At 46.7% G+C, this 72089-nt stretch overlaps 1 protein-coding gene and 2 pseudogenes across 1 annotated transcript; all 3 read left to right on the top strand.

Moving 5' to 3' along the window:
- The first annotated feature begins 10796 nt into the window (after positions 1–10796).
- Positions 10797–18901, top strand: LOC123114491 (putative disease resistance protein RGA3; annotated as a pseudogene).
- Positions 18902–43109: 24208 nt separating this feature from the next.
- LOC123114489 (disease resistance protein RGA2-like) lies at positions 43110–51477 on the top strand (annotated as a pseudogene).
- Positions 51478–60519: 9042 nt separating this feature from the next.
- On the top strand, positions 60520–67123 carry LOC123117898 (disease resistance protein RGA2-like). The gene is made up of 5 exons (XM_044538564.1): positions 60520–60877; position 60996; positions 61444–62613; positions 64500–66518; positions 66714–67123. The coding sequence occupies exons 1-5, from the start codon at positions 60558–60560 to the stop codon at positions 66951–66953; spliced, it is 3750 nt and encodes a 1249-aa protein (XP_044394499.1). The 5' UTR covers positions 60520–60557; the 3' UTR covers positions 66954–67123.
- The last annotated feature ends 4966 nt before the right edge of the window (positions 67124–72089 follow it).

The raw sequence follows: 72089 nt of genomic DNA, 5'->3' as shown, positions 1-72089 counted from the left end.
AAGAAGCAAAGCCCACGACGGCAAGGCCATCACCCTCTCAGAGTGGTTGTGCACGGTGCACCTCAGCGGGATACATCTGCAAGTAAATGACACATCATGCAAATTTACTTGCGCTTAATGAAGGATTGGGGCATAAGAATACCTACATGAGTCCATATTTAACTCGGTAACAAGACCAACACTTCAATTCAAAGTAAGAGATGTCCATTGCTGAACACTTCCTACACCAAACAAACATGCATATGAATATTGTCCCTCACTAACCGGTAAACTTGCACACACACCCTGCCACCACTATTTCAACCTAACAATACCACTATATTAACAACATGCCAAATAATCAAGCGACATTCCAAATTTTCGTATGGAGGGGATTCTGGAAAGAGGGAGATATATAAATATACCAATTTACATGGAACATCCGCGTGCTAAGAATCTATCTTCCTCCTACTTCTTTGCCCTCCCTTTCTCCCTGCCTCCTCCTACTCCTCCTGCTAGCAAGACAACAAATCAAAGCATCAAAGCTAGCAAATAAAAAAGAATACAACGGGGAAAATACCACCATGAAAACCAAGTCAAACCACTATAAATTTTTTAGCAAGCAACATACACTCAAGAACCACATCCACATGGCTGCAGCAGGCGCATGCTATCATTGTGCAGATCGACCTGATATTTTTCAGGCTAGGGAACACCACGTGCACCACCAAATCATAGTTGGTCGCATGCCTTGTGAATCTTACGTGTGCAAGTCTCATGCTTGAATCCTTGGTGGGAGAGATCGGAGGAGGAGCAGGGAGGAAGAGAAGAAAGTTGGGGGAGGAGAAAAGGAGAGGAGAAGAGCTCACCTTTTCAAAGCTGCAAACTGCGATGACAATGCTCGAAGATGAGCAGGCGGGGATGCGAGGGGTGCACAAGGTCCTTCAATCCTCTCCACCTTCCCCTGCCGCTGCAAGGATGGTGGAAGGTGAGCGGGCGAGCTCCCAGGAACATACAGGAGGAGAGTGGGGATTTTTTTACTGTGTACGTGTGGAGGCTAGGGTTTTTTACTCATCCATATAATCCAATGGCACCCAAACAGTGTAAAAGAACAGCAGCCCCCTCCCTCGCGTCGCCCCTGCCTAGGGCGACTTGGGGGCTCCTCCCCCTAGCAGCGCCGCCACCCCCTCGTCCTCCCTCCCCTCCTCGCGCCGCCGCCAAAGGACGCCGCTAGGCAAGGCCGGCGGCAGACGGCGGCGGCGGGAGGTCTTCTCGCGGCTCCCCTGCTTCTGCGGGCAGCGGATCTGGGTGGTGGCCGAAGGTGTCCCAGAGTGTGTGCGGTCGGGCCGTGGCTACGGGCCTCGGCGAGTGGTGGCGCAGCTGGCCTTTGGCGTGCGGCGGCGGAGCGCGCGGCGCGTTCCGGCAAGCGCACGGCGTCAGGCCTCGGCTGGCGGTGGCGAGCGGTGGGTCCCTCCTCCTCCCGTCGTCTCTAACTCCTCCCCCTCGGCTTCTGCCCTGATCTGGCTGGTTGGGCGCTGGATCCGCCCTCTAGCTGGATCGAGGGAGGCCGGGGGTCTCCAGCTCAAGATGGTGCCTTTGCGTCCCATCGACGTTGGGGTTGATGTTTGAGGGTTGGTGCTTGGTGGCGGCTGGAGGCGTGGGTGCGTGGCCGGCGGCTTCGATGCTTGGAGCTCGCCGGGCGACGCGGGTTGGGCAATGGCCCGGGGCGGCTGCTGCTCTGGTCATGGATGGCTCCATGGCGGCTTGGCAAGTCGGCTGCAGCGACGGTTGGCATGTACCAGCGTCGGCTCGTCGGTGGCTTGTGTTGGACCTTGATCTATCTTCTCGTCGTCCGGGTGCTATTTCCGTTGAAGGGATGACCCTCTCCCTAGGGCCGCCCATCGCTAGTCTCGCACTTAGGCTGCAAGACGGAGCTCGTCTCGCGCCCGGCAGCAGGACCGAGCTCGTCTCGCGCCCAACAACAGGACCATGCTCGTCTCGCGCCCGGTGCTACAGGACGAATCAATGGTGGCTTGCACTAGTAGAAAAACTACTTTACGTGAGATACATTAATTAATCCTGGTTTGTAAATTGATCGGCACTAATGGTATTAGTCCCGGTTCGTGTTGAATCTCTAGTACCGGTTTGTGCCACGAACCGGGACTAAAGAGGTGGTGGCAGGCTGGTTCAGGCTGGGGCCCCACCAGGCCCTTTAGTCCCGGTTCGTGGCATGAACCGGTACTAGAAGCTCACATTTAGTCCCGGTTTGTGTCATGAACTGGGACTAAGGTCTTCCTATATAAACCCTTCGCCCAGCCCGCGACCGAACTCTCTGTTCTTCCCTTTTCCATCTCCTCTTTGTTCTTCCCCAAAGCTCGAGCTCATCCTTCATTTTGCTCAAAATTTGTAAAGATTTGAAGGCCCCCCCATCCATCCAAGTGATCACAAAGGTTAGCAACTTTGTTCTTTTATCTCTTATAATTAGTTCTTGCAATGCTCTATAAGTATAGTGATTTGTGGGTTTTAGTTTGGGAGTAATTATATGTGGTAGTTTATTTGATTTATATGCAATTTGAGCTCAAATTAACTCTTAGTTTGCATATGTAGGTGTGGTTTACTTAGTGCCTTCCCGTCCCCGTCCTAACCACCGTCGATCACCCGCACCGTCCCATTGCCGGCACCACCTTGATGAGCCTCTTGTTCTTATCCTTTTTATAAAAATATTATGTTTGTGTGATTTAGATATATAGTTACTTGTATAATTTTCTTACATGTACGTTGTTTGTTGTACATAGGGGCATGGTTTTGATATCCGTCCCCGTCGGGCCTCGTCCGGCTTGTTGCATTTCGTGAGGGGATGGTCGACAGGTAATTTCAATCATTATCGAACTATATATCGTCCTCTTTAGTTCATTTCCTGATATCAACTAATTAATAATTCTTTTATTCATTTTCTTTGCCGACGAGCAGGGCATGGGAAAAGTTCATCAACCGGGTTCAAGGTCTATGGAAACAAAAGCTGAAATGGGTGCGACCCAAGATAATTAATTAAGTAGTACTAGCTAGTTACCATCTTTTTAATTATAGTTTCAATACCATTATCATGCTTCATTAATTATTATCTCATTGAATTCTATTCCTGTAAAGGTCCTGAAGCAGTTGCCGGGGAATAATTTATGTGCATACTATGTTTGCGAGAATATTCACATGATGACGTCTCAATGAAGCAGAAATGGTAGAAACCAATGGGTATGTTTGCCAGAACACTATTCACAATTTTAACATCATTATCTAATATGTATACACACAACTAATGCATGCATATTGATCTCCTTTTTAAAAGTTGAAGGAGATGCGGGATAAGCTCCTACCATCGCGTACGAGCAATTCAAGAGGAAATAGCGGGATTTTTGCTCGACCAGGTCATAGATCCCAAAGGAGAATACTATTACAAGCTGTAATGCCTCCATTTAATGATGTGCAAATTGTAGGAGAAATTATATGGAAAACACAAAACTAAAAGAAAAAATAAATCATAAACACATAAATCCCTAAACCTTTTAGTCTCGGTTGGTTACACCAACCGACACTAAAGGCCCCTAGCCCCCTGGCACGGGCTCGTGCCACGTGGTACCTTTTGGCCCCAGTTTGTGTCACGAACCGGGACTAAAGGACCCCCAGCCCCCGGCGCGGGCTCGTGCCACGTGGTGGGCCTTTGGTCCCGGTTCGTGCTGAACCGACACTAAAGGGGGGGGGGCTTTAGTCCCCACCCTTTAGTGTCGGTTGTAGAACCGGTACTAAATGTCCTTATGAACCAGGACCATAGCCCGATTCTGCACTAGTGTTGTTTGCCCCAGGATGCGATCGTCTCTTTGGTGGGGGTAGAAGCAGGTGTTGGGTCAGGTGGTATCTACGTCTTGGATGCCAGGGCGGCGACCTTGGTGGTGGTTGCGCGGTGCTCATGGGCAGAGCCCATCGCTTGGTGCTGCCCGGTGGCCATGGTCGTGTGGGCTACGTGGTAGTTAGGGTGCGGCGTTCGATGGCGGTGAGTGTTGACCGGGGTGAAAACCTGCTCTATCTTCGGACGGACCGGCGACGGCGTAGTGCTACCTCTTGAGCTAGCGTTGGTTTTTCCTTGAAAAGGAAAGGGTGATGCAGCAAAGTAGAGTAAGTATTTCCCTTGGTTTGAGAACCAAGGTATCAATCCAGTATGAGACAATGCACACGTCATCGAATACCTGCACAAACAATCAAACAAACTTGCACCCAACGCGATAAAGGGGTTGTCAATCCCTTCACTGTTACTAGCAAAAGTGAGATCTGATGGAGATAGATAAACGGTAAAGAAAATATTTTTGGTATTTTTGGTCTATAGATTGGAACGTAAAAGATTGCAAAATAGTAGATCGGAAACTAATATGATGGAAAAAAGAACTTATATGATGGAAAAGAGACCCGGGGTCCATATGTTTCACTAGTGGCTTCTCTCAAGATAGCAAATAATACGGTGGGTGAACAAATTACTGCTGAGCAATTAATAGAAGAGCGCATAATTATGACGATATCTAAGGCAATGATCATGAACATAGGCATCACGTCCGTGTCAAGTAGACTGACTCCTGCCTACATCTACTACTATTACTCCACACATCGATGATGTCTACTACACAACCTTCTTCTTGTAGATGTTGTTGGGCTTCCAAGTGCAGAGGTTTGTAGGACAGTAGCAAATTTCCCTCAAGTGGATGACCAAAGGTTATCAATCCGTGGGAGGCGTAGGATGAAGATGGTCTCTCTCAAACAACCATGCAACCAAATAACAAAGAGTCTCTTGTGTCTCCAACACACCCAATACAATGGTAGATTGTATAGGTGCACTAGTTCGGCGAAGAGATGGTGATACAAGTGCAATATGGATGGTAGATATAGGTATTTGTAATCTGAAATTATAAAAACAGCAAGGTAGCAAGTAACGAAAGTGAGCGAAAACGGTACTGGAATGCTTCGAAACAAGGCCTAGGGTTCATACTTTCACTAGTGCAAGTTCTCTCAACAATAATAACATAATTGGATCATATAAATATCCCTCAACATGCAACAAAGAGTCACTCCAAAGTCACTAATAGCGAAGAACAAATGAAGAGATTATTTTAGGGTATGAAACCACCTCAAACTTATTCTTTCCGATCAATCCATTGGGCTATTCCTATAAGTGTCACAAACAGCCCTAGAGTTCATAGTAAAATAACACCTTAAGACACAAATCAACCAAAACCCTAATGTCACCTAGATACTCCAATGTCATCTCAAGTATCCGCGGGTATGATTATACGATATGCATCACACAATCTTAGATTCATCTATTCAACCAACACAAAGAACTTCAAAGAGTGCCCCAAAGTTTCTACCGAAGATACCAGACGAAAACGTGTGCCAACCCCTATGCATAAGTTTACAAGGTCACTAAACCCGTAAGTTGATCACCAAAACATACATCAAGTGGATCACATGAATATCCCATTGTCACCACAGATAAGCACATGCAAGACATACATCAAGTGTTCTCAAATCCTTAAAGACTCAATCCGATAAGATAATTACAAAGGGAAAACTCAATCCATTACAAGAGGGTAGAGGGGGAGAAACATCATACGATCCAACTATAATAGCAAAGCTCACGATACATCAAGATCGTGCCAAATCAAGAACACGAGAGAGAGAGAGAGAGAGAGAGAGAGAGAGAGAGAGAGATCAAACACATAGCTACCGTTACATACCCTCAGCCCCGAGGGTGAACTACTCCCTCCTCGTCATGGAGAGCAACGGGATGATGAAGAAGGCCACCGGTGATGGATTCCCCCTCCGGCAGGGTGCTGGAACGGGCTCGCGAGAGGTTTTTGGTGGCTACAGAGGCTTGCGGCGGCGGAACTCCCGATCTAGGTTTCTTTTCCGGGGTTTCTGTATTTATAGGAATTTTTGGCGTCTGTCTCACATTAGGGGGGGGTCTCCGAGTCGTCCACGAGATAGGGGGGCGTGTCGAGGGGGGTAGGGCATGCCCTCCACCCTCGTGGACGGCTCGGGACTCTTCTGGCCAACCTCTTTCACTTCGGGGGCTTCTTTTGGTCCATAAAAAATCATCAAAAATTGGCACGTCAATTGGACTCCATTTGGTATTCCTTTTCTGTAAAACTCAAAAACAAGGAAAAAATAGAAACTGGCACTGGGCTCTAGGTTAATAGGTTAGTCCCAAAAATCATATAAAATAGTGTGTAAATGCATATAAAACATCCTAGATGAATAATATAATAGTATGGAACAATAAAAAATTATAGATACGTTGGAGACGTATCAATCGACCGCTATCCAGCATGTATCTAGAGTATTAAGTTCATAAAGAACGGAGTAACGCATTAAGTAAGATGACATGATGTAGAGGAATTAACTCATGCAATATGATGAAAAGCCCATCTTTTTATCCTCGATGGCAACAATACAATACGTGCCTTGTTGCCCCTACTGTCACCGGGAAAAGACATTGTAAGATTGAACCCAAAGCTAACCACTTCTCCCATTGTAAGAAAAACCAATCTAGTAGGCCAAACTAAACCGATAATTCGAAGAGACTTGCAAAGATATCAAATCATGCATATAAGAATTCAGAGAATATTCATAGATAATCTGATCATGAATCCACAATTCATCGGATCTTGGGAAACACACCGCAAAAGAGTATTACATCGAATATATCTCCAAGAACATTGAGGAGAACATGGTATTGAGAATCAAAGAGAGAGAAGAAGCCATCTAGCTACAAGCTATGGACCCGTAGGTCTGTGGTAAACTACTCATGCTTCATCGAAAGGGCAATGGTGTTGATGTAGCCCTTCGTGATCGAATCCCCCTCCGGCAAGATGCCGGAAAAGGCCCCTAGATGGGATCTCACGGGTACAGAAGGTTACGACAGTGGAATAATGTTTTCGTGGCTCCCCCTGATGGTTTTGGGGTATAAGAGTATATATGGGCGAAAGAATTAGGTCAGGAGACCCACGAGGGGCCCACAAGACAGGGGGCGCGCCCTCCACCCTTGTGGCTGCCTCGTGGCTCCTCCGACTTCATCTCCAAGTCTCCTGGTTTGCTTCTGGTCCAAGAAAGATCATCGCGAAATTTTTATTCCGTTTGGTATTCCTTTTCTGCGAAACTGAAAAACAAGCAAAAAACAGAAACTGGCACTGGGCTCTAGGTTAATAGGTTAGTCTCAAAAATAATATAAAATAGCATATTAATGCATATAAAGCATCCAAAACAGATAACATAATAGCATGAAACAATCAAAAATTATAGATACGTTGGAGACGTATCACGTAGCTCGCTTCCTTCTTGAAGGCGTCGTCGCGGCTCTCATTGCCTGTCGTGTGGCTCCTGAGGAAACTTTGATCCTCGGATCGGGCGGTGGCGGCGCTCTGGTGTCATTACTGAAGGAAATATGCCCTAGAGGCAATAATAAAGTTATTATTTATTTCCTCATATCATGATAAATGTTTATTATTCATGCTAGAATTGTATTAACCAGAAACATGATACATGTGTGAATACATAGACAAACATATAGTCACTAGTATGCCTCTACTTGACTAGCTCATTAATCAAAGATGGTTATGTTTCCTAACCATAGACATGTGTTGTCATTTGATTAACAGGATCACATCATTAGGAGAATGATGTGATTGACATGACCCACTCCGTTAGCCTAGCACTTGATCGTTTAGTATATTGCTATTGCTTTCTTCATGACTTATACATGTTCCTGTAACTATGAGATTATGCAACTCCCGTTTACCGGAGGAACACTTTGGGTACTACCAAACGTCACAACGTAACTGGGTGATTATAAAGGAGTACTACAGGTGTCTCCGAAGGTACATGTTGAGTTGGCGTATTTCGAGATTAGGTTTTGTCACTCTGATTGTCAGAGAGGTATCTCTGGGCCCTCTCGGTAATGCACATCACTATAAGCCTTGCAAGCAATGTGACCAATGAGTTGGTTACGGGATGATGCATTACGTAATGAGTAAAGAGACTTGCCGGTAACGAGATTGAACTAGGTATTGGATACCGACGATCAAATCTCGGGCAAATAACATACCGATGACAAAGGGAACAACGTATGTTGTTATGCGGTTTGACCGATAAAGATCTTCGTAGAATATGTAGGAACCAATATGGGCATCCAGGTCCCGCTATTGGTTATTGACTGAGAATAGTTCTAGGTCATGTCTACATAGTTCTCGAACCCGTAGGGTCCGCACGCTTAACGTTACGATGACAGTTTTATTATGAGTTTATAAGTTTTGATGTACCGAAGTTTGTTCGGAGTCCTGGATGTGATCACGGACATGACGAGGAGTCTCGAAATGGTCGAGACATAAAGATTGATATATTGAAAGCCTATGTTTGGACATCGGAAGTGTTCCGGGTGAAATCGGCATTTTACCGGAGTACCGGGGGTTACCGGAACCCTCCCGGGGGTTATTGGGCCTTCATGGGCCCTAAGGGAGAAGAGGAGAGGAGGCAAGAGGTGGGCTGCGCCCCCTCCCCTCCCTAGTCCGAATAGGACAAGGAGAGGGGGGCGGCGCCCCCCCTTTCCTTCCCCTCTTCCTCCTCCTTCCCCCTTCTCCTACTCCAACTAGGAAAGAAGGGAGTCCTACACCCGGTGGGAGTAGGACTCCCCCTTGGCGCGCCCTCCTTGGCCGGCCGCCCCCTCCCCCTTGGCTCCTTTATATATGGGGGCAGGGGGGCACCCTAGGACACACAAGTTGATCTACGGATCGTTCCTTAGCCGTGTGCGGTGCCCCCTCCACCATATTCCACCTCGGTCATATCGTCGCGGAGTTTAGGCGAAGCCCTGCGCCGGTAGAGCATCATCATCGTCACCACGCCGTCGTGCTGACGGAACTCATCCCCGAAGCTTTGCTGGATCGGAGCCCGGGGATCGTCATCGAGCTGAACGTGTGCTGAACTCGGATCTGGGCTGTGAGTGGGCGTATCCTGGTGGAGGTGGTCGATGAGCCGCCGACCAGTGCGGGAAGAGGTCGTCGACTCCGGGCGGCACCGGAATGGGTCCGGGTGCCAGCGGGAGGAGGGCGGGCGGGGGTCGACGCACGCCGCCTCTGTTAATTCGTCTGTGGAAGGAAGCTTCTTCTGTCCGCCTCTGTTATGTATGTTGTGTTCTACTCCTAGTTTCCATGTTCTATATGCACTAAATCTTCCATGTTCTAACTACTTGTTTCCTCCTCTCAGTGATTTGTTTCTTTCAGATGGATGGATGGATCTGCTACGAAATACAGCAGCAGCACAAGATTAATTTATTGGTGACTTTTTAGAAGATCCGGGAACAAGCATGTTCATTGGGGATATAATATGTCGTGGATATCATATCAGCAGTTAATTTGTTATTTATACTTTCTTTTTATGGTCATCTACATATCTGTTCTCAATAGTACATCTTGCACCTTCAGTCAGCCTTCAAGCCGCGATGTCTTTCGATGTTAACGTCGTTAATACACTGATCGGGTTGGCTTTTGATTCTTACCATTTCAGGCTTTCAGCTGAGGACGGAAGAGATCCAACTATTTGTCGTCACATTCTGCTGTTCGTGTTTCCTCTAGTCCCAAGCTCTCTTAAATTTCAACAACCTGCTTCATCTTCTGCGTCGAAAATGAAATATACATAAGGTTCGACGACAACTGCTTTAAGAAACTAGCATCATTGTGAAGGGGGCACTGCTTTCCTTTCCTTTAAGCATTATTTAGTTAACATATTCAGCGGCACTTTATGTATCTCATTCTCATCTCATCTCATGGACAGACACGACACGCATAGATAGAATGGATGTCTTTGGAGTTGGACTGAAGAAAAGAAAGATGCCCACTCCATTCATTATGCTCTTGGTTGGTTCCAATCTATTATCAATATTTTAATTTGAATGCCCTGCCCAAGCAAACAAAAGCAAAAGGGCTTCCTTGTCTCTCTCTTGAACCCAGTGCTCACACAATGCACCTTGCCCCAAGAAAAGGATCAATTATTATATATGTGTTCTTTTCTTGCATAAACTCTTGCCTCTGCTGTTACTTCAGTTGGAACTGCGTGCATATTTATTGAGGACCAACATCTGCTCTCTTTTCTCACAGTCACAGGTACACTTGAATGCTCACATGCATACACTTGAAATTTGTTGTTTACTTTCTTCGTATGGTCACCTACACATCTGTTCTGAATATGTCCCCTTGCAACTTGAGTCAGCCTTCAAGCAGTGATGCCTTTCAATGTTAATGTTCGTTCATAGACAGATTGGGTTGGCTTTTGATTACTACTCCCTCCGTTCCAAATTACTCGTCGTGGTTTTGGAACGGAGGGAGTATTCGGCTATTACAGTTTCAGCATCTCAGAAACCCAACTATTTCGTTCTGCTGTTAGTGTTTCCAGAGGGCTCTCTGAAATTTCTGCAAACCGCTTCATGTTCTGCATCACCAAAAAATGAAATAAAGTGGTTCGGCAACTACTTTAAGCAATAAGCATGATTGTGAAGGGGGGAACCTCACAACGATTTATTAGTATATTCGTCAAGCATGGCAAGTGGCAGTTAGTTTACATATTCAGTTGCCCTTTCCGCGCACCGGCCAGTGCACACACATTCTAGAATGTCTTTGGACTGAAGAAAAGAAAGATGCTCACTCCATCCATTATGCTTTTTGAAAAGCGAGGCTTGTTGCCACTTTGGTTCCATCATCAGCATCCTAATTTCGATGCCCGGGCAAAGCAAAGCAGAAAGGCCTCCTTGTCTCTTGTTTTGAACCCAATGCTTTGCGCACACAGCAACCAAAGGCCTGCCTAATCTAATTCTAACCCCACAGAGAATTCACAAGCACAGCACAGGAGCAATATTCTCATCGCCATCGCCATGAGCGTGATTGCGGCTGCCGTGGGGAAGCAGGTCCTCGACAAGCTGGGCGGCGAGCTCGGCGACTACGTCCTGTCAGAGGTCACTCTGCAGTGGAGGTACAAAGAAGACGTGTTGAAGTTGGGGGAGAAGATGAAAGATGTGGAGGCCGTGCTGGGTGATGCCGACAAGAGGTCGCGTCGAGGAGGACGAGAAGACGGAAGAGTGTACGAGCGGTGGCTTACCAAGTTTAAGCGTGTGGCCTATGACGTGGAGGACGTGCTGGATGAGTTGGAAGCCAACGAGCTCATCAAGAAGAGCCAGCCCAAGGTAACTCTACTTTTCCTTCTTCCCCTCTCCTCGTCGCTGGCCGTACCGTACACCGCTCTTGCGGCTTCCGTATTGTAGGTTTGTCTCGCTGTTAGGGGTGGCTGCACCATTCAATTATCCAACGACCAACAGCGAGCGAGTCGTCTCAACGAACAGCTGAGATCTCAATCCCTCTACAGCGGTGGCCAGCAAGCACGGGGCAACACAGTATCGGTTTCAGGAGAAGAAGCCATCTTTCGGCGTTGGTCTCCAGCGGTGAGCTGCGGTCTGTGCAGAGGCCTCCAGAGACTACTCAGTATTTTCTTGTGATTTTAATGGGATATCTGAGATGTTTTTATTCTTCTTCATCTAATCTAAAAAGATAGGGATCCATTAATTATGCGTTTTTTTTTGTGAATATATCCATTCTGCGTTTATTGTGGTTGGAGCAAATGTCTTTGTGTATCTGATTATGCCATGGCTCAATCAGTGAGGCAGATGAGAATCCTAAAAAAGATGTTCTTAGAGACTGAAGTTGACTTAAACTCTTTTATCTTTGCAGGTCAGCTTATGGTTTTCCAGAAACAATCAACTCCTGCAGCGAATGACCATGCCCCACAAGATGAAGAAGGTGATGGAAAAAATAGACGCAATTGAAAAGGAGGGCAGAACGAGGCTCAGTCTTGTGCCGCAGGAAGCAAGGGGAGAAGGGAGCAGAAACAATGAAACACTTGCAGCCAACTGGAATGCTGCTGGCATGAAAACTGGAATGGTGGGGAGGGGTATGGAGAAGGAGAAGATAATCAGCCTGCTACTCACAAGTGAAGAAGCTAACCAGGATATCTCCATCATTCCAGTTGTGGGCCTTGGTGGCATAGGCAAGACAACATTGGCTGAATCAGTTCTTGCAGACAAGAGGGTCAGTGTCTTTGACATCTCAATATGGGTTAATGTGTCCATGCAGTTTGATTTGCACAAAATTGGGAGTGTCATCCTGAAAAGAATGATGAATAACACTATCAACCTTGACAACTGTGATTTGCCATTTCTGTATGATAATCTGAGCAAAGAACTTGCTACTAGAAGATACTTGATTGTTCTGGATAATCTCTGGGAAGAAGATGGAAATAATCTTGAAAGGCTCAAGGAGATGTTACAGCATGGCCGAAAGGGCAGCCGTGTTATAGTAACTACCCGAAACCTACGCATAGTGCAACAATTGCGCACTGGTTTTCTTGCAAATCAGAGGAAAATTTGCCCAGTTCCTGAGTCTGAAATAATAGAGTTGGATGTTTTAGAACCTGGTGACTGTTGGGAATTAATGAAGCAAAGGGCATTTGGGCCTGATGATGACCATACTGGCTTGGAAGAAATTGGAAAGCAGATTGCAGCCAAGTGTGGAGGATTACCGCTCGTGGCAAATGCTCTTGGGCAAGTAATGTCAGAGCTAAGGACCGTGGGGGCATGGGAACATATAAGAGACACCAAGGTTGTTTTGGATTTTCAAGAAGAACATCAGAAGGAAACATTAGAGAGTCTAATGCTGAGCTATTACTGCATGAAGATAGAATTCAAAATGTGTTTCACGTACTTGGCAGCCTTCTCCAAGGGCTTTGTCATGGACAGCAACCGTCTAATCCGGCAATGGAATGCACTTGGATACATTTGTCCAGGGTATGATGGTCAAAGGTGTATCAACTACCTTTTGGGAATGTCCTTTCTTCGGATTCCAGGATCCGCTTCGGTTAGTACCTATAGACACCATTTCTCTTGTACCGTTGTATGGCTGGTTCATTTTTACCATTATGTTGTTTTACTCTATTTATAGACAAGAACATGCTTTCATAAATTGTACTCTGGTATGGTCTTAGATTAGTCCCTACACTTTGACTTTTCATGTATGTTAATGATTTCGTATATCCATCTCCAAATTTACATTTATTATTAGCATTGATAACTTCATTTTTATACTTTACTAGGTCATTTATTTTGACTACGTTGGGTTTATATATTTTTTAGTTTTAGATTCTTCCTTGTCCTTTTATATTTTTTAGTTTTAGATTCTTTCTTATCCTTCGATTCCTGGAGTTAATGTCTATATTGTGTGCCACAAAATTAGAACATATATATGATGGTGATTCAATCCTAGTTATAGTCCACCAAATTATGTGCATGGTACTATTCTTCTCTAGTGAGAATTTGTGGCATTACATTGGCAACCCGCCACTTTTTTTGCAAAGGAAGTTACATCCCCCCTACATGTATATTAATTTAATAAGTTTAGAAATAAGGCTTTCGAATTCTATCTTAACTTAGTGGAGTATCAAACTACAAGATGTCATTTGCTAGAGCTACCAGGTTAACATTACAACACAACAGTTTTGCGGGAACAGACCTGGATCGACTTAAAAGTTCATGAGCTGGTTATAGAAACAAAGAAATTACAGCGCAACCGCACTCGGTGGTGTGTGTGAGCGTGACCATGAGCACTAATCCTTACACTCTACCCATGGCCCTCCGCTAGTCTAGAATCTTTTGGGTCGCCCTCTAGGCAGCCCACATCATTATTGTGATTCCATGGACCATTTTTTTTTTGAAATGAAAGGTAGAATACGTTCTACCTTATATATTTCAAAACAGGCCGTAGCCCGGAGACCGATTCCATGGACCATGACTACAGTGATCTTGGGAATGGCGACAAACTCATAAAATTTAATTGAGTTCAAATTAACAGTGAGAAACCCGACCAGGTATTGTCGTGTATTCCCTGCCCCGCCCACTACTCGTCCCTATCCCCACTCGCAGGGCAAGCTTTTCCTCGTCCCCGATACCCGCAGAGGATTCCTGCCCTGTCTGAGTTGTTGATACAACAACATTGTATGTCGGTGGTTGCGTGGTCACTGGATGACAGAGAGTTTGGAAAGGCGCCACGACACAGGGATACGTAGCTCACGGAGGTGTTGTGACCAATGACTACTAGTACCAACCAGAGGCGAGGTCGGGACGTGCCAGCGTTTTAGTGTGCACGGCCCGGAGGAGCGGGGCAGCGAGCGAACAGGAGAGCTATAGGGCGGGCCAGCAGGATCGGGCTAGCAAACGGCTGCTGGTGAAGTGGCAATTGGCGGCGGCGACGTGGTCATGTGGTAAATATGGGGAAGAGAGAGGGTGGCACCGGGCAGCTATGAGGGGATGAGGGACCAAGGGAGGGCTAGGCTTCGGGAGAGGGATTTAGGTTTAGTCCCTTAGGGTTGCAAAGGCGGTCACACATGCCAGACCCCTCCCGGTGATGGTATTGAGAGAGACAGTTGACAGGAATAAATGACGAGAGATGATTCATATTCCTTTATGTGGTTCACGTGAATCTGGCTCAGATAAGACATAACCACGGGCCAAGTGCATATGGTAGCACTATTCAAAATTATTGTATTTCTTCCTTCCCTATTTACACGGTGTCCACATATTTCAAGGTTCAACTTTGACCTTCAATTTGGTCGATAAAAACATGAGTTATATGTCACAAAAATCATCATTCAATTCATACTCAAAATGTTTCCAGTGGTACAATTTTTATGACACGTGACTCACATATTATTTTTCAAATTGATGGTCAATTTTCAATCACGAAATGCAAGGTCGCCATGTAAATTGGGACGAGGGGAGCATTCCACTCTGTCAGACCCCAAGCCATGAGTGCCATCTCCCGAAGAAGAGACCACACTAGCCCTAGCTAAGATTAATGTTTGCCTTCCGTTTCCTCCACCCGGAGCAGTGTGAATGTGACTCCCCCCCCCTCCCCCCTCGACCAACTTTGGGGCAGGGGCCACCACCGATGGGTTAGCGAAATTTCATATTTTTATATGACAATCCATAGTTTGTAGTTAAAATTTTGTGTAGGGAAGTTCTTGTAAAGGGCTCCACAGATTTTCAGGAAGTTTCAATTTTACGTTTCTTAATTTGCTATACGGTCGCTGTTTTACGTTTCTCCTTACGATACTATATTGATAGTAGTTACCTCTGCAGGTTAGTCCAAGTCAATTGCATTTCAAAACTCCTCCAGAACTCATCATGCATGATTTGGTGCATGATCTTGTGTCAAGAATTGTCCTTGATGACCTCATTAATCTCGATGCTACCAAAAGCACCAGCTGGAACAGACCTCATTACTACCGGCATGCACAGTTAACCAACTTGAAGAATGATCCTAAGGTTTTCAAATATATTCCAGGCAAACTTAGATCCCTCCACTTTAGGGATTTGGGGGGAATGCAACTCCCGAAAAAGGCATTTTCTCGGTGCAAGTACATACGTGTCTTGGACCTAAGTGGACATTCAGCTAAAGGCCAATCAGCTCCAAGTAGCGTGGTGCTGCCATCTTCCATTGGTCAATTGAAGCTAATTCGGTATCTTGATGCCACAGGCTTGCCAATAACATCACTTCCTAAGAATTTTCATACACTCCAAAACATGGAAACTCTTATTCTGTCAAATTCCTTGCTTGAAACCTTACCTGACAGTATTTGTCGCCTCGGCAAACTTTGCTATTTGGACCTATCTGGCAGTAGCATCCTCAGTAAGCTGCCTGCATCACTAGGGGAGCTCTCTCAACTCCTTTTTCTCAATCTATCCGGGTGTCGTATACTCCAAGAGTTGCCTGAATCAATCTGTGAGCTTACATGCTTACACCACCTAAACATGTCAGATTGTTGTGCTCTTCAAAAGCTCCCTGATAAATTTGGTAGCCTTCCTAAACTCTCCTTCTTAAACTTGTCAAGTTGTTCAAAGCTCACCAAACTACCTGAAAATATAAGCCTTCCGTGTTTAGAGCATCTGAACCTATTGAGTTGCCATGAGCTAGAAAACCTGCCAATTGATTTTGGCCACCTTGAGAAACTTGAGTTCTTGAACCTCTCTGGTTGCTACAAGGTTTCAATGCTGCCAGGGTCATTTTGCCAACTTAATCATTTGAAGTACCTTGATCTTTCAGATTGTCATAACCTTGAAAAACTCCCTGACTTTTTTGGTGACCTCGTCGAGCTTCAGTATTTGAACCTAACAAGTTGTCCTAAACTCCGACGATTGCCTGAGTCAGTATGCAAGTTGTTTAAGCTGAGGTGTCTCTATTTGTCATACTGTCTGAGGCTCAGTGAGCTCCCCTCCTCATTTGGTGACCTTAAGCTTCAAATACTGCACATGAATGGCCTTCTATATATGTATGACTGCCCTGATAGCATTGGTGACATGACCAGTCTCACCCAGTTTGTGATTGATACTGCAACTTCTAAGCTGCTTGAGAAGATTCCAGCCATTCAAAAGCGTCTAAATCTTGTGGGCACAGTAAGGCATGACATACATGAGATAGAGAGCAGAGGATGCAGCAGTATAGTGGACCTTGTGGGATTGACTTGTTCAGAGCTGATACTTGCAGGGCTTCAAAATGTCAGGCATCCAGAAGATGCAGACAGAGTCAGACTGCGTGATAAATCAGATATTCGGTTGCTTAAACTTGTCTGGAAAAACCAAGGAGGTAAATCAGTGCTGGACAGGCTCGTACCTCCTCGGACTCTTGAACACTTTCAGCTACTTGGGTATAGCAGCAAGGATTTCCCTAACTGGATGTTTCACATCTCGTCCTATCTCCCCTTTCTCAGCGAACTGACTCTTAATGGTTTGGAAGCATGTGATTCTCTTCCTCCATTCGGGGCGCTGCCAAATTTAAGAATGTTGTGTCTGAAAAACATTCCCAATATTAGGAAAATCGGTAAGGAATTCTATGGCGAGGGCAGACCTTGTATGAAACTAAGAGTACTGACACTGAAGTTGATGAAGAATTTGGTGGAATGGTGGACAACAGAGACAGGTGAAGAAAACAAAGAGTTCTTAATCCCCAATTTGCATTTTTTGTTTGTAGTGGACTGTCCAAAGTTGAAGTTCCTACCATATCCTCCAAGAAGTATGAATTGGGGTTTGAGCAACAGCGACACAGTTTTGCCAGAACGAGGATTTGGAAACCTCTCCTCTTATATTCATCCTTCTGAGATCGTTCTGAAGAACTGTACTTTCTCTCAAGACAGGTGGGATAGTTTTCAACACTTTACCACCCTGGAGAATTTTTATGTATACTCCATCAGTGGCTTGAGGACTTTGCCAGAGGTCATGCGATGCTTCACTTCTCTCACTGGACTGTGGTTGGTGTCGTTGAATGACCTGGAGACACTCCCGGTATGGTTGGGTCAGCTCGGTTCTCTAGAACTCTTTCACATCCACAATTGCCCTAAGCTGACATCTCTGCCCGAAAGCATGAAGAATCTCACCGCTCTTAGAAAAATGAGGTTGCTACAGTGCAAAGGCCGGGAGATATTACCGGAATGGTTGGGACAGTTGACTTCTCTAGAAGAACTTTTCATCACAGATTGTCCCAGCCTGACATGTTTGCCTGAAAGCATACAGAATCTCTCTGCTTTGAAGCTACTTAGAATTGTTCGATGTCCGAGTCTGATTGCGAGGTGCCAAGGGGAGGATGCCCACAAGATTTCTCACATCCCCAAAGTCGAATTCAACTGAGCTGTTTGTACAAAATTGTTGGTCTCTTATGCAGAATTGGGGAACCCTTGGCCAAGTGCAGGAGAGGAACGGGGAAATTACAGCTGGGTAATTCCATCTCGACGCCAGACGTCCTCTGCCCGGCTTCCTCAGCATCTTCTCTGAGGCCATTGTTGCCGCCCACCTCTCTGTTTTTGCTCCCGGTGTTCTATCCCTGCTGCAGAGAAGGTATGCAGCCTGGGGCCTTCTTTTTCAAGTGTTGCATTAGAACTTTTGTTTCGGTCTGTACAGTTCAAGGGCAGAAGCATATATACTGCAGTTGTTATCTTATAAGATGCAGTATTAGTTGTAGCTAACCTTGTCAACTTTTAGAAATTGAACTTGCATCAAACAACTATGCGTCACTGGAATACAACTTCTTATTGTTTTCTTCTCTTTAGGTATTCAATTTTCATTGTGCTATAACATCCAGCTGACATCCACATGACTATTATTTGCCAATTATGCGTGCAGGCTTATATCGCTGTTCCGGGTTGCCCAACCTTGCAAAAATGAGGCAGAGCTCAAGGAAGCGGGCAATTCCAAGGAGCAGTTTCTTTGTGACCAAGTTCTCGCTGGGATTCTCAAGGAGCATATTTGATGACGGAGGAGCTCTCAAGTAGCTGACTGACTAATGTTGTACTACTTCTACTGTTACCGTTGTGAGTTAGAAAGGAATTGAACGTGACTCCGGCGCCTCGAGGAGAGGAACCCTGTAAGATTACTAATTTCAACAGAGCGATTTTTATTTTTTGTGGCAATGCTTCATTCATTCATGTATGCAGTTTATCTTATCATGTTACTACTTTTACTTTCTATACTTGCTAATGTGGTTATTCTCTCCAGATAGCATACATCTTGGGCCTGCCTGTGCAAACCACTAGGTACCGGGTGTGTCTATTTTTGCCATGCTGGATTGTGAGCAGATGGCCATTTAATTATATGGTTTTGTTTATAGTCGTTTATAAGGTTCTCGATGGCTCATTTAGAATCAATCCCAGTGCATGCGTGCTGATCATGCTGCTGCCATGCCATGGCATGTTTCTGTTGTTATCGATCCATTACTGGCTGCAACTTCCATATACAAATGAAGATGATGATTTAATTAGATTCTGTCTTCCGATTTTCTTGAGAGAGCCCTTCCCTTGTTTCCTGGAGTATTTTTTTCTTTTGATGCTTATAAATGGTGGCGGCAGTAATCCGTTCCTAGGTACTCCCTCCGTCCCATAGTGTAAAGACGTTTTTTTACACTAGTGTAGTGCCAAAAAACGTCTTATATTATGGGAGAGAGAGAGAGAGTACAACTGTACAAGTCGTTGCTTTTGGTTAAATCTTCCATTATAGATTGATAATGGCATGTCATGCCTCCTTTTGTTTTTTATTTATTTACGTACTAGCAAAAATGCCCGTGCGTTGCAACGGATAAAAAATAAATATAAGAGATCCACTTTATGAAGGTCCTATTGTATTCCAAAAGCTCGTAATCTTCTTCTCTGGTAATAAAACCCACTACTTCAACTCGCTCTAAAGAAGTTGAATTATGTGTAACAAAATGTTGATATTCAATAATCCTGTGTCAAAATAATACAGAAATCTAAACATTTTATTCCTTCAGTGCGACAATAATTGTACATCATCCGTATACCTGTAACAGCTTCAAATAGATCATATATTAATCCCTATATCTCGCAATCCCAGCTATTGTGAGGGGCGAAACAGAACGCGAGCAAGATCCATCGTTGTCGCACTCTCTTTACTCTTCATCCCTCCCTATCTCACCAACGGCATCGATGACATTCAAAGTTCTGGTCAGCAAGTACCGGTGAGCTTCAAATATCTTATTCCTTAAGAAATATTTCTTATTCACTATTAATTATTACATTTGATAATGTAAAAACAACATTAAGTAATAATAATTCCGTTTTTTTTAATCAGTGCTAGCACGTACTACTATCCAAGAGAACTCAGTGCAATTTCTTTTCATAGTGTTGGTCCGAACCAACTGATTTTTCTTTGACATCAAGCGCACCGTGACTCGTCCCGCTGGCTCGACTCGCACACGCGTCAAACTTGCCACGTGCTTCATGGGACCCACCCACCGCCCCCGACCCATCCGGGTTTTCTTGTCGGTCGACTCGTTCATTCGTCCTCATCTGCTCTCCATCCACCTCACATCACCACCCCCATCTCTCCTCTTCCTATCTTATAGAGCGCACCCCGCCCCCCGCAAACTCGCCGCCCCGTGCTCCGGATCCGGCCGATCCCGCGGCGCTCATCCTCGCGCGCCTCTGCTCGTGTTGACCGTGAGGAGGAGGCCAGCGTCTCGTCCAGCGGCCGCCGCTGGATTCTGTCCGCGTCACGCCCGCGGTCAACGGCGGCCGTCGGAACCCTCTCCTTCTCGAGGACTCCGGTTCTCTTCGTTGCCTTCCCATCATGATGGGTTATTTCTTTTTTTTTGCCTCTGATTCTCAGAAGAATCCGAGGGACTCGCCCGCGGATCCTTCTTCACTCCTCATTGTTCGCTCCCATGTATTTGCAGTATGTTTGTTGTTTTTTGAGAAGTCTGTGCGGATCCTTCTTCACTCCTCATTGTTCTCTCCCATGTATTTGCAGTATGTTTGTTGTTTTTTGAGAAGTCTGATTGATATTACGGATAATCTGCAATTGTATATAAACTAATGAGAATCAGTTTAGAGGAGCGATGTGGGACAAAAAAATCGAACGTAAAGGCACGACCAGACAGAGTTTGCGTGCGTGATGGCTCTGTTGAGGTGACCGCGGGTTGAATACAAAATAATATACGGTCCTTTTTGTAAAACTGAAGCGCTTTCTTAGATAACAACTTGAAAAGGGAGTGCGGGTTAATTTCTCAAAAATGAGGGAACTTTTCTGCAAAACGGCCGGCGACGTACAACCAGACGCGATCGCTGGTTTATTAGTAGGTAAAGATAAAGATTTGAGCCAACTAGGTTAGTTTACCTGCTTTTCTTCCTGTATTTGAACCAACAAAACAATATAATTATATTTCCCCAACATAAGGTACACTTCTGTTTTTACCATCTTGTATGCTTATTCTCTCGGATGGTAGTTTTTTTATGGAATAATATTGGAACTGCTTGAGCTGACATAAATGTCGTATTCCATTAGGTGTTAGTTTCTTTTTTGGTCCGAGATAAATCATTGTGTGTTTTATCCTTGTTTCCTGTTTTTTCTAGTTTTTTCTTGATTCCTTTTCCTTTTCTTGTTATCTCTTTTTTCCCTATTATTATTTTCATTTACTACTTATGATTTCATTTCTTTGTATTGTCAGAATAATGGGCCACGGGTAGGCAAACCCGAGCCCCAGAACCTTTCAGGACATCGGGGCAGGCTGTGCCCCTCAAGCCGAGTCCCAGGCGCGACTCCAAAATTAGCCGAGTCCCATGCGCGGCTCCAAGATTAGCCGAGACCCAGGCTCGACTCCAAGATAAGCCGACTCATGGCCGGCGACTTCCGGAGAAGCCGGCTATAGAGAGTCGGCCCGCGACTCCACCCATCTCCTGCCTTCGCCACGATGGACGGGGCGGGATATGGTCACAGCGTGGCCGTCTCTATCCTGCTTACGAGGGGCTGGCATGACTACAGTGCGCCATATCGCTGGAGATCTCCATCATGGCGCGGCACTGTTGCCATGCCTGTCTTGACCTCAGCCTCAGTGGGCGGCGCACTGTGCCCACGACGGCCTACTTGTACGACCCAGAGACGGCGGGACCCGCTCATCAGCGAGAGCACAGAAAACGGCAAGAACGCCCCAAAGACGGACCCGTGGGAGTCGGCTCCCTGGAGTCGGCCGGCCCCTCCCACGGGCCCCACCCGCCATTAACCAGACAAGACGAGGAATGGCGACAGTGATCGTCCGTCAGGCGGCGGCACTGTTGCCATGACCCCATGACCAAGCCTGCGTCATTAGAAGCACGGCTACAGTACCGAACCTGTCGACGGGGCCCGCCAGTCGGCAGGCCCCATCAGTCGGCGGAGAAGACGGCGGCCTGAGAGACAGACGGCTGGGACCCGCGCCCAGCCGGATTACCATTGTACCCCGGGGGGTAGGCCTATATAAACCCCCCGGGGCACCCATGTAAAGGGTTCGAATCCATTAGCACTAGACCAGATCATATAGGAAGGAGAGAGCTAGCCTTGCCTTCTCCTACCTCCAGCATACAGCTCGAGGAGCAACCTTGTACTCACTTTGCCTTAGTGATCATGCGGAGACCCCGCAGAGCAGCAGTAGGGGTATTATCTCCTCGGAGAGCCCCGAAGCTGTGTAAGATCCGCCGGCGTGCATGTCTTCGCCTCATTCTGTTTCCTGGCACCGGCGACGTTCTACTCGCTCCCACCATGATAAGCCATCCTTTGGCATATGTTGCACCCAACCCCCAACATTTGGCACCCATCGTGGGGCGAGGTGCACCGTTGTCCGGAGACCTGCTCTGGACGGGAACCTTCTTCCTCCCCAACGAGCGTAGCCAGCCCGGCACGCCTGATGGCGCTTGCCCCGACGGGCTACAAGGCATCGACGATGCCTGCGCGGCGAGCTGCCTTGCCGATCTTCTTGGTGAGGTTTGCATCTCCGACGAGCCTGCATCCGACACAGGCACGGGTGGCCCCGAGAGCCTCCTCGCGGGCCTCCTCGACCAACTCCACGTCCCCGATGAGCCTGCCGTGGACTTGGAGTCCGTAGGCTCCACCGACCCGATGCTGGTCGACTCCGACGCCGTGTCGCTCGACGCGTTCCCCACCAACGTGGTGGTCTACGACGAGCCGCTCCCTCACGAGGAGAGCGGCGGAAGCGCCGTCATGGAGGTGATTGTCATCAGTCATGGCGAGCACTCAGGTTAGGGAGCTCATGACCCACTCGACGCGGCTCTACGAGACCTGACCACACCCATTCCGGAAGACGCCGACGCCGAAACCCTAGAGACGCGCCGCCTACAGATCGTCGAAGGCGCAAAGAAGCTGGCAAGCATGAGACGCTTGTCAGAAGCCTATCAACATGAGATGGATCGCACTGTGGGCGGCTCGCCGGCCCCGACTGGGCCTAGCCGCCTAGGCGCGGTCCGGCAACGCGGCGTGGTCGTCGCCAACCTGTTCGGGGCCGATCGCCCCGTGTATGCCACGCCTGCGGGGAACATCCGCGCCACCCAGGTAGCGGCGGACGAGCTAGACAACTTCGAAGGTGAAGAGCGCCGCCTGATGACCGAGCGGGTCCAGCGGCTCCTCAAAGCAGCTGCCGCGCAGAATGAAGCCGGCTGCCGCACGGAGGCGCCGCAACGACAAAACGACGACCTACCTCCCCGCCGAGATCAAGGCGCGACGTCCCGGACACCGACTGGCGGTGTCCGCGGAAGAAAAGACAAGGATCCGGCTGTCAGCCACAGTCGGACTCGCATCACCATCGAGCGCGACCAAGACGGCCGCCCAAGAGTAGTGGAACGGCAGGGCGACTATCTGCCTCCCCCACCACGAAGAGAAAGGCGGGTCTCCCCGCCACCTGTTGAGCATCCGACTCTTAGCGACCGCCTTGGCCGCCAAGAGGGAGTCGGAGAGAACGACGCCTGCCACCGGATTGACCGACTTCAGCGATCCCTGGCACTGGAAGAAGAAGACGAGTTGGTTCCTCCCTGTTTCGGACCCCGCATCCGAGATGAGCCCTTTCCCAAAGGGTTCACGCTCCCCCGAGACATGCCCAAGTACACCGGCTCCGTGAAGCCGGAAGATTGGCTAGTTGACTACTCCACAGCCGTCAACATAGCGAATGGCAATAAGCGTGTTGCCGTGAAGTATGTTCCACTCATGCTCCAGGGCACGACCCGGACATGGTTGAACAGTCTGAAGCCCCGCAACATCAACAGCTGGGTCGACTTCACCGAGGCCTTCGTCCGCAACTTCACAAGCACGTACAAGCGACCCCCCAAGCCGCGCCAGCTTTCCTTGTCCGTGCAAGGTCCTGATGAGTCAACTCGCGACTACCTCACACGCTGGGGCGAGCTCCGGAACTCCTGCGAGGGCGTGCACGAGGTGCGGGCTATCGAGTACTTCACCGCCGGGTGCAGAGAAGGCACCCTCCTCAAGCACCAGCTCCTCTACGACGAACTGGAGACCCTCGGCGAGTTGCTGATCATAGCAGACAAGTATGCCACGGCCGACTCCTCCATGAAGACGGAGATTCAAGTTAGTGCGACTGGCAAGGTGGCCCCTCAGGCTCCCAGAAGTCCGGCTGGAGACGCCAGTCGGCGACAGCAACAGAATGATCACAAGCGTAAGGCCCCGCAGCCGGCTTCCAGCAGCCGGCAGGTTGCGACAGTCGAAGACCAACAGCCGGAGGAGCAGCCTCCGGCGAAGCAATAGAAAGGCGGCAAGTCCAGCTGGTTGCCGGCCTTCTCTTATGAGCAGACTCTAGATGGTCCCTGCAAGTTCCACAGCGGCGCGAAGCCGTCAAACCATACCACCCGGAAATGCCACTGGCTCACCAGAATCACCAAGGGAGACGGCCTCCTTCCTCCTCCGCCTGCTGGACCGCCGCCACCACCGCTGCCCCAGCAGCCGGCTGCCAGGCCAGTCGGTGCCGTACAAGATGAGTACCCGAAAGAGCACTGAGCCTATGTAGTGTTCACCAGTGTGGCTGATGATCGACGCAGCAGACGGCTGCAGCAGCAAGAAGTAAATGCAGTAGCATCAGATATTCCAGAGTTTATGCATTGGTCCGAGAAGCCTATCAGTTGGAGCAGAGCTGATCATCCAGAGGTGATGCCGAATCCGGGCTCCTACGCTTTGGTTTTGAGTGCCACCTTGGCCACAGATAGGCGGGCCGCTCGCTTCTCGTGAGTGTTGATAGACGGAGGCAGTAGCATCAACATCCTATACAAGGATACCATGGAGAAGATAGGAATCAAGCAAAGACAGCTTCAGAGCAGCCGAACTGTGTTCCACGGCATTGTACCTGGCCTTTCCTGCTCACCAATCGGCAAGATCCTGATAGACGTCCTCTTCGGAGACAAATATCATTTCCGCTGAGAGCCAGTATGGTTTGAAGTGGTAGACCTCGAAAGCCCATACCAAGCACTGCTTGGCCGACATGCTTTGGCCAAGTTCATGGCGGTCCCCCACTACGCCTACCTCAAGATGAAGATGCCGAGTTCGAAGGGGATTCTGACCGTAGCTGGCGACTACAGGAAGTCGTCCGCTTGCGCGGCTGAGAGCAGTCGGCTGGCCGAGTCCCTGGTGATCGCAGCTGAGAGGCGGCTTCTTGATCGGGTTGTGGCGATGGCCGGCAAGCAGCCAGAGATGTCGCCCGACCCCAAGGAGTTGGAAGCTGAGGGTTCGTGCAAGCCGGCTAAAGAAACAAAGAGGATACCTTTGGACCCGGAGCACCCAGAGAGGCACGCTGTCATAGGAGCAAACCTAGACATCAAATAGGAAGGCGAGCTCGTCGATTTCCTCCGTGAGAATCGAGACATCTTCGCATGGTCCCCTAAAGACATGCCAGGTGTACCGACGGAATTCGCCGAGCACAAGTTACATGTCCGATCTGATGTGAAACCCGTCAGGCAGCCCTTGCGCCGCCTGTCAGAAGAGAAGAGAAGAGTTGTTGGGGAAGAGATAGCCCGACTCCTAGCAGCCGGCTTCATTATGGAGGTGTTTTTTCCAGAATGGCTAGCAAACCCGGTCCTGGTGTTGAAGAAGAACAAGCAATGGCGGATGTGTATTGACTACACAAGCCTCAACAAAGCTTGCCCCAAAGACCCATTTGCTTTACCAAGAATTGATCAGGTGATAGACTCCACAGCCGGATGCGAGCTGTTGAGCTTCTTAGATGCATATTCAGGATATCACCAGATCAAGCTGAACCCGACAGATGGACTGAAGACTGCCTTCATCACGCCGTTTGGAGCCTTCTGCTACCTGACCATGACGTTCGGCTTGAGGAATGCCGGCGCCACCTTTCAGCGTTGCATGCAGAAGTGCCTCCTCAAGCAACTCGGCAGAAACGCCCACGTCTACATAGACGATGTGGTGGTGAAGACGGAAAAGCGTGGAACGCTGTTGGAAGACCTCAAGGAAACCTTTGAGAACCTGCGCCGATTCCAGATCAAGCTCAACCCTGAGAAGTGCGTCTTCGGAGTACCAGCTGGCCAGCTCCTTGGCTTCCTGGTCTCCGAACGCGGCATAGAGTGCAACCCTGTAAAGATCAAGGCCATTGAGAGGATGGAGGTCCCCCGCCGACTGCTAGATGTGCAAAAGTTCACTGGCTGCTTGGCGTCCATCAGCCGATTCATCAGTCGGCTGGGCGAGAAGGCTCTCCCTTTGTACCAACTGATGAAGAAGACCACCTTTTTCGAGTGGAACCACAAGGCGGACGAAGCATTTCTCCAGTTGAAGAAGATGTTGACTACTCCCCCTGTGCTGGCGGCTCCGACTCCTAAAGAGCCTATGCTCCTATACATTGCCGCCACCAGCCGGGTAGTCAGCACAGTCATCGTAGTTGAACGCAAGGAGGAAGGCAAGGCGCTCCCTGTCCAGAGACCGGTATATTACCTGAGCGAGGTACTGTCGACCTCCAAGCAGAACTACCCCCACTACCAGAAGATGTGCTACGGCGTGCACTTTGCCGCCAAGAAGTTGAAACCTTACTTTCAAGAGCATCCAATCACTGTGGTCTGCACAGCTCCACTGGCCAAGATTATTGGAAGCCGAGATGCTTCGGGCTGAGTGTCCAAATGGGCCATAGATTTGGCTCCCTACACCATCTACTACCAGCCTCGCACCGCCATCAAGTCGCAAGCACTGGCCGACTTCCTTGTCGACTGGGCCGAGACCCAGTACCTGCCGCCAGCACCCGACTCCACCCATTGGCGGATGCATTTCGATGGCTCCAAGATGCGCACCGGCTTGGGAGCCGGCGTCGTCCTCACCTCCCCTAAAGGCGACAAGCTCAAGTATGCACTGCAAATCCACTTCGCCGCCTCCAACAATGTCGCCGAATACGAGGCGCTCATTCACGGGCTCCGGCTTGCCAAAGAACTCGGCATCTGCCGGATCCTGTGCTATGGCGACTCCGATTTGGTGGTCCAGTAGTCGTCTGGCGATTGGGATGCCAAAGATGCAAACATGGCGAGCTACCGCTTCCTGGTGCAGCAACTCAGCGGATATTTCGAGGGGTGCGAATTCCTTCACGTGCCAAGAAATGACAACGACCAAGCAGACGCCCTGGCACGAGTCGGCTCCACCCGCCAAGCGATACCATCCGGCGTCGCCCTTCAGCGCCTCCTCAAGCCGTCTATCAAGCCTTCACCAGAATCAGACTCCATCTTTGTGCCGGCTCCCCCTGAAGAAGTCGGACCCGACTCAAGAGCACCAGCAGACGACACGAGAATTCTTACAGGCGGCTCCAAGAATACCGCAGTCGAAGCCGGCCCGGGGACTTCAGAACCCGGCCCGGGGACTGCGACGGCCAGCCCGAAGACTCCAGAGCTCGGCCCGGGGACTGCGCCAGTCGGCCCGGGGACTTCGCCAATCCAGCAAGCGGCCGCGGACTCCAGCCCGCCGCCTCCCAGCCCAGCCGCCCTTGTCCAAGTCGCAATAGTGGCAATTGAAGAAATAGCAGCACCCTCATGGGCCCAGCCCATCCTCAAGTTCCTAGTAAACAGAGAGCTGCCAGCTGATGAAATCTTGGCTCGGCAAGTGCAACGCCGAGCGGCAGCCTACACCATAGTCAACAGAGAGCTGGTCAGGCGCAGCGTCACTGGTGTCTACCAACGCTGCGTCGAGGCAGAACAAGGCCAAGCAATTCTCAGAGACATCCATGAAGGCGAGTGCGGCCACCATGCGGCTTCAAGAGCACTCGTCGCCAAAGCCTTTCGACACGGTTTCTTCTGGCCAACTGCCCTAGAAGAGGCCAAGGAATTAGTCCAAAAATGCAAGGGGTGCCAGATGTTCCGTTCCAAGCCGCTTCAGCCGGCTTCCGCACTCAAGACCATCCCCATCGCCTGGCCCTTTGCGGTTTGGGGCCTGGACATGGTGGGACCATTCAAGACGGCACGAGGTGGCCTAACTCATCTACTTGTCGCGGTGGACAAGTTCACCAAGTGGATAGAAGTAAAGCCCATCAAGAAGTTGAATGGTCCGACTGCAGTGACTTTCATCGCCGACATCACAACTCGGTATGGCATACCACACAGCATCATCACCGACAATGGCACAAATTTTGCCAAAGGCGCTTTGGCCCATTTCTACGCGACGCAGGGCATCCGACTGGACCTAGCGTCTGTTGCCCATCCGCAGTCAAACGGCCAGGTGGAGCGAGCAAACGGCCTCATCCTATCTGGCATCAAGCCTCGACTGGTCGAACCACTGGAGCGTTCGGCCGGCTGTTGGCTTGAAGAGCTGCCAGCCGTCCTCTGGAGTCTGCGCATGACTCCAAACAAGTCAACTGGCTTCACGCCTTTCTTCCTCGTCTACGGTGCCGAAGCCGTCATCCCAACGGACACAGAGTTTGACTCCCCGCGAGTCACCATGTACACCGAGGAGGAAGCAGAAGAAGCACGTCAAGACGGCGTCGATCTGCTGGAAGAGGGCCGGCTGTTGGCACTCAGCCGGTCCAGCATCTACCAGCAGAGCCTGCGCCGATACTACAACAGGAAGGTCAGGCCGAGATCTTTCCAAGAAGGCGACCTTGTGCTCCGACTGATCCAGCGTACACCCGGTCAGCACAAGCTATCGACACCTTGGGAAGGCCCCTTCATTATCAGCAAAGTGCTGGGCAACGACTCCTATTACCTGATCGACGCTCAGAAGCCCCGAGCACGCAAGAGAGACGACTCCGGCAAAGAGTCCGAACGGCCATGGAATGCAAATCTTCTCCGAACATTTTACAGTTGATGCAGTATGTACCACGCTACCCCTTTGTATTAAAGTACCAAGACTTCGGGCCCCCCGAGACGAGCTCGGGGACTGCCCTTTTTGTTATCTGTATGATAAGAATTATGCCTTCGAGTATGCTACTCTTTGCTACGCCGCTTGGCACCGGGTTCGACTAGTCGGCCCGGGGACTCGCTGTCTTGCGCTATGAAACGCTTCCTGAAGTCGGACAAGTAGTGTGCGGCACCTAAGCCGTCTCCTGCCAGAAGCCGCAGCTTGCAGAGCGACTGTTTGGCGGGCAGAAGTAAGGATGAATGGGCGCCCACACAAAAAATGGCTAAGGACCTAAAAGCATTAACATAGCTTAAGCCGGCTTCCAGCCCCTTTTCGCAAAACCGACTCGTGAGTAGTCAGCATGCGGCTTCCTATCCAACTTGTTAAAAAGACTCCAATGAATGGCAAGTACTTGCCTTCCCCAAAGTAGCCAGGCATTTGATCCAGCGGCAGTCCGCGGAGCGGTTGTCCGACTGACAAGGCGGCGACTAGGGGAAGGCGGCAAAGAAAAAAGCCAAAGGAGCAATGAGCAAGGAAAGATAGAATTCGGATTGATATTTACATAACATAGGCCCTTGGCCGAATCTTCAAACAGAAGTTCAAAATACACCCCGCGGGTGGAATTGTGCAAATTAACAAGTTCTTCAAAGACTTTTAAAAGAAGATAAAGTAAAGCCAGACGGCAGCCTAGGGAGCGGCAGACGGGTTCCGAGGGTCGGAGGAGATGGCGGTGTCAGGCGCCGGGGCGGCCGGCTGGGCAGTCTCGGCTTTATCGTCACCAGCGGCAGTCGGCTCGGTTGGACGCGGCTCGTTGCTGGAGGCGCGGTCGAGCTGAGGCTGGTCGCCCGCCCCGCCTTCTAGCGCCTCCGTCTCGCCTTCATCCTCCGCCTCGCCTTCCTCCTCGGTGCTGGAGCCAATCACCTCCGCCGAGTTCTCGTCGTAGTCCGGGTTCATCCCGAACCACTCCGGCGGCACCTCCTCGCCGCCTGCAGCCCGCTCGGGGACGAAGACGCTGGTATCGGTGTAGTTGGCAATCGCCGCCGCACGCTCGACGAGGGCGCCCTCCACAGCCACCAGCTCCGCCTGGGCCTCTGACCGGAACGCGGCCAGCCGGTCCAGGTCCAGCCCCGGATACCACGTCTTGACGAATTCCAAGGCCCGGCGCGCTCCGACCCGGGCCGAGGAACCCTTCCAGACCTCAAGACGGCCAGTTGCGACCTCCAGCCAGCCGGCAGTCTGACTGGCAGTGCGCAGAGCTGGCATGTCCGGCCACAGAGCGGCAACCGCCTGGGCGCCGGCACGCTGAAGCCGGCGCATCAACCGATGGGCCGGCCGAAGACGGGCTTCGATGCTCAGAAGTTGTTCGTCGATGGTCAGGGGGGCGTTAGCGACGATCTCCGCGCCGTTTGCCCTCAGTGCCTTGCGGTCAGCCTCGATGGCCTGTGTGGCTGCCTGCGAGTGGCCAGGGAAGAAGTCTGCCAAGACAAAAAAGAAGCAAGTCAAAAAATCAGAAGTTAGCCCGACCTATAGTCGGAAGCTCATAGAAAGGAAGAAAAAACTCACCATCGATGATGTCCTCGATCTCATGGAAGCCGGAGGTCAGCAGCGCCTCCTTGTCAGTCCAGGAGGAGCGCTCGCTTTCGAACTCCGCCATGAGAGCAGCCTCCTTCTTCTCGGCCTCGTCCTGCGCCTTCTTAAGCAACTCCCTCTGCTCGGCCAGCTGCACAACAAGCAGGTCGCGCTCCGTGGCAAGCTTGCTACACTCCTCCCCCTTGACGCACAAGGCGGTGTTGGCTTCGCCCAGCTGCTCCTGAAGAGTGGCGTTGGCCCCTAAAGAACAAGGAAGGAGACGTTAAGTCGTCAATAAAGAAGGTCGCCGGGAAGATCCGGCCCGACTGCTCAGCAGTCGGCCCGAATCTCGGGGACTACAGCCCGCGGGTGCGCCAGCGTGCCCCCGTGAAGAAGAAGAAAAAACAAAAAAAGAGATGTTAAGTCGTCAGTAAAGAAGGTCGCCGGGAAGATCCGGCCCGACTGCTCAGCAGTCGGCCCGAATCTCGGGGACTACAGCCCGCGGGTGCGCCAGCACGCCCCCGCGAAAAAGAAGGACTTACTCCGGCTCTCTGACAAGTCGGCGGTCCGCTTGCCCAGCTCCTCAACATTGCGGTTGAAGGCAGTGACGCGGAGGTTGTGATACTCCTGTAATAAGCATTTCAGACAAAGATAAATACTTGGAACTCGCCAGAGGGAGTTCCGAACCGCCTACTCAGCAGCCGGCACGAAACTCGGGGACTACACCCAGTGGGTGCACTGGCGCGCCCCCACAGAGAAGAACAAGAAAAACAAGAATCAAAGAAGAGGCATACTCGGACGACTGCTCGCGATGCCAGATGTGCCTTGGTGCAGCTCTGGAGGGCGTCGCCCTCGGCTCGCAGCTTCGCCTGAACGTCCAGGAGTGCCTGGTTCAGCGGACCTGTGCCGCCTCCTCGCACCCACCCAACTGGCGCGGCGCTTGTCGCCTCGGCGTCTGGGATGGCCGAGCTGGCGGCACCGATCTCTAGGGGCCGTGGTACTGAAGTCGCCTTCTCAAGGCGGCGGCGCGCTGGCGAGGCTACTTGAAGGAGCAGCCTCGCCATGGCCTCGTCCTCAGTCGGCGGCACCGGTAGGCCCGGCGGCTGATTTCCATGCGCCTCCCAAACGGCGGCGGAGGCGGCGGTGGCGGCACGAGCGTATCCGACATGGAGGCCTCGCCGCTTTCCTTCTCCGCGATGGGGTTCTCGGCGCCAGCTTCTCCAGTCTACCCCATGAACTCCGGGGGCGGCGGTGCGGAGGACAGTGGGAGGACGTGCAACACCGATTGGCGGCGCCGGCCTCTTCCAGCTTTTTCTGGGCGGAGGCCGCCGCCTTCTCAGCCTCCGCCTTCTCCAGGCGGTTGGCCTCCTCCTCGTTGCGCTTCTCCCGCGCGTTTCGCTCCGTCGCCTCCCGGAGGTCGGCGGCAGGGTCAACCCGCCGAGTGTTGGAGGACGTCTCTACCGACCCCATGACGGAGGGGACGGCGACCCTCTCAAGGGTAAGGGGAGCCCTGAAGCAAGAAGGGAGTGTAAAAGAAAAACTCGGACAAGATTCACCAAAGGAAAATAAGACCAAGGCAGAAACACTTACGCAGAGACCAGTGGCGGCCTCTTCACTACTTTGCGGAAGCGGTTGGCCTTCGTAGCCTCCTCCTCCCGCTTGGTCGCGGTGGGCGCCCCCTTGAACTTCTTCGGCTTGCCGCCGAGCGAGCTCGGCCCGGCATGGCACCTCTTCACGCCGCCCTGGCCGGCCAAGCCAGCGGAGGAACTCGCACCCAGCTGGCCGACTCTTGGCTGGTGGCGCGGGGCGACTTCCCCTTCGACGTCGTCTTCAGGCCAGTCGGCGAAGGTGGCCGAGGGCCTGAAGCCGCTCCCCGCTCCTCCTCCTCCGCCTTCAGCGTCGGCCTCCATCGCCGCCGCCGCCAAGTCGGGGTCGTCGACGTCGCTCTCCGCTCAGTCGGGGACAAACTCACAGGGCGGTCTCGCGACGCCGACTGCAGGATGAATAAGGGGGTTCTGACTCAAAGAAACCAATAAGATCAGAAGTCGGATTCGGCTATAAAGAAAACAGAGCAATAAGAGATGTGACTTACCACCGGAGGAGGGTTGGCGCGCGAGTACGACTCTTTGCTGAACTGCCAGTCCGCCGCGAGCTCGCAGTTTGCGATGTGGTTCACCATGTTCGCCACTTCCGCGCGGGGCATTTCCCTGGTGCACATCCGACTCGGGTCCCGGTGGTTGCCCATCTGACTGATCAGATGAGGCCGTCATTGGAGAGGGAGGACTCAGCACGCCATGAAGGCGGCCAGCAAGTCGGCCCCGACCAGGCCCTCCGACTGCGTCAGAACTCGGAGTCGCGCCACGGCGGTGGCTCCGGCGGGAGTCAGCGTTTTGACTCGGTGGGACCAGCTGGGGAGCCTCCCAACCGGTGCGCCGGCTTCATAAGGCGGCATATTGACCCAGTCGCCGTCTGGGGCGACATTCTTCACGTAGAAATAAGAGCGCTGCCACATCTTCACCGACTTGATCAGCGGGATGGAGGGAAACGGATTGTCGGCTGTCGATCGCCGCATCGCGATGAAGGCGCCGCACTGGGCCGACACGCCGGCGACATGCGTGCCGAGCTTGGATTGGAAGAATTCTCCCCACAGCTCGATGGTGGGGAGAACACCGAGGAAGCCTTCGCACAGGGTGGCGAAGGCAGCCAGCAGCACCACCGTGTTCGGGGTGAGGTGGTGCGGCTGGAGCCCGTGGAACTCCAAGAAGGAGCGAAAGAAGCCGCTCGCCGGCAGCCCCAGGCCGCGCATGAGGTGCGAGCGGAAAATGACCCGCTCGCCCTCCTCCGGCGCCGGCGATATCTCCCTCGCCGGCGCGGCGCGGGCTCGCACGAGGTTTGCACCGGGGAGGCGGCGCGTCTTGCGAAGAAACTCGATGAGGTCGTCGTCCACCTCGGAGCCGTCCCACACGCCGGAGCGCACGGCAGGAGCCGCGGCGGCGGAGGAAGAGCTCATCGCTGCGGGCGCGGCGTGGTTCGGCACGACGGCGGCAAGAAGGAGACAGGAAGCAGAGGAGGCAAGAGGAGGCGGGGGAGCAGGGAAGATGGGCGCGCGTGCTTCGCCGCTCCTCTCCACCCGCCTACTTATAGCCTCGTAGGCTGAGAAGCCGATGGGGCGGGCGTGGGATTAACTGCGCACGGGACCCCACGCCCCCCCATGATTTACCCCACTAAGTTACTGCGCGCAGTAACAACGTGGGAAACCCAACCGTCCGTACGGCCGCAACGGATCCGTTCGTGCGCCGAGGCGCGGTAGTGGCGGGCCCCGCCTGACGGCCTGTCCCGTCGCGCGCGTGGGTAGGCAGACTGTCCTCGCCGCGTGGCGCCACGCGACAGGGCCGCGGCGGGCGGCCGCGGGGAAGCGTATCAGGCACGCCGCCTGGTTTCCCGCCGCGACTTTCGAACCCATTACGAAGCAAAACGGCCCTCTGCGAGTCCGACACCGGATAGTCAGCCTGAAGGAAGACGGCAAGCAAAGCCCAGATCCCACCACCAGAAGAATGAAACTATTGAGGCCCCACGACGTGTCACCCTCGGAGCCTCACCAGCTTTGGGGACTACTGTCGGAGTAATGGGCCACGGGTAGGCAAACCCGAGCCCCGGAACCTTTCAGGACATCGGAGCAGGCTGCGCCCCTCAAGCCGAGTCCCAGGTGCGACTTCAAGATTAGTCGAGTCCCAGGCGCGACTCCAAGATTAGCCGAGTCCCAGGCGTGACTCCAAGATTAGCCGAGTCCCAGGCGCGACTCCAAGATAAGCCGACTCATGGCCGGCGTCTTCCGGAGAAGCCGGCTATAGAGAGTCGGCCCGCGACTCCACCCATCTCCTGCCTTCGCCACGATGGACGGGGCGGGGTACGGTCACAGCATGGCCGTCTCTACCCTACTTACGAGGGGCTGGCATGGCTACAGTGCGCCATATCGCTGGAGATCTCCATCGTGGCGCGGCACTGTTGCCATGCCTGCCCTGACCTCAGCCTCAGTGGGCGGCGCACTGTGCCCACGACGACTTACTTGTACGACCCAGAGATGGTGGGACCCGCTCGTCAGCGGGAGCACAGAAAACGGCGAGAACGCCCCAAAGACGGACCCGTGGGAGTCGGCTCGCTGGAGTCGGCCGGCCCCTCCCACGGGCCCCACCCGCCATTAACCAGACAAGACGGGGAATGGCGACAGTGATCGTCCGTCAGGCGGCGGCACTGTTACCACGACCCCATGACCAAGCCTGCGTCATTAGAAGCACGACTATAGTACCAAACCTGTCGGCGGGGCCCGCCAGTCGGCGGGGCCCGCCAGTCGGCGGGCCCCAGCAGTCGGCGAAGAAGACGGTGGCCTGAGAGACAGACGGCTGGGACCCGCGCCCAGCCGGATTACCATTGTACCCCCGGGGGGTAGGCCTATATAAATCCCCCGGGGCACCCATGCAAAGGGTTCAAATCCATTAGCACTAGACCAAATCATATAGGAAGGAGAGAGCTAGCCTTGCCTTCTCCTACCTCCAGCATACAGCTCGAGGAGCAACCTTGTACTCACTTTGCCTTAGTGATCATGCAGAGACCCAGCAAAGCGGCAGTAGGGGTATTATCTCCTCGGAGAGCCCCGAAGCTGGGTAAGATCCGCCGACGTGCATGTCTTCGCCTCATTCCGTTTCCTGGCACTGGCGACGTTCTACTCGCTCCCACCATGATAAGCCATCCTTTGGCATATGTCGCACCCAACCCCCGACATGTATCTTTTATTCTTTCCCTTTTTGGTTTATTTTTTTTGTTTTACTTTGCATTCTTTTTTAAAATGAAATGTAAAATAAATTTAAATGTAGTGATTTTTCTTCATAAATATGTACTTTTCAAAATACACATCAAACATTTTCCAAATACACGTTGAACATTTACAAATATATGTTCTTCATTCTTAGATACACCATGAACTTTTTTGAAATAATGTTGAACATTTTTTCAGTACATGATGAGGTGGTGAACATTTTTTAAAATCATATCGAATTTATTTTAAAACAAGATGAACATTTTTTATACATGCAAATACTTTAAAAAATACACAAACATTTCCAAAATGTGAGAACACTTTTTATAAGTACATTAATATTTTAATTTTCAATGCATGTGAACTTTTTTATTGTTAAATAATATATATAGATAATATATTATTTTTTAGGCTAAATACTCTCCACTTTATTGATTAATATAGAGTTCATTTTTGAAAAGGGGTGCTTTGTTACTTGACAGATTTAAGCATTACATCCGGTCTCAGCATAACTAAGATGCACAGAGCCAAACGATGTCCTCTCACACAAACAAAAAAAATAAAATGGCGAAATATAAAGAAACATGTACAGTTCGTATAGCCCTAAAGCAGAGGGCGAGAGGGGGGGGGGGGGGGTATCCTAAGATCATGCTACCATCCATGTTGGGTAAAAATATCCCTCGTCGTAGCCTCCAATCATGTACACACCTCCGTAAACAGGTCTAGATTATCCACGCGTTGTATAGAGGACCATAAACGAAGAATCTTGGTACATCTATAGATAACCTACATAAGACAAGTATTTTTATTGTTAAAAACCTTATTCATTTTTACATAGCCGAAGCGACCAAATAACGGCATGCGCTCCCACCCTGAGAAGAGTTCTAAACCTATGACAAATCCCCATGTAACTAGTTACTCAGTATATTAGCGACACTATAAGGAGGATATAAGCGATTAGCTACCTGGATGACTGTAGTCAATTTACATTGGAATAACAAATGTTTTATCACTAATACTTCCATGCCAATTCCTCTTACTACGTTATCTTGAGTAAGAATGATTTTGCGACAAAGATACCATGCAAATATTTTATTCTTAAGAGGTATCTTCATCTTTCAGATCTTCTTGTTATTATCAACTGGTATGTCAGACTAGATCAGAGCTGATCTATACATAGACTGCACTGAGGATTGCCCATTCCCATGTAGGTTCCAACGAAATACATCGGACCAATATAGTTGTCCACCATGATTCCTTTGCTTTCCTTTTGTTGATCCCTGTGTTTAAGCCAATATAGCTGTCCACCATGTTGATTAGCTGTAGGCAGCATGATACGTTCTTCTTTGGTTTGAACGGGAAGCGCAACTCTCCAAGGACGGGTCGAGCTCAATATCTCTGCAGATCAGAAAAGCATGTGAACACTGTCAGTGCGGCAAGCTTTGCTGTACTACAATATTGGTCAAAATATCGATTGGCCGAAGTGACCTATACATTTTGTCAAGTCTCTCCTTTTTATGCTGCATGCCTAAAGAACACTTGCGAATGCACGTGAACTGCACATGGATCGAACCGCTTGGTCACGACACGAGCACAAGAGATAAGATGTAAGAACTTGTAAATTAAGATTCCAAGAACCATATGGGTTTTTTCTAGATTGGATCCAGACAGCCTAGGGTTCAAAGGACATCATTATTGAACTTGGTTATCGCCGCTAAACATTCCAAGTGGCCAAGATGATACCTAGTTTACACAAAGACTAGCAGAGGCAGAGCTCATGCTTTTCTACGCAAAACCACCTAAAAAGCCAATGAGATAGGCCACTGCCATTGCCATGCCTATGGGATTGACGGAAAGCTTAGGTGTCCTGCAAATGTTGTGTGGCATCGACAAGAAAATACAAGGACTCTGAAGCAACCATTGAGTTTAGTTTTCATACATCTAAGTTAGCTTTTTTTTTTTTTGCGGGGAATACATCTAAGTTAGCTTGCATAAACCAGAAAAGCATGTGAAGCTTCACGGACCCTTTTTTATTCAATAAGGTTGTGCACCATTGATCAAAATTCTGAGTTGCTTTATTGACTGCAACGACATAAAATCAATGAGTCTCTACTTTTGATGCTGCAGACCTAATGAACACTCCACGGAGCGCATGCATTAACGTTATACCCAGTTCACGAAGACAAGAGATGACATGAGTAAATAGCATAAAACTACTACTTTACAGGCTAGGGTTCCAAAAAACTACCGGTTTTTAATTTTTCTTAGATAACTACCAAACGAGGGGTCGGCTGTTTCAAAAAAATCCAAAACCTGAGTGCTTATCAATTGATTGTGATTGTGACAGGTGGGCCCCATGCCTGTAAAGTAGTAGTTTTATGCTATTTACTCAGATGACATCGAAATAATTACAAATTAATATTCCTAAAATCATATACATTACTTTGGTTAGTCTGATTCAGGATTTGCTAGTGTTTGCAGGACAACAAGATGGAGCATGGTTATTTCCTGCAAAATTTCCAAGTTGTTGGATAGATCTCTTTACTCTCTAGATGCCATCACGTGCAACTTGGTTAAAGTGATCAGTCTTACTCGTATATTTGTTAAGAAATTCATCGATTTGGTGAATGGGTTAAAGTGGTCATGCCTCAAGGTTTTAACTATGTCCCTAATCACGTTATGCACGAACCACGAAAGCATGTGTAAGCTGTCAGTTCAACACGAAAACCAACAAGCTCTACTGAATGATACACGAGGACGCGCTATATTTTGGAACGGAGTATTGATCAGTACTGTGTTGATTGGCTAGACTTACTCTAAGAATTAATGAAATCTCTACTTTTTATGACGCGCACCCAAATAATACTCGAGGATTCACGTTTTAGAAAAGGAGGAGGACCTCCGGTCTCTGCATCTGTACGATGCATGCAGCCATTTTATTAATTATTCACACAAGACCTTACAAAGTCATACAACAGTAATACTAAAGCCACCGTCTAGGCAACATCTATCGCTACTCCTATCCAGTTGATGTAGGGATGCTGATAGTCTGGGCCTAATATCAAACAGACCTCGCAGCCAAACCTAACATCTAAGACCTGCGGTCCCAACCAGGACGCCTGCCGGGTATGAGGCACCCACCAGTCCGGCGCACTACTCAACCAGGACGCCTGTCGGGTATGAGGCCGCCGCAGCCACCTGCCACTAATCCATCTTCAGTGATGTACTGCTGCATCTACCTTGCCCGGTCTAGCTGTCGTCGACGCCACCACGATGCCAGACAACGCCACCATCCTGCACTCGTCCATCATCACGCGCCCATCGGCAAGACCCCGCTGCTCCATGCCGCCGAGACCCGCCGTCGTCGACGCGAGAGAAGGCACGCCACACCACCTCATGCCTCTTCCATCCGGCGCCGCTCCACAAACGATGCCATCAATAGGGAACACGACACCGCAGCACCGCCATCGTCTGATCCGGTGATCTTAGGATTTCTCCCAGAGCGGCACGAGAAGGTTGACACAGTTGCTTGACGATGCCTTCATCAAGGTAACGACGTAGACGCCACCATCGCCCACCATGACCGGAGTCGGCTCGGTTTTCACCGGCGACTATGTCTCCTCAACTCGCCGCCGGTGCTAATAGTGGGATTCAAGATCCGTCACTACCAGCCTGGCCAACCGCCTTCGATGGAAAAGGCAGCCACCACTACCATGCCTGGGCCAAGAGATCTGGACGTCCTCGTGACGCGAAGATTACCCAGGGGGATCTCCTCTTGCCGTTGACGAGACGAGGCGCAGCCAGTGGATCTCGATTTAAACCCCTCGGGCCCAGATCAGATCTCATCGCAGCCAAAATTTCATCCGCCAAATGGCCGCCGGAGATCTCCTGGCCACCGCCAACCCGCTGCGCACTACCGTTGGAGGAGGAGGGAGATGGACGCCGCAGCTCCCACGTGTTACCGCCGGCAGAGGACTGCGCCGCCCCCGCCGCCTCACCACAGGGGCTTCACCCTGCGGCGTCCTCAGCGACGGCGACGGTAGTGGGAGGCGATGGAGGGGGAGGGCTGAGGGTGGTGTGGATGGGGACTCCCCAAGGGCGGCGCGGTGCCGCCGCCGCATCGGGGGAGAGAGGTCGGGGGGAAAGAGGTCTGGAGGAGAGAGGTCGGTTGTTGAATCGAGGATTCATTTATCTACCACTACTAGGGAAAACCCTATACACAGAATCTTAGCAGCAGCGCGGCTCAAAAAGGAGCGCTGCTGCTAATTAGCAGCAACGCGGGTGTGGAAAACCCGCTACTGACAAGTGTTTAGCAGTAGCGCGCTCGGTGTAACCCGCGCTGCTACAAATATCGACCGACAGTGCCCACCAAACTCCGTTTAGCAGCAGCGCGGTTCCGCGAGCCGCGCTACTGCTATAGCTGTAGCTGTAGCGCGGTTTTCCTGAGGTTGCTGCTGCTAATTTTCAAATTGGGCACACTTTTGGTCCCGGTTAGTAGTAGCGCTTGTGTCGAAAGCGCGCTGCTGCTACTTTCTTAGCAGCAGCGCATTTTCCGTCCCGCTCTACCGCTAATCCGCACCAACCCACCACCGTATACTCAGCCGAATCCCTCCTCTCTCCCTCACTTTCCCCCTCTCTCACTTTCCTCGTCTCACCCTCATACTCCAGTTGTGGCCGCCGCTGGTACACTCTGCTTTCTTCCCCCTCCCTCTCTGAGATCCCTCCGGTGGGTGGTCGCTAGAGCTCCTCGCCACCGCCTAGATGCGGAAGCGCGACCTCGGCATCCTCCTCATCGCCGCCTTCACTGTCTTCTTCTTGCTCCAGGTCAGCCCTCCTCCTCCCCCCCCCTCTGATTCGATCCGGAACGCTAGCTGACCCATCCCCCTCCTCCTCCGGCAGCACGAGGGCGACTACTCGTTCCGGGAGACGTGGACCGCCTCCCGCCGCTGCTCGTCGCCGACCTCAACGGCGACGGCCGCCGCGAGGTGCTGCTCCCCATGCACGATGCCAAGATGCAGATCCTCCAGCTCCCGGCCCACGCCGGGCTGGCCTCCGCGGCCGCCCTCGACGGCTTTCACGAGGCACACGTCATGGCCGAGATCTCCCTGCTCCTGGCCAACGTGCGCGCGTCATGGGGTCGAGATTTTTTTTTTTGGTTTTTCAAATTAATAGTAGTAGCGCGCACAGACACGCGCTACTACTAACACACGTACTAGTAGCGCGGGATGCACCGCGCTACTACTACTAGTTAGCTGTAGCGCCGTAGTAGTAGCGCAGGCACCCGCGCTACTACTAGCTTCAGAACATCAGAATCCATCATGGTCATTTCCCGGAAAGATTCCAAGTAGCTGGATTAGTTTACTTTACAAGATGCCATCAACTACGAATCACCTTGATTAACCATAGAACATTGTGGGTTCACATGTGTGGGACATCACAAGTATCAATTTTTCCCATACTAGGAGACAAGGTGAAGGGCCCACTGGGATTTAGTGGACAGACAAAGAGGTTCCCCTCTCCTCTCCAAAACCCCTCCACTTCCCTCTCTTCTTCCCTCGCAGCTGCCAAAGATCATGAGGGAATGTTGACATACTTGCGTCCTGCCCATGTTGAAAGTGTCGGCTCGAAGCTTGACTTCGAGGATGAAAATCCCATGTTTGACCTTTGGTTGGACATGTCAACATTAGTGCATATGTGTGGTGAATGCTTCCTGAAGGCGTTCTCTAGGAGTTGTGTGCTTGTTCATTTTTCGGTCTTATAGGGTTCAGGGCCGAATTGTAGGGAGTCGCCAGTCATATCCCTTTTTGATGGCATCAGTTTCTAGTTTCTCCTGTTCGTATTGATGATATAATTTGATTGGCATTGTTCAGTAATCAATAATATATAAGGATATGTGCATGAACTAAAGCAGAGGTCAGTGGTCAACCCTCCTTTTTGAAGAACAAGGCGGCAATGTAGAAATAATTGAAAATTAAGCTTCTTGCACAACATGCATTTGGGGGGGGGGGGGGGGGGCTCATGACAATCTAGTGTTTTTAATGAATTACGACAATCTAGTGTTTGCAAGACATCGGGATGGAGCACGGTTATTTTCCGCAAAGAGTCCAAGTAGCTTGATCAGTGAACTTCACAACATACCGTAAGCAGTCGTAGAATTAATAAATATGGTATGAGGGTGAGGCTGGTCACAATGGGCAAGAACATAAGCTAGTAACTTACACACTTCCCTAGACTATATTACTACCTCCATAGTGGGTAGGAACATTTATGTAGTGTCATGCAACGATGTATTTATTAGGTTATAGACTTATTGTTTCTTGGAGTGTGTGATGTTCCGGTAACTTAGGGGGTGTTTGGTTCAGAAGTCCTAGGACTTTTTCTAGTCCCAGGGACTAATCAAAAAAGACTCTAGTAGAGTATTTTTCTAGTCCCTATAGAAAAAGTCCCTTCCGTTTGGTTCCTAGGGACTTTTTCTAGTCTCTGGGACTAAAAAGTCCCTGAACCAAACACCCCCTTAGCTAGTTACCACAAGCACCTCTCTATTCATTAAATATTGCCACATAAGTAAAGTTGTATTGGAGTATGTGATGTTACTCCTAAGTTCCTCCCCATTGTGACCAGGCTGATATGTTTCGTAGTTTGACTTGCTCGATCATGTATGTTGTAATTCAAGCGATAGGAGTCGGTTGGATGCATGAAGCTGAAACATATAGCAAGCTTTTGAGCTGGAGTGTCATCCCTCATTTGTCTATTTGTGACAATTACAAAAATGAAGGTCTCATATGAGAGCAAGAGTCCATTTTTGTATTTGTGTCTTTTCAGGAGTGTTGGTAGTAAGAGTGCATTTCTTTATGTTGGGTGTCTCTTGTAACAGTATCCATCCTACGTGTGACCATACCTTTATTATTAGTTTTGATTGATTGATGTTTCAAGATTTTTAAGGCACATATAATATATTTATAATTTATGGGAAACAACAATGCTGAACTTGACGGGTGAGTAGTGTAAAAGTATGGTATTTGCATCACATATTCATAAAACCGATAGACTGTTGTGATAGTCGACATGTAGTCGAGCAATATAGCTACTCCCTCCGTTCACTTTTGTAAGTCATTTCAGACAACTCAAAATGGACTATTTTGTACATTGTCTGAAATGTCTTCAAGGTGTTATAAAAGTGAACAGAGGGAGTAGTATAAATAAAAATACCATAATACAAGTTGCAGTAAATCAAATACACTTATTTTGGGAGAAAGGGAGTAGTACTCCCTCCATGCAAAAATACTTGTCGAAGAAATGCATAAAAATGAACGTATTTAGAACTAAAATACATCTAGATACATCCATTCCTCCAACGAGTATTTCCGGACGGAGGAAGTACATAACTACTGATGCTAAACTATAAATAAGGCAGGTGAGTGGAGAGGGACATGAGTTTCTGACAAATTGCATCTACTCCCTCAATTCCTAAATACTCCCTCCGTCCGGAAATACTTGTCATTGAAATGGATGTATCTAGATGTATTTTAGTTGTAGATACATCCATTTTCATCCATTTTGATGACAAGTAATTCCGGACGGAGGGAGTATAGGTCTTTATAGAGATTTCATTATGGATCACATATAGATGTTTTTAGACGTATTTTAAAGTGTAGATTCACTTATTTTGCTCCGTATATAGTTTATAATTGAATTTTTTTACAAAGATTTATATGTAGGAACGAAGGGAGTAGTGAACAGGGTGTCGTTGCAACTAGTGGAGAGGAACATGGGTTTGTAGACCATCATGCTCGCTGAAAAAGTAAGCGGGGCTGGTGAGTATTTCGCCATTGGGGACACAGCATATTCAATTCATCTTTCGTTGCTGCTTTGCCCGACCATATTTTAATCGGTCTGTGTAGTTTCCTACTATCGCTCTACTTGGCTGAACTCTTGTTTCGATTCAGAGAGCACTACTCCATTCGTTCATTCTCGTCACACACACACACACACACACACACACACACACACACACACACACACACACACACACACAGATACAGAGAGCGCGCAATAGCTTTGGCTTGGCTGGGTAGCCGTCAGCCATGGTTGGGCTCGGGGGTGTGATTGCTGGTGGCGTGGCGAAACACATCGTGGGCAAGCTGGGCGAGTACGCGGCGTCGGAGATCACTCTGCAGTGGGGGTACAGAGAGGACATTCTGGACATGGAGGACAAGATGAAAGATCTGGAGGCCGTGCTGCTCGACGCCGACGACAAGTCGCGCCGGGGAGGAGTACACGGGAGAGTATACGAGCGGTGGCTTACCAAGTTCAAGCGCGTCGTGTACGACGTGGAGGACGTGCTTGATGAGCTTGACGCCAATGAGCTTATGAACAAGACCCAATCCGCGGTAACTATAATAAATCATCTTCCCCTCTCATCCCCGCCCGGCCGGCGGCTTGCGTTTTTTTCGTTTTTGTTTTTGTTTGTTTTTGTTGGATCCGTCGGGTAGGGCTCCCCTATTCTTTCTTCTCCTTCATCTTATTCAGTTCTCCAATGATCGGCAGCAACTTGTCTCAACGGACGGCTGAGATCTCACCACACCATTTCTCAGCGAGCAATTTACTTCGTGAATCTTCTCTGAATTCTAATCCTTAAAAAAAAAAGTTGTCGATCCCCTCCGGGACCTGACAGACACTGGCGGCGGCGGCCGCACCACCTCGCCGGCGCGGCGCTCGTGCTGGCAGTGAGGTATATATATGTGGTTCTTCGTGGGCGGCGGGTCTAGGGGCTGTCAGTCAGGTGGTGGCGGCGACAACCGTGGCGGGATCTTCAGTTTTGACCTGGTGGCCGGGAAGTTGTAGAGGAGTTCCATGGCGGCGTTACGAGCACGGCCGGGATCTTGAGGATGCCAGATCCGGCGATTCTCAAGCAGAAGCACGGCCTAGGCCGGGTGTGGTGGCGAGAAGCACCGAGTACCAGAGTCTCGGTTTCAGGAGACAGCCTTCTCGCTCATCTCGTCGGCGCGGCGGCGGCGCCAGCGCCTGACTGACATCTGAATCGAAAATTTTCTTCAAAAATAGGCCTATCTAATCAATAAAAGGTCCGCGGCCAGTTCTTTGATTATCGTATCGTGTTTGGAGCAAATGCCTTTGTGTATCTGATTATTATGCCATATATAGCCCATCTTTGTTTATACCTTACGACCTCTCTAACTTTCCATATGACGTTTTTAGAGTCTATGACTAAGTTACAGAGGGAATATCTAAATGACGTACGTGCAGCCTTCTTCTCGGATGAGAGTCGACCTGTAGCTAATCCATGTGATTTTTGCAGGTCAGCATATGGTTTTCCAGAAACAATCAGTGCCTGCAGCGAATAACCATGCCCCACAAGATGCAGAACGTGATGAAGAAAATAGATGAGATTGAAAAGGAGGGCAAAATGAGACTCAATGACGTGCCTCGAGCAGCAAGGGAACAAGGGAGCAAGAACAATGATACTTTTGCAGCAAACCGGAATGGTGATGGCACCAAAACCCGAATGGCGGAAAGGGGTGTCAAGAAGGACAAGACAATCAATCATGTGCCTCGAGCAGCAAAGGCACAAGGGATCAGGAAAAATGGTACTTCTGCAGCCAACTCGAATGGTGATGGTACCAAAACCCGAATGGCCGAGAGGCGTGTCAAGAACGAGAAGACAGTCAATCATGTGCCTCGAGCAGCAAAGGCAGAAGGGAGCAGGAACAATGATACTTTTGCAGCCTACTCGAATGGTGATGACATCAAGTCTGGAATGGTGGGGAGGGGTGTCGAGAAGGACAAGATAATCAGCCTGCTACTCGCAAATGAAGAAGCTAACCATGTCACAAGTGAAGAAGCTGACTGGAATATCTCCATCATTCCAGTTGTTGGCCTTGGTGGCATAGGCAAGACAACTTTAGTTGAATCAGTTCTTTCTGACAAGAGGGCCAGCGTCTTTGACATCTCAATCTGGGTTCATGTGTCCAAGGAATTTGATTTGCAAAAAATTGAGAGGGACATCCTGGAAAGCATGATGAAAAGCAATATAAAGCTTGACAGCCGCGATTTGAAAAAAGAACTTGCTGCTAGAAGATACTTGATTGTTCTGGATGATCTCTGGGAAGAAGATGGACATAATCTTGAAAGGTTGAAGGAGATGTTGCAGGATGGCCTCAAGGGTAGCAGGATTATAGTAACTACTCGAAATCTGAGTGTGGTGCAAAAACTGCGCACCGGTTCTCCTGCAAATAAAAAGAAAATTTTCCTGGTTCCTGAGTCTCAGGAAATCAACTTGGATGTTTTGGAACCTGGTGACTGTTGGGAATTAATGAAGCAAAGGGCATTTGGGCCTGATGATGACCACAATGGCTTGGAAGAAATTGGAAAGCAGATTGCAGACAAGTGTGGGGGTTTACCGCTCGTGGCAAATGCTCTTGGGCAAGTGATGTCGGAGCTAAGGACTGTGGATGCATGGGAAGATATAAGAGACTCTAAGGTTAATTTGGGTTTGAAAGAAAGACATCAGAAAGGAACATTAGAGAGGCTAATGCTGAGCTATTACTACATGAAGATAGAATTCAAAATGTGTTTCACGTACTTGGCAGCCTTCCCCAAGGGCTATGTCATGGATAGCAATCGTATAATCCAGCAATGGAGTGCACTTGGATACATCAATTGAAGGCACGATGGTCAAAGGTGCATCAACTACCTTTTGGGGATGTCTTTTCTTCGCATTCCAGAGTCCACTTCGGTTAGTTCCTATAGATACCATTAATGTTTACTATTTTGTTCTAGACAGGCCCTACACTTTGATTTTTATTTTTTGTTATGATTTAATATACCTATTGCTAAATTTAAATTGTTATTAGTACTGATAAGTTCACTTTTGTACTTTACTTGTTTTGATTATGTTAGTTTACAAATTATTTTAGTTTTCTATTATTGCCTGTCCTTCGATTCTTGGATCTAATGTCTAGATTGTGCGCCACAGAACTGAAATCTAATATTTCATCAATATATTAATCTAAATATATTTTTTATCAATTTTGAATCATATATATATAAGTTATTTTTAAGCCTGAGGTTTTTTTATGTTGTTACATTTCAAATTTACTTTTGGTATATGAGTAATATGTTCATATTGATTCACTACACAAAAATTGGTATAAAAATAGTAAGATATGAGACACAAACACACGCACACACACACACACACACACACACACACATATCCAATAATATGATTCAGTCCTAGTTAAGAATCCACCAAATTATGTTTGTGCTATTATTTTTCTTCTAGTGGGAATTTGTGGCTATACAACCTACCACTTTCTTTTTGGAAAAGGAAGGTACACTTCTCTCGGTGCAACCCCCTACATGTATATTAATTTTATAATTCTAGGAAATAGCCTTTCTAAATATTGCTTAACTTAGAACCAGACGATATCATTTGCTAGAGAACTTTAGAACAGAACGGTTTCAAGGGAACAAACCTGCATCAACTTAAATGTTAATGCACTGATTATAAAAATAAAGAAAATTGCAGTTAAAGGACATTCGGTGGCGTGTGAGAGTGATCATATGCACGTCTCTACACTCCTCCCATGGTCGTCCGCTAGGCAACCCGCTTGATTATTTTGCCTCCAATACAGGCAACTTTTTTTGAACAATCAACTGGGAGTTTGGGGCGGGAAGGGGATCCCCACTTGAAATTCTTTGGAAGAGCTTGGATCTCTGGAAGAACTTAAAATTTCCTCATCTGGTAGTATCAATTTGAACCTTGTCTAAAGCTCTAGTGGCCAAGTTGCGCCCAGGGATCTCTGGAAGAACTTGGATTTTATTTCTGGAGGCTAGAGTTGGTGAAGTCTTCCGCACTTGTGCCAAGAGGTCCTGGACTTGAAAAAGCCTCTCTGCATTGCACTTCGCAACGTATGGTTTCAAATTGGTTGAAACTTAGTGAAATACTTAGTAAACAAGTCAAACTTGATATCCAGAGAAATTATAGAATTCAGAAAACATTTCAAGACAAATATGTATGAAAATTCCTCGTATACAGCATATGCATTATTACCTTTGTTACATGCTCTGTAGTTATCCCAATTTTAATGGCATAAAAACAATTTATGAAAATCCATTGTTTCTAGTAAAAGAACTGTATTAAGGATATTTGTTATGTATAAGGACTCCACACTTCTTGAACAAAGATCCACTTTATCATTTCATATTCTCTTAACTACACTTTAACATTTCGTATTCTCAAGGTCTTTACATTTCTCTTTGCAGGTTACTCGAAGTACATTGCATTTCAAAGCTCCTCAAGAACTTGTCATGCATGATTTGGTGCATGATCTTGTATCAATAATCGCTGCTGATGAATTCATTGATCTGGATGCTACCAAAAGCACCAGCTGGAACAGAGCTCGTTACTGCCGACATGCACAGTTAAACAACTTCCAGAATGATTCCAAGATTTTCAAACATATTCCAGGCAAGCTTAGGTCCCTCCACTTTCGGGATTTGGGGGGACTGCAACTCCCAAAAAAGGCATTCTCTCAGTCCAAGTACATACGTGTCTTGGTCCTAAGTGGACATTCAGCTAAATGTCAATCTGCTCCAAGTAGCGTGGTGCTGCCATCTTCCATTAATCAATTGAAGCTAATTAGGTATCTTGATGTGACAGGATTGCCAATAGCATCACTTCCTGAGAATTTTCATGCACTTCAAAACATGGAAACTCTTATTCTGTCCAATTCCTTGCTTGAAACCTTGCCTGACAGTATTTGTTGCCTTCGCAAACTTTGCTATATGGACCTATCTAGCAGTAGCAGCCTCATTAAGCTGCCTGCATCACTAGGAAAGCTATCTCAACTCTTTTTCCTCAACCTGTCCGGGTGTTGTATACTCCAAGAATTGCCTGAATCAATCTGTGACCTTGCATTCTTACACCACCTGGACATGTCAGATTGTTGTGCTCTTCAAAAGCTCCCTCGTGAATTTGGCAGCCTTCCTGAACTCTCATTCTTAAACTTGTCAAGTTGTTCAAAGCTCGCCAAACTACCTGACAGTGTTAGCTTTCCATGTTTAAAGAATCTGAACCTATCAAGTTGCCATGACCTAGAAAACCTACCAATTGATTTCGGCCACCTTCGGAAACTTGAGTTCCTGAATCTCTCTGGTTGCTTCAAGGTTTTAATGCTGCCAATATCATTCTGCCAACTTAATTGTTTGAAACACCTAGATCTTTCTGATTGTCACAACCTCCAAGAACTCCCTGAATGTTTTGATGAGCGCTCCGAGCTTGAATATTTGAACCTAACAAGTTGTTCTAAGCTCCAACTATTGCCTAAGTCACTATGCAAGCTGTCTAAGCTGAGGCATCTCTATTTGTCATACTGTATGTGGCTCAAAGAGCTCCCCTCCTCATTTGGTGACCTTAAGCTTCAAATACTGCACATGAATGGCCTTCTAGGTATGCTTGACTTCCCCAATAGCATTGGTGACATGACTAGTCTAACCCAGCTTGTGATGGATATGGGAACTTTTTTGCTGCTTGAGAAGATTTCAGCCGTTCGAAAGCGTCTAAATATACATGATGTACATCAGATAGAGGTTAGAGGATGCAGTGATATAGTGGATCTTGTGGGAGCTGATACTTGTTCGGAATTGATACTTTCAGGCCTCCAGAATGTCAAGAATCCAGAAGATGCAGATGGAGTCAAACTGCATGATAAATCAGATATTCGAGTACTAAAGCTTTACTGGGAAAATGAAGGAGGTCATTACTGGGAAAATGAAGGAGATCAATCTGTGCTGCACAGGCTCGTGCCTCCTCGCACTCTTGAAGACTTTTGGCTACTTGGGTATAGGAGCAAGGATTTCCCTGAGTGGATGTTAAAGATCTCGTCTCACCTCCCTTTTCTCAGCGAACTGACTCTTGATAGTTTGGAAGCATGTGATTGTCTTCCTCCATTTGGGTCACTGCCAAATTTGAGAAAGTTGTGGCTGAGAAACATTCCCAACATCAGGAAAATTGGTAAGGAATTCTATGGAGAGGGCGGGACTTGTATGAAACTACGAGCACTGCTATTGAATTTGATGGAGAACTTGGAGGAATGGTGGACAACAGAGACAAGTGAAGAAAACCAAGAGTTTCTAATTCCTAATTTGCATTATTTGGGTATAGTAGACTGTCCGAAGTTGAAGTTCCTACCATATCCCCCAAGAAGTATGAATTGGGATTTGAGCAGCAGTGAGACAGTTTTGCCGGACCGAGGATTTGGCAACCTCGCATCTTTCATTTGTCCTTCTGTGATGGTTCTAAGGAACTGTAGTTTCTCTGAAGACAAGTGGGGTAGACTTCAACACTTTCCCACCCTTGAGAAATTTGAGGTAAACTCTGTTAGTGGGTTAAGGACATTGCCAGAGGTCATAGGATGCTTCACCTCTCTCAGGTCACTAATGTTGATGTCGTTGAAGGACCTGGAGACACTCCCGGTATGGTTGGGTCACCTCAATTCTCTAGAGGTCATTCATATATATAATTGCCCGAAGCTGTCATGTTTGAACATGAAGAACCTCACCGCTCTTAAAGAACTGATGTTGGAGTGCAAATACTTGATGATATTACCAGAATGGTTGGGACAGTTGGCTTCTCTAGAAGAACTTACGATCTGGGATTGCCCCAACTCTTTGCCTGAAAGCATGAAGAACCTCACCGCTCTTAAAATACTGACGTTGATAAACTGCAAAGACCTGCAGATATTACCAGAATGGTTGGGACAGTTGAGATCTTTACAAGAATTTGGAATCAAAGAGTTCCCCAAGCTGACATCTCTGCCCGAAAGCATGAAGAATCTCACCGCTCTTAGAAAAATGAGGTTGCTACAGTGCAAAGGCCGGGAGATATTACCGGAATGGTTGGGACAGTTGACTTCTCTAGAAGAACTTTTCATCACAGATTGTCCCAGCCTGACATGTTTGCCTGAAAGCATACAGAATCTCTCTGCTCTGAAGCTACTTAGAATTGTTCGATGTTCGAGTCTAATTGCAAGATGCCGAGGGAAGGATGCCCGCAAGATTCGTCACATCCCCAAAGTCGTATTCCGCTGAGCTGTTGTACAAAATTGTTGGTCTCTTAGGCAGAGCTCCTTCTCTGAGGCCATCTTCCCCCAGCCACCTCTCCATCTTTACTACAAGATATGTGGAGGCGTGGTGCTCTACTTCATACTCATTCGGTGCTGGAGTTGGTCCCAGCTGCTGCTGCAGAGGAGGTAAGCGGCCGGGAGCCTTCTTTTTCCAAGTGTTGCTCTACTCCATGCATTAGAACTTTTTTTTCTTTCTATACAGTTTTTCAAGGGCAGAAACATATCTAGTTGTTTTCTTATAAGTTCAGCCTTTTCTAGATGAAGATGCAGGCTTAGTTGTAGCTAATCTTGTGAACAGTTAGAAATTGAACTAATTAACTTGAAAAACTAATTAAAGGGACTTCTCTTGTCTGTTTTTGCTACTTGATTAACGTTTGAAAATTCATCTCTTCAAGCAGGCAGTTTTTCATTGCGCCATAACATCCACCTGTCATCCACATGACCTAGTCAAGCATGCGTGCAGGCCTACATCGTTGTTCCAGACTTGCCGAATCTCATGGAAGACCAAGGAAGCAGCCTATTCGAGGGAGCAGTTTCTTTGGGACCAAGCTCTCAAGGAGCATGTTTTGATGGAGGAGCAGCTCTCAAGAAGCTGACTGACTAATGTTGTTCTACTCCACTGTTGTGGAATAAACGCGATGATTCCCCGTCGTCAGCTCCGACCCCATAAGTAAGATAATTAGTTTCCACTCAGCCATATGTTTTTTCCCTGGCAATGCTTCATTCATCCAGTCATATAACTTGTGTATTGTGTCACTGCTTTTACTTTGTATACTTGTTAATGTGGCTATGAATTGTCTTGAAGTTCCAGATAGCGCACATCTTTAACCTGCCTGTGCAAAATACCACCGGGGTGTGCTTTGCTAGTCAGTTGCTTCATGATGCTTCAGCCTGGCTGTGCAACTTGCAAAACACTGTCGGCTGTCTAATTTTGCCGTGCTCAACTCACTCTGACTGGGAGCAGCCATGTATGTCCAAAAAATATACGTATATATTTATTCATCCATGTATGTTCTGTAAAATCATTTATAAGGGACAGCTCTGCTCTACTCCTTGGTCTGTCAGTCAGCTATATATGAACCGATTGTTATCAATCATTACTGCAACTTCCATATACGAATTAGAAGATGATAAATGATTTTAGATTCGTCTTGGACTTTATTGGGAGAGTTCTTTCCTTGTTTCCTCGAGTATTTTATTTTGATTCTTTTTGACCTCTTTAAAAAAAATTATGTTCAAGCGGCAGCTAGCAGCTACTTTTTGTGTGGGTGAGCAACCATCTTGGCCCTGAAAAGGAGATTCGTTAGCACTATGTCTCGCCTCTAGCAAGCAATATGTCCAGCTCGCCCACATGTTCCCTAAACTAGGCCACCTATCTCTTCTTAATTAATCAATGAGTCAAATCTTTCGCCCCTGTTTCAAAAAATAAAATAAAATAGGCCACCTCCGAGGCAGCATAGTTTTTCTCTTTACTTTTCCCCTTATATATATTTATTTATTTATAAATGTTACAAATGTATATGCATTTTAGAAAAACATGATAAAATGTTACGTAATCTGGTTAAAATAATAAAAACGCAAACCTTTGCCAATGTAAGTTTAAATAACTGTTGTCATATTTTACAAAGTGTCCATTAAATTTAGAAAAATCGTTTTTATATTGTTTTCTCTACATGTTCATATAAATTTAACAAATGTTCACATATATTTTAAAAAAGTTCAAGTATTTTACAAAATATTCACACATTATCAAATAATGTTCACTTCATCATGTATTTAAAAAGATATTCACGCATTCTCAAATAATGTCACTTAATTCAAATGTTTCTAGGTATTTAAAACTATCAATCATCATTTATTTAAATTATGTGTGTAATCCCGGCCTTTGCATCGTTTGATGGATTGACTCAGCTGGTTAATTTATCCTGTCTACTAGTGTTAATAAAAATCATTGGGCTTATTTTAGGGCGGAGTTGAGCTTTTTTTTCAATGTGTTTAGTTTTTTATTCGATGAGAGTTGGGCTTTATACATTGCAGGGCATAAGTCGAATCGGGCCCAAAATAAAGATGGAACTCGTGAAATCACTAAATAAGGAGCACTTTTTGCAAAGGTCACTCCCACCTCATCAGGTTGGGACAAGTAGCGCACTGTATGTATGCCACTTGTTGCAATCTGAAAGTTTCCCTTTTTCCTATATCCGTTTATTCAAAATATTTTTTTCCCTTAAACAGTGTCTCCAAATCTCGAACCGTTTTCATCATTGGATTTCTTGTGTCAAGATTTTAAAACTAGATCCCATGTTGATAGATTTTGACGAACTTTTTTTCACGAAAAAATCGGACAATGAGCATTTGTTTCCCTTTCCAAAAAGAGGCATGACGATGCCTCTCGCAGAAGCAAATCCGTGCCTCCACGAGAAGTAAACCCATGCCTCTCGTGAAAGCAAAACAAATGCGTTTTTTTGTTTTTGAGAGGCACGGCCGTGCCTCTCGCGGAAGGAAGAAAAACGTCCTTTTTTTCAGTTTCCGAGAGGCGTGACCATGCCTCTCACGGAAGAAAATCCGTGCCTCCCGCGAAAGGAAAAAAATACATTTTGTCCGTTCCTGAGAGGCATGGACGTGCCTCTTGTAGGAGATATGCCCTATAGGCAATAATAAATGTTATTGATTATCTCCCTGACCATAATTAGGTTTATGTTCCATGCTATAACTGCTATGGTTCTCGAGTCTGCAATATCACTAGGCTCAGAGGAAGACTCATATGCAAGTGTGGAATAATAAATGGTAAAATGTATCCCTAGTATGGCCTCTAAGATTAGCTCGAGTGTTGCATGATGATTCTGTTTTCCTGATCATGGGCATGATTATGCCAGCAACTTTCAGGGCACAATGTTAGTAGAACACTTATGTTGAATCCACCCGATTGTTGTTATGCTATGAGATACATTCATCACAAGATAATGGTTAATAACACAGAGAATTTAATGTTTGCATAATTCCTTATACCATGAGAGTATCGAGTTTCTTCATACTTGCTTCATGAACTTTGGGGTTTGTTAAACGTCATCCGTAAAAGGGTGGCTATTACGGCGGCTTGCGGGTTCATGAAAAAGTGTGTCAAGCAACTTGATAGCTCAATATTGGGATTTGCTCCTCCGACGATGGGGAGATATCTCTGGGCCCTCTCGGTATTACGGTATCCATCATCGCCTGGCCAGACACAATGTGATTTGATCACAGGGATGCCGGAACACGGGAACGAGAAAAGTGAACAATACTGGTAACGAGGTAACTGTCATAGTGGACAAGTAGTTGATCCACGGGGATGCCAACATGTCTCACCTCGGGTATTTTTAACATATCATGAAGCAACAAGAATAGCACAAGGCAACTAGAGGTTCACTCGAATATTTATTCGTGTGGGTATAGGGGTCAATATGGGTGTCCACGGCTCCGATGTTGATCATTAATCAGAAAGTGTTTCGGTCATGTCTATGCTTCACCGAAGCTATAGGGTCACACGCTTAAGGGTCATCTATCTACTGAATACTAGACAAGGAGTCCGACAGAAAGTCACTGGAAAAGTTTCGGAGACAACGGAAAAGTTCCGGAGAGAACACTGCAAAAGTTTTGGTAAAACCAAAAAGTTGTTTTGGATAAAACCATTGATCCAAAAAGGTTTCAGCAAGCACCGGGACTGGAGGTTGCCAGATTGGTCTAGTAACTTCTGGAATTTTTTCGGAGAAAAAACCGAAAAAAATCAGAGTTGCCAGAATTGTTTATAGAGTAAACGAAGATGGTTTTAAATTAAACCACCATACCGCAAATGTTCCGAAGCGCATCCAGATAATTTTAGAGGGTGCCAGAAATGTTCTGGGACCTTCAGGAATTTTTCAGAAGTAATAGTCACGGAAAACATCTTGTCCCAGCGTGAGGGGACAAGATCCCACGATACGTGGGGGTTGTTTTGGGCTGATTTGGGGGCACCCCCCTTGAGGGGGCAGCCCCTTGTGGCTGCTCAAAGGTGTTGGGGGGCCCCCATGGTGGGGGGCAGCCCCCACAAATGGTGGAAAGTGTTGGGAGGTGGTGGGGCCCCATGTGGGAACACCATGGACAAGGGAACATGTTTTCTCCATGTTTGGTGGGAACATGTTTTCCTTGTTTGGTGGGTGAATGTTTGGTGGGTTGAAATTTCAGTCCCCTCCACCCCTTCCACCACTATATAAGGAGGAGGAAAGGATCTCTCCAACTCACTCCAACTCTCTCACACATGGCATGCATGATTTGCCTTTCTTCTCTCCCTCCCACGAAATAGTTTCGTAGAGCCGAAAGGATGTCTGGGTTCCGGTGGGAACTAGTTCTGGACGGTGAAACTCTGCTGGATAGATGACACTGTATGTATGCAACCCCATAGAGAGGTCATAGTTTCGTCCTTTTGACCGAGGGGCTGTTCGAGTGTCCTCCCGAAGGGCTGTCCGAGTAACCGTCCGAGTTTCAAGTGTCCTCCCGAAGGGCTGTCTATGACACTGTCTGAGGGACTGTGCGACCGCCTCCCGGAGGGCTTTCTGATGGGCAGATGAGGGACTACATCCTTGTGGTTGGGAGGTTCTAAAATCCTAGTTGCGGGGATCTGCACCGCCAATCGTCATGGACTCTACTTCCGCTGTGCTACGAGTTGGTAACGAAAAAGATCAAACCTTGTATGCAGTCTCCATAGTGGTCCTGGGCTGGTGGGAAGGTCGATTTTTTTGTTTTCTGCTGCGTTCCCCTACAGTGGCATCATGAGCCGTGCTATGCATAGATGCAGGTTGCGATCTAGAATACGTGAGATGTATGGGTGTTGCACAAAATAATTAGGTAGTAGATGAGTTCTATTACTGAAAATTATTTGTGCAGGGAGTAGCTGAAATATGTTACCCGATGTTATTATTGCTTCCCCAGAATTTGCATATTTCTGATCTTGAGAACGGCATGGTGGATTTTCAATGTTCTTGCAATCTACGATCCTAATTGATCAACCAAGTGCTAATAGTTCATTGAATTCCACTGTAGTTAAAAAGAAAGATGAAATTTCGCAGACGAAAGGGCAATGCAGATATGATCTACACGGGGGTCATGCGTATGACAAAGTTCAGTATGGGGCTCAAGATTTTATTAACTCGTGTTTCATACACCCCGCGAAGTTAATCTAGCAACTTGAATTATCATACTTGATGATGGACGTTGGTAGCTTCAATTTGTTTCGAAACCTTAGAAGCCACATAAAACAAGTTTTTGCATGAACCAAATAGAGGCGTCTAACTTGGTTTTGCAGGAGGGTTGTCATGTGCATACGATGTGGTATAGAAGTGGTCATATTAATTTGATTGTGTATAAGATGACTATATGATGTAAACTTAACATGACCTGCGTGTCATGATTCGGCATGATGGCTGGAACCATATGATTGTCACTTTAGTGACCTGCGTGTCAACCTTAAGTAATGCACTTATTTTATTAGCTGTAGATATAGCAATATTATCTGGTGCATCAACAAGGTGGTGGCAACCTTCGCGAATGCCGAAGATGAAGAAATGAAAGACTTCTCTGCCAGAAAGGGCTATACCATATCATGCTATTGTGAATTGCCTGAGATGTTTATCCTTATGATGCACCCTTCTTGATTGTGCGGTAGTCGCTTTTATTAGGGTGATCTCTCACTAAATTTCAAGTAGTTACTGTTCTCCCAAGTGTAGCACCATCACGACACCTATCTCTTCGGGGTATCACATCGATGCATGGTTACAAACGATTAGAGAAGTGTGAGGCGGGTGAGTTGAGACCTCGTAGCATTATAACTTGGTTGTCTTGACGTTCAGGCATGAAAGTCATGAGCTTAGAACACACCCATCGAAAGATGAACAAGAGTCACATAGAGATGTGATTGGCAAGTTGGCCTACCAAATGAAATTCTCGTCCTTTGAGATGGATGCATCCTTGGCATAGAATTGAAACTTGGATCTTGAATCTCACAATCAATTATGAGAGATATTGATTTGAGTGCGAGCGCACTGTAGAATTATCTTGTTTCATTCTCAGTGCAATTAATTGTGAACACTGTCTAAGTGTTATATGCATAAAAGTTGTAGAATAATGGCTTCGGGGGTTCGAATCCCTCCTCGCCCATAGCCTATCAAGCAGTGAATAAAATGGCTGCAACAAGAAGTTTCACACTCTAACTCGAAACGGATTTCGTGCATTGAAAGTGTCATCCCATACTTTTGTCGCTCCATCCCCGTATGGGTGGAGAACCCGTCGCTGTCTCGGCCGGCAATACCCCCTGTGAATACTCCGCCAGTATGAAAAGTTCTTAATGTTATTAGTTGAGTCCCTAGCTCCCCAATCAGCGGCATATTTTTATGCTGGTCTTAACAAAAAAGGATTGAGCTATTTCAAGAAATATATTAAACCAACTCCAATCCTTTTACCAATTAACATCCTAGAAGATTTCACAAAACCATTATCTCACGAGTTCTTGTAGAAAATAATAAGGTTTTGCATTGGTTTATACTAACCTATCTCACGAGTTCTTGTTGAGTTTGTTGTGAATGAAGCTTTTGATAAGAAATAGAGAAACCATGATATGAGAGGAATTAAGGAGACACAAAAGCTCAAGCTTGGAGATGCCCAAGGCACCCCAAGATAATATTTCAAGAAGTCTCAAGCATCTAAGCTTGGGGATGCCCCGGTAGGCATGCTACCTTTCTTCCTCAACAACTATCGGTTAGTATCGGTCGAGCCTAAGTTTTTGCTTCTTCACATGAGTTGTGCTATCCTTGCAATGTCATTTTATTTTGTTTTTCTCACTGTTTGAATAGAATACCAAGATCTGAAATTATTTAATGAGAGAGAGTCTTCGCATAGTTGCATAATTATTTAGCTACTCATTGATCTTCACTTATATCTTTTTGGAGTAGTTTGTCATTTACTCGTGTGCTTCACTTATATCCTATGAGTAAATGGTTGAATGAGTTGAATGTCATAAATCTGAAATTATATATGCCTCATTTCCTTATCCCATGGGGAGTAATGACTTCACATCTAAGAAGTAGAGGTTGTAAATTTATTGACGGTTAGCAAGCATTGTATTGGTCATTTGAAAAATTCATGAAAGAATATTGAAGGAAGAGAGATTTCACATATAAATATACTATCATAGACATCTTTTATAATTGTGAGCACTCATTAAGTATGACATGCTAAAGAGTTGATGTTGGACAAGGAAGGCGTAATGGGTTATGTTTTCTCGCATCTCAGTTAAAGTATATTGTCATGGATCATTCAAACATGTTGAGCTTGACTTTCCCCCTCATGCTAGCCAAAATTCCTAGCACCAGGTAGACATACTACTTGTGCTTCCAAATATTCTTAAACCCAATTTTGCAATGAGAGTCCAACATATCTACCTATGGATTGAGTAAGATCCTTCAAGTAAGTTGTCATCGGTGCAAGCAATAAAAATTTCTCTCTAAATATGCATGACTTATTAGTGTGGAGAAAATAAGCTTTGTACGAACTTGTTATGGAAGCAATAAAAGCGACGGACTGCATAATAAAGGTCCATATACAAGGGGCAATATAAAGTGACGTTCTTTCGCATTAAGATTTTGTGTATCCAACCCTAAAAGCGCATGACAACCTCTGCTTCCCTCTGTGAAGGGCCTATCTTTTACTTTATGTCTTTTACTTTATGCAAGAGTCAAGGTGATCTTTACCTTTCCCTTTTTCATTTTATCCTTTGGCAAGCACTTTGTGTTGGGTGATCCTGATATATATATATATATCCAATTGGATGTACGTTAAGCATGAACTATTATTGTTGACATCACCCAAAGGTGAATATGTTTGGAGGCAACATTATAAGCCACAATCTTTCTCCGTGTCTGATTAAAACTTCGTAACCACAAGTATTGCGTGAGTGTTAGCAATTGTAGAAGACTATAGATAGTTGAGTATGTGAAGTTTGCTAAATCAAAGCTCTGACGTAGACTCTTCCTGAAAGTAAGATGAATTGCAATTGTGTGATGACTAAGAATGAAGTTTGCTAGTTTTCAAGAAAGTTTATGGTCTATGCTTTAACATGTGAATTGCTTGTTACTAGTTCGTGAAAAGTTTTACGAGATGAACTACTGTTATGACATATAATGATGCTAGTAAAGGTTATTGAAATTATCATTGATCAAACTTGTGCACCTCTAGAATTCACACTTCATAAATTCTTTCTTTATCATTTACCTACTCGAGGACGAGCAGGAATTAAGCTTGGGGATGCTGATACATCTCCAACAAATCTATAATTTATGAAGCATTCATGCTATTTTATTATCTGTTTTGAATGATTATGGGCTTTATTATACACTTTTATATTACTTTTGGGACTAACCTATTAACCGGAGGCCCATCCCATATTGTTGTTTTATTGCCTGTTTCAGTATTTCGAAGAAAAGGAATATCAAACGGAGTCCAAACGGAATGAAACCTTCGGTAGCGTTATTTTTGGGAAGAATATCACCCAGGAGACTTGGAGTTCACGTCAGAAGAGCCTCGAGGAGCCCACGAGATAGGAGGGCGCCCCCCCCTACTGGGCGCGCCCCCTGTCTCGTGGGCCCCTCGAGCACCTCCCGACCGACTTCTTTCGCCTATATAAGCCTACGTACCCTAAAAACATCTAATATCAAGATAGATCGGGAGTTCCGCCGCCGCAAGCCTCTGTAGCTGCCAGAAACCTCTCGGGAGCCCTTCCCGGCACCCTGCCGGAGGGGGGATCCTTCACCGGTGGACATCTTCATCATCCCGGCGCTATCCATGACGAGGAGGGAGTAGTTTAGCCTCGAGGCTAAGGGTATGTACCAGTAGCTATGTGTTTGATCTCTCTCTCTCTTGTGTTCTCTCTCGTGTTCCCTCTATGGCACGATCTTGATGTATCCCGAGCTTTGCTATTATAGTTGGATCTTATTATGTTTCTCCCCCTCTACTCTCTTGTGATGAATTGAGTTTTCCCTTTGAAGTTATCTTATCGGATTGAGTCTTTTATGAGAACACTTGATGTATGTCTTGCCGTGCTTATCTGTGGTGACAATGGGATATCATGCAAAATCTTCCGTTTATCAACAAAATCTCCCGTAACTACTTGTTGCCTCTCAGTGATTTGTTTCTTTCAGTTGGAGCTGCATAGTGCACAAGATTTAGAGGATCTGGGAACTGTTGAGCAGATATATTGGGGATAAAATTAATCCAGTCTACATTTAAGCAGTGATGCCTTTCAATGTTTATATTGGTTATTCAGTTTGATTACACACAAGGCTTGTGATTACTACTAATTTTCAGTTTCATTTCAGGCTTTCATTCAAGGAGGGAAGAAATCAAACTATTTCGTTGGTCACATCCCGCTGTTATATTTTGTCAGCTTGTTTGCAGAGGGCTCTCTAATATTCCAACAAACTGCTGCTTCCTGTCTGCGTCATTTTGAAATGAAATAAGCATGATTGTGAAGCGGGTAAATCACATTGATTTATCAGTATATTCGTCAAACATGGCAAGTGGCAGGTAGTTTACATATTCAGTTGCACCTTCGTTACGTACATCAGCCAGTGCAGATTGATCTAGAATGTCTCTGGACTGAAGAAAAGAAAGATTCATTACGATTTTAAAAGTGAGGTTTGTTGCAACCTTCGTTCCACCATCAGTATTCTAATTTGAATGCACTGGCAAAGCAAAGCAAAAAAGGGATTCCTTGTCTCTCTCGTCAACCCAATGATCACGCAGCAATCAAATTAATCCCACCGAGACTTCTCAAACACAGCACAGCTTCAATATTCGCTACCTTCCCAATCCTCACATTCTGGAATGTCTTTGGACTGAAGAAACGGAAGATGCCAATGTGAAAAGTGAGACTGCTGAGTCTTGCAACTTTTGTACCATTCACCTATTTTCCATCGAGGCATCAACGCGTACACATATAGTAGCTGCTTAATGCTGCCTTCATATTTTAATTTGAATGGAACTAAAGTTGCAAGCCTCACTTTTCATATTTTCATTTGAAATGTAGAAAAAAGGACCATGAAAGGTTACTTCTCTCTTTAACCCAATGCTCACACAGACACACACACAACAACCAAGCAACTAATCTAACGAATCCCACCAAGAGTCCGAGAGGTTGCCTACCTTACAGTGTGCCTTACAATCCACAAACACATCAATACTGTCCTGGGTTCAGTACGCTGCGGGCTGGGGAGCCATGGTCATGAGCGGGCTTGGGTGTGTGATTGCGGTCGCCGTGGCGAAGCAGATCGCCAGCAAGCTATTTGTCGGCGGTGAATACGCTGCGGCGGAAGTCACTCTGCAGTGGAGGTACAGAGAGCAGGTGCTGGAGATGGGGGAGAAGATGGAAGATATCGAGGCCGTGCTGGGCGATGCCGAAGAGAGGTCGCGTCGCAGAGGAGAAGCCGGAAGAGTGTTTCAGCAGTGGCTTACCAAGTTTAAGCGCGTCGCCTATGACGTTGAGGACGTGCTGGATGAGCTGGACGCCGATGAGCTCATCAGCAAGACACAATCCAAGTTAACTAACTACTCTACTTTCCCATCTCCTCTCAGCTGGTGAGCCCACGAGTTCCTCCTGTAGAAATTATAGGATGGCTAATAATTCTGTTGTTGTATTGATCTGACCCTTGTGTAGGGTATATATATATATAGGAGTACAAGAGGGGTAGAGACTTGGAGTACAAGACAAGTTACATGTGGTTTAAACTAATTCTATCTCTATCTCTTTATCTTTAACTTAAACCCAATTATATTTCTAACACCTCCTCCCTCAGTACGCCTCTCTGGCGGCTTCCCATCTCTTGAGATGTCGCTCCCCTGTTCTTCTTTTCAGTCTGCGCAGAGGCCTCCAGAGATTAATCTATACAGTAGTAGTTTTCTTGGGGCATATTATGCTATTATACTGGTAGGTTCTGCCTGCCTGCTTGTACCTCTGGCCCCTCTGAATCTAAAATAAGATGATATCAATTCTTTGATTATCCTGTTTGGACCAAAAGTCTTTGTGTACCAAACGTGCATCCTTCTTCTCCATCATTCCAGATGTGCTTGGAGGCTCAAGTTGACTTCAACTTCTATTTTTGCAGGCCAGCTTATGGTTTTCGAGAAACAATCAACTCCTGCAGCGAATGACCATGCCCCACAAGATGAAGAAGGTCATGAAGAAAATAGACCAGATTAAAAAGGAGGGCAGTAGGGATCTCAAACTTGTGCCTCACGAAACAAGGGGAGAAGGGAGCAGAAACAATGAAACACTTGCAGCCAACTGGAATGCTCATGGAATGGAAACAGGGATGGTGGGGAGGGGTATCGAGAAGGAGAAGATAATCAGAATGCTACTCACAAGTGAAGAAGCTAACCAGGATATCTCCATCATTCCAGTTGTTGGCCTTGGTGGCATAGGCAAGACGACATTAGCTGAATCGGTTCTTGCTGACAAGAGGGTCAGTGTCTTTGACGTCTCAGTATGGGTTAAGGTGTCCAAGCAGTTTGATTTGCACAAAATTGGGAGTGCAATCCTGAAAAGATTGAATAGCAACATCAGCCTTAACAACTGCGATTCGCAGTTCCATCTGAAAAAAGAACTTGCTACTACGAGATACTTGATTGTTCTGGATGATCTCTGGGAAGAAGATGGAAATAATCTTGAAAGGTTGAAGGAGATGTTACAGCATGGCCGCAAGGGCAGCCGTATTATAGTAACTACCCGAAACCGAAGCGTAGTGCAACAATTGCGCACTGGTTTTCTTGCAAATCAGAGGAAAATTTGTCCAGTTCCTGAGTCTGACATAATCGATTTGGGTGTTTTAGAACCCTCGGGGTGTTGGGAATTAATGAAGCAAAGGGCATTTGGGCCTGATGATGACCACAGTGGCTTGGAAGAAATCGGAAAGCAGATTGCAGCCAAGTGTGGGGGTTTACCACTCGTGGCAAATGCTCTTGGGCAAGTAATGTCGGAGCTAAGGACCGTGGGGGCATGGGAAGATATAAGAGACACCAAGGTTGATTTGGGTTTGAGAGAAGTACATCATAAGGAAACATTAGAGAGGCTAATGCTGAGCTACTACCACATGAAGCTAGAATTCAAAATGTGTTTCACGTACTTGGCAACCTTCCCCAAGGGCTTTGTCATGTACAATAATCATCTAATCCAGCAATGGAATGCACTTGGATACATTAATTCAAGGCTTGATGGTCAAAGGTGCATCAACTACCTTTTGGGGATGTCCTTCCTTCGGATTCTAGGATCTGCTTTGGTTAGTACCTATAGACATCATTTCAATTGCATGGCTGGTTCCCTTTTACTATTATGTTTTTTCTTACTTTATTTATAGCCAAGAACATGCTTTCATAGAGTATATACTCTGTTATGGTTCACGATTTGGCCCTACACTTTGATTTTAAATTTATGTTAATGATTTAATATATCTATTTCTAAATTTAAATTTATTATCAGCACTGATAAGTTGAGTTTTGTACTTTACTAGGTCTTCTGTTTTGACTATGTTCGGTTTGTATATTCTTTTGGTTTGAGATTCTTTCTTGTCCTTCAATTCCTGCATCTAATGTCTAGATTATGTGCCACAAAATATATATAATTCATCCTACCACCCGGTGGTAGTTACCCCATATGTCTCATATACTACCATGTGGTACTATATATATTATTTTATTATTTTAAATATGTTCATATACTATATCTAAGATATTTCAAAACAAGTTACATGAAAAAATTGCATATGAACCCATAGTTTTTATTATATTTATGAAATATGTACATATTTGTACGTAAAAAAGAGCATACTCAAAACATGATACATACTACCTAAAAATTAGTATATATACTACCTAATCACTGTTATATATTACATACTACACGTACATACTCTCGATTTTGACAGATACTACATACAACATACAAAACGCAAGTGGTGGTAACTACCACTGCTTGTAGTAAACATATATATAGATTCTTCGTTATCTCCCTCTCTAATAATATGACATATTCATGATTCAATCCTAGTTAAGAGTCCATCAAATTATGTGCATGGTGCTATTCTTTTCTCGTGAGAATTTGTGGCATTCCTTTTGCAACCTGCCACTTATTTTTTTGGAAAAGAAGATACATCCCCCCTACTTGTATATTAATTTAATAATTTTAGAAAATAGGCTTTTGAACTCTAGCTTAACTTAGTAGAGTATGAAACCACAAGATGTCATTTCCGTTTGCTAGAGCTACGAGCTTAACATTGCTACAAAGGTATACTAGTCCGCCCGACCGAAACACGCGTACCAAGACGCAGTTGAATAGGGTTCAGTTACATAAAAAAAAGTTAATTGCGCGACCATCGCTGGCCGCATGCACCAATTTAGCCATGCACTGGCTGATGCGTCAATTAAGAGAACGTCTCCGCATGCAGCCAACTGACACCAGTGAGAAATCAGGGCATTAATTACAACCGGCCCTATAAATCTACAAACATACATGCAAATCAAGTCGAAATCCCAACCAATCAAAGAAACAACAAGGCCAGTATGGCGCAACTCTAGATGGCAACAATGAGAAACCCGATCGGGTATTGCCATGTATTCCCCGTCCCTGCTCGCTACTCGTTCCTATCCCCACTCGCAGTGCAAGGTTTTCCTTGCCCACGATGCCCATCAGGGACTTCTGTCAACTAGAGTTAGGCTAGGCACCTCGGTTCCTTTAATAATCACTCATATTCATAATTTATAGTCAGTAAGCAAGTATTTATAGTTTCAAATTAAGTGAAACTCATTGAAATAGTTAGTAAACAAGTCAAACTTGACATCCAGAGAAATTCAAAAAATCCACAGAACATATCTAGAGAAATATGTATGCAAATTTCTCTCATGTAGTATATGCTTTATTACCTTTACATGCTCTGTTAGTTATCCAAATTTTAATGGCATAAAACAAATTTTATGAAAATCCATGGTTTCTAGTGAAAGATTGTGTGTACGATAATTGCTATGTATAAGGCTCCACAGATTTTGAGAAAACTGCAATTTTACTGGATCTTACTGTCTTCTCTTAACTCCATTTTATTACATTTCCTGTTGTCAAGGGGTTTTACATTTCTTTTTTGCAATAATATATTGATAGTAATTACCTCTGCAGGCCAGTCCAAGTCCATTGCATTGCAAATCTCCTCCAGAACTCGTCATGCATGATTTGGTGCACGATCTTGCATCAGAAATTGTTGCAGATGAATTCATTGATCTGGATGCTACCAAAAGCACCACCTGGAACAGAGGTCATTACTACCGACATGCACAATTAACCAACTTCAATAATGATCCTGAGGTTTTCAAATATGTTCCAGACAAGCTGAGGTCCCTCCACTTTAGGGATTTCAGGGGATTGCAACTCCCGAAAAAGGCATTTTCTTGGTCCAAGTACATACATGTCCTGGACCTAAGTGGACATTCAGCCAAAGGCCAATCTGCTCCAAGTAGCATGATGCTGCCATCTTCTGTAAATAAATTGAAGCTACTTAGGTATCTTGATGCGACAGGCTTGCCAATAACATCACTTCCTAAGTATTTACATGCACTTCAAAACATGGAAACTCTTATTCTATCTAATTCCTTACTTGAAAACTTGCCTGATAGTATTTGTCGCCTCAGCAAACTCTGCTATTTGGACCTATCTGGCAGTAGCAGCCTAAGTAAGCTACCTGCATCACTAGGGAAGCTCTCTCAACTCTTTTTTCTCAATCTATCCAGGTGTTGTATACTCCAAGAGTTGCCTGAAACTATCTGTAAGCTTACATGCTTACACCACCTAAACATGCCAGATTGTTGTGCTCTTCGAAAGCTCCCTGATAAATTTGGTAGCCTTCATAAACTCTCATTCCTAAACTTGTCAAGTTGTTCAAAGCTCACCAAACTACCTGACAATATAAGCTTCCTGTGTTTAGAACATCTGAACCTATCGAGTTGCCATGAGCTAGAAGACCTACGAATTGATTTCGGTCACATTCAGAAACTTGAGTTTGTGAACCTCTCTGGTTGCTACAAGGTTTCAATGCTGCCAGGATCATTTTGCCAACTTAATCATTTGAAATACCTAGATGTTTCAGATTGTCATAACCTTGAAAAACTCCCTGAATATTTTGGTCATCTCGTTGAGCTTGAATATTTGAACCTAACAAGTTGTCCTAAGCTCCGACAATTGCCTGAATCACTATGCAAGTTGTCCAAGCTGAGGCGTCTCTATTTGTCATACTGTCTGAGGCTCAGTGAGCTCCCCTCCTCATTTGGTGACCTTCAGCTTCAAATACTTCACATGAATGGCCTTCTGTATATGTATGACTGCCCTGATAACATTGGTGACATGACTAGTCTCAGCCAGTTTGTGATTGATATCGCAACTTTTAAGCTGCGTGAAAAGATTCCAGCCATTAAAGAGTGTCTAAATCTTGTGGGCAAAGTAAGACATCACGTACATGAGATAGAGAGTAGAGGATGCAGCAATATAGTGGATCTTTGGGGATTGACTTGTTCAGAGCTAATACTTGAAGGCCTTCAGAATGTCACGCATCCAGAAGATGCAGACAGAGTCAAACTACGTGATAAATCAGATATTCGAGTATTAAAACTTCTATGGGAAAACGAAGGAGGTAAATCTGTGCTGGACAGGCTTGTACCTCCACGGACTCTTGAAAACTTTTCGCTAGTTGGGTTTACTTGCAAGGATTTCCCTAACTGGTTGTTTCACATCTCGTCCTACCTCCCTTTTCTTAGCGAACTGGCTCTTGATGGTTTGGAAGCATGTGATTGTCTTCCTCCATTCGGGGCACTGCCAAATTTAATAAAGCTGTCTCTGAAAAACATTCCCAACATCAGGAAAATCGGTAAGGAATTCTATGGAGAGGGCGGACCTTGTATGAAACTAAGAGTTCTGGAATTGGAGTTGATGGAGAATTTGGTGGAATGGTGGACAACAGAGTCAAGTAAAGAAAACAAAGAGTTTCTAATCCCTAATTTGCATCTTTTGTTGGTAGTGGACTGCCCAAAGTTGAAGTTCCTACCATATCCCCCAAGAAGTATGAATTGGGGTTTGAGCAACAGCGAGACAGTTTGGCCAGAACAAGGATTCGGAATGCTCTCCTCTTCCATTCGTCCTTTTGATATGGTTCTAAAGAACTGTAGTTTCTCTCAAGACAAGTGGGATAGTCTTCAACACTTTCCCACCCTTGAGAATTTTTATGTATACTCCATCAGTGGCTTGAGGACTTTGCCAGATGTCTTCTGATGCTTCACCTCTCTCACCGGACTATGGTTGGTGTCGTTGAATGACCTGGAGACACTCCCAGTATGGTTTGGCCAGCTCGGTTCTCTAGAAGTTCTTCACATCCACAATTGCCCTAACCTGAAATCTTTGGCTGAAAGCATGAAGAATCTCACCGCTTTTAGAAAACTGAGGTTGCTGCAGTGCAATGGCCGGGAGATATTACCGGAATGGTTGGGACAGTTGACTTCTCTAGAAGAAGTCATCATCAGAGATTGCCCCAGCTTGACATCTTTGCCTCAGAGCATGCGGAGTCTCTCTGCTTGGTCGCCATCCTGAATTGTTCGATGTCCAAGTCTGACGGTGACATGCCAAGGGGAGGATGCCCACAAGATTTTTCACATCCCCAAAGTCGAATTCAGCTGAGCTGTTGTACAAGATTGTGTTGGTAAGTGCAGGAGAGGAACGGGCATGTTATGGCTGGGTAATTCCATCTGGACCACGGACTCCGTCACTCCTTCTCTAAGGCCATCGTTGCGGCACACCTCTCCTCTTTTGCTCCCCGTGCTCTATCCATAGTCCATACTCGTTTGGTGCAGGAGTTGATTCCAGCTGCTGCAGAGGAGGTAAGCGGCCTGAATCCTTCTTTTTCAAGTGTTGTAAGCGTACTGTGCGCAAATGGATTATACCATGCATGCATGACCACTTTTTCTTTCTTTCTGTACAGTTTTTTAAGGACAGAAACATTTATAGTTGTTTTCTCATAAGTTGCAGTCTTAGTTGTAGCTAATCTTGTCAACTTTTAGAAATTGAATTTGCATCGAACAACTAGTAAAGGGACTTGCCTTCCATGTGTGACTGGAATACAACTTATTGGTTTTCTTCTCTGCCTATACTAATTCACTTGAGAAATATCTCTTTAGGTAGTCAATTTTCATTGTGCTATAACATCCAGCTGGCATCCACATGACTATTATTGGTCAATTATGCATGCAGGCTTATATTGCTGTTCCGGGTTGCCGAACCTTGCAAAAATGAGGCAGAGCTCAAGGAAGCGGGCAATTCCAAGGAGCAGTTTCTTTGAGACCAAGTTCTCCCTGGGATTCTCAAGGAGCACATTTTGATGGCAGAGAAGCATATTTTGATGACGGAGGAGCTCTCCAGTAGCTGACTGACTAATGTTGTTCTACTTCCACTGTTACCGTTGTGAGTTAGAACGTGACTCCGGCGCCTCAAGGAGAGGAACCCTGTAAGATTACTAATTTCGACAGAGCAATTTTTATTTTTTGTGGTAATGCTTCGTTTGTGACAACGGAATTATATTGCCTCTACATACGGTGCACTTCTGTTTTTACCATCTTGTATGCTTATTATTCTCTCAGATGGTATTTTTTTGATGGAATAATATTGGAACTGCTTGAGCCTTATGTCGTATTCCATTAGGTGGTAGTTTCTTTTTTGGTCCGAGATAAATCTCCGTATGTTCTTGTGTATGATTACTTTGTTTTTTCCAAAAAATATTGCAACCTGGTTGATACATTCCTTAGGTTCCAGCCGGTTTCCTGCGATTCCTTCAGAATGATTGGTTTTTCACCGTTTATTTGTACCATTCCCCCCCCCCCCTTTTCTGTTTTCTTTTGCATTCCTTATTTCTTTTTTGAATGAAATGTAAAAAAATTCTAAATATAGTGATTTTTCTTCATAAATATGAACTTTTCCCAAATACACATCAAACACTTTTCAAATACACGTTGAACATTTTACAAATACATGTTCTTCATTTTTAAATACACCATGAACCTTTTCCAAATAATGTTGAACATTATTTAATACTTGATGACGTGATAATTGTTTTTTAAATCATATTGAATTTATTTTAATACATGATGTACATTTTTTATACATGCAAATACTTTAAAATAATACATGAACATTTCCAAAATGTGAGAACACTTTTTAAAAATACATGTATATTTTAGTTTTTAATGCATGTGGACTTTTTTATTGTTAAATAATATATATAGATAATATATATATATATACATATATATATATACATATATATATATATATATATATATATATATATATATATATATATATTAGTTTTTTAGACTAAACACTCTCCACTTTGTTGATTAATACAGAGGTCATAATGATACAATGAATATCAGGAGGCTGACTAAGCCAAATATGTCGACATACTGGAATTGGTTTGGAGCTAATTTAGCGAGGCTATGTGCCTTGATATTGTACACCCATCCTTCGAAGATGAAGGAGCATGACTAGAACTCTATGGCAGTGATGATGATTTCTCTGATTATACTCCCATGTTTACCACCGGTGGCTGATTTGATATCATATATCACTTCGTTGCAGTCCAACGCACTCACAATGTTACTCGGAGATAAGTCCTTGGCTAAAGCCAGGGCCTCCCGACATGCCAGACCCTCTAGTGTTGCGGGTTCCATAATATCTTGACAATTGATACCCGTAGATCCTAGGTATATACTTTCAGAATTCCTGCAAACAAGACCATACGAGCCGGATCCGGCTTGCCTGTTCTCTTTCCATGTTTCCATCCGTGCTCTCACTTCATCCTATAGCTGTTTTTTTCCTTTTTCCTTCCTAATCTAATCACCTTCCCTGATTTTAACGGGGTGGGTCCGGGTCTTATTTTGTTTGAATCAAATCAAGCCACATACGCGGGAGCACGGAAGGGCGCACGCGCGGGGCGCAGGCAAGTCTCGTCCATACGAGCCAGTGCTCGAAGATCTAGAGATCATTGCGGAAGTCCTCGACTAGGGGGTCCTCGGGCGTCCGGCCTATTCAGTACGGGCCGGACTAATGGGCTGTAAAGATGAAGGAAGAAGACCACCTCCCGTGTCCGGTTGAGACTCGTGGCCGGCAAGATTAGGTGTCCGAATATACTATTTCCTTTCTCTGTAAACCTACTCCGTACAACCCTAGGCCCCTCCGGTGTCTATATAAACCGGAGGGCTTAGACCGGAGGCAGGATCACAACATCCATAGGCTAGCCAAGTTAGGGTTTAGCCATTACACTAGTAAAAAAGCCCCATTTGTCCCGGTTCATGAGGCCCATTTGTCCCGGTTGCCGAACCGGGACTAAAGGGTCGGTACTAAAGCCCAACACCTTTAGTCCCGGTTCGCCCAGGAACCGGGACAGATGGGGCTCTGCGTGGCCGCTGCGGCTTGGCCAGGCAGGAGGGCCTTTTGTCCCGGTTGGTGCCACCAACCGGGACCAAAAGGCTTCCACGCATCAGCAGTTCAGGGGCTGGGGTTTTTGTTTTTTTCTGTAGGGGGGGGGAGGGGGTTGGGGGTTTTGGGGGGTTTGTAGGGTCAATTTAGGGGCTTTATATATTGTGTTAGCTAGCTAATAGAGAGAAGTGTCCTCTCTTATCTCCGTGCTTGGTCGACGCTACGTACTATACATATAGAGAGGACTCGACACGCTAGCTAGCTAGTAAGCAAATGAAGGAAACCATTTAGTACAGAAGATCGTCATGAACATATACAGAGAGAAGTGATCGACCTCTCCTTCTCCAAGAGATTGGTCGAACAACAAGTTTCCGTATATCTATCCGACGCTACTAGCTACATATATACAATATAAGATCTATTACAATCCTTAAAGTTTGAAGTCAAGTGCCACATGGTATTCTCCAGCTTTCTTGATGACGTGGTCAAGAAAGAATCCTGTGAATTCCTCTTGAATTGATTTTATGCGATCATGTGGTAGGAGCTCATCCCGCAGCTGCCAGATCTAAATTGAAGAAGAGGGTCAATACATGTGTATGAATGAAACTCAACACAAATGATGGTAATAAAATACAATTGTGAGTACTTTTGCTTACACACTTGATATTGTTTTTCAGTGTAGCCCCGCTGATTCTTGGACGTCTCGTCGTAGATGAACTCGCAAACGTAGTATCCACAGAAATTATTTCCTTGTTCCTGCCACAAGCACTTTAGAAGAAATAGAGGTCAATCAAACTGATAAGCAAGCATGCTAAATACTATTGATGAAACTAGCTACAAACAATGGGAGATGCGCGGAACTAGGTAGTAGTACTTACTTTCGGTTGTTTAAATGTCATCTCGGTCGGCAGTCCCGGAGAAATTGCGGTGAACTTTTTCCAAACTCTGCCAGACAAAGGAAATAATTACTTGATATCAGGAAATGAACAAAGTTGCCCATATGGTGCGATAATGATCGATTGAACTTAGTTCTGGAGCATTCCAGTCATGTCCGCATAGTCCTCGGGATCTTTTCGTCTCGAGCCTAAGACGGTTACTTCTCCCTTCTCAAGCTTAATCACTAGGAGAATAAAGTGGAAGCTGCGCACGCATGCACAACTCATCTGTTACATGACTATAACCTTGAGTAATAAGGGAAACCGAATATGCACAAGACAGTAACACTCATTGAAGTTGTAAGAAAAGAGTATTTTATCTTTGGTTTGATTTTTGAGCAACGATCTGAGCAAGTTGTCCTCGGTCTCTTCGGCTTTTTTCGACCGTGTATTCATGTATGACATTTGGGTTAATGAACCCAATGTCATAGATTTGTGCTTTTCTACATTCGACGATCTTCAATCTGCATAATATAGTGAGGATAATTATATATACATGCAATGAAAGAGCTGAGCTATATATATAGACTTAATTATAGAAAGTAGTACTTACAGATAGTAGCAAGCTACAAGTGATTTGTCGAGGGCCTTTTGATTGTAGAACTGGAAAAACTCGTCAAAATCAACAGTTAACAGTTCTTGGCCAATGAAGTCGTGGTCCTCTTTAATCAGCATCGGCAAAGCATCCTTCCCAGACTCTCTGCAGGTTTTCATGTACCAGTCATGGAATCTTCACATCATCGTTGTTAGAGCAAGAGTATCTTTGACGAGAGGCTTCCCGTAATGGTATTTGAATTCGTCCACATCCATTGTTTCAAATTCTACATCGTCGGGCAGGTAACCACCAATAGTGAAACGGGGCAGCAGCGGCTGATTTGCGACGATAGCGCTAGACACCTTGAGCGGGGGGGGGGATGATTGGTTCTCCCGTTCTCCGAGCTGGGGAATTTTCTTCCCACTTCTTCGTTCTTTTAACCTTTTGTCAGTTTAAGTACTTCCCGACTGGCGTATTTCTTGCACTATCTTTTTAAGACAGCGGAGATGGTTGTTATCCGGCGAACGCGGTGGTGCTCGCTTCAGGGCATTGAGAGTGTGCCTCGCTTTCACCGGATCTATCTTCTCCTCTGGAGGTGGATGTTTCTCAGCTCTTTTCGTTTCAAAGAAGTCCTTCACTTGGGCTTGAACGATCTGCTCGTTTTCCTCCATGCTCATCTCGTATGGTAACTTCTCTACGGGCTTGAGAGATGGACCGAATCTGTATTGCCTCCCGCCTCTGGCTGTACTGCTAGACGCTGGAGCAGCGGCGGCTCTCTTCTGTTGC

This window comes from Triticum aestivum, chromosome 5B, assembly GCF_018294505.1.
Source record: "Triticum aestivum cultivar Chinese Spring chromosome 5B, IWGSC CS RefSeq v2.1, whole genome shotgun sequence".
Taxonomy (NCBI): domain Eukaryota; kingdom Viridiplantae; phylum Streptophyta; class Magnoliopsida; order Poales; family Poaceae; genus Triticum; species Triticum aestivum.
Note: the sequence above shows the minus strand (reverse complement) of the source record. Positions and strands in the feature narration are given on the sequence as shown.

Bases quoted from the DNA above. Each gene is read 5' to 3' on its own strand.
- LOC123117898 (XM_044538564.1), top strand. From the start codon at position 60,558: ATGGTCATGAGCGGGCTTGGGTGTGTGATTGCGGTCGCCGTGGCGAAG. The intron at 62,614-64,499 runs GTTAGTACCTAT...TTACCTCTGCAG, and splicing joins GGATTCTAGGATCTGCTTTG to GCCAGTCCAAGTCCATTGCA. The intron at 66,519-66,713 runs GTTCTAAAGAAC...TGGTTTGGCCAG, and splicing joins CCATTCGTCCTTTTGATATG to CTCGGTTCTCTAGAAGTTCT.